Source organism: Papio anubis, chromosome 13 (genome assembly GCF_008728515.1).
Source record: "Papio anubis isolate 15944 chromosome 13, Panubis1.0, whole genome shotgun sequence".
NCBI classification, from domain to species: domain Eukaryota; kingdom Metazoa; phylum Chordata; class Mammalia; order Primates; family Cercopithecidae; genus Papio; species Papio anubis.
Window position 1 is genome coordinate 45,380,882 of NC_044988.1, and position 72,089 is coordinate 45,452,970.

Sequence of the window (72,089 nt, forward strand, 5' to 3'; positions counted from 1 at the left end):
AATAACAGAGACGAGGAAGGAAAGAAAAGCCACTTATGTAATCAGGTGTGCTGGGCCCTGGGGATGACAGTATCACAAAAATAAAATGGCTCCCTAATGATGACTGTCTTATTACCAAAGCCATGTTCCTGTGACCATGCTGCCAGGCTCCTCTGAGAGGACAGCAATGACAGAATTCTGTAAGGACCTGCCTTCTTTGGGTAAATATTTGTCCCTAAAGAACATCATCTTTCAGGACCCTCAATCCTCCTATATTCTGGGAGTTCTAGGCATTTGGACAGATGGGATCTAGCTTGGGTTTCAGGAAAGAAAGGGACTTTCACACGGCACTGGGGATTGTGATCCCAGCAACACAGTGTATTAACATACAGACAATTGTAATGGTGGCCATTTATTGAACATCTACCTTGTACCAAAGACTGTGCCAGGAGCTTTGTGTGGATTATTGCATAAGTTAACTTTAACCCTTAAGACAGTACAGCAAAGAAAGGCTTATTATTCCCATAATTGGGAATTGAGACTCAAAAAGATTACATAATTTGCTCAAGGCCACAGACCTGGTACAAGATTGAGCAGGGGTTCCAACTAAGTCTCTTTGAGCCTCAAATCTCTGGTCTTCCTGCCATGCCAGCATCATAGAAAGTGTTGAAAACATGCCAAGTTAACCTTCAATGGATCCTGAACAACTTTATTTAAAAATTATATAATTATGTACTTTAAAAAAATTCAAAATCTTATTGTTACCACATTAAATCAGGGATATTATTCTTAGAAAAAGGCTATTCTTTGGCTTACAAAAAAGGGAATCACTGTAAATCAATTAAGTAAATATATTGAGATGACAGGGAGGATAGATACAGTCAAAATCATGAAGGAGATGAACAGATGACTGGAGGTTGGGGGATGCCACAGCTGGCTGTGCTGCCTTGAAGGGCAGTGAGAATGTTGTTAGTAGCTGCTTACAATGTTGTGTAGAGAAGGAGTCTGAGGCCCCACATGTTGTCTGTTAGTGACGTCTGCCATGGCGCACGGGCAGCCCTGGGGGTTGCTGGGGGTAACAGCAACTTGTGAGGTCTCCTTGCTCTCTTGAATCAAGCCCAACATGCTCCTTTTTCAGAGGAGGAGGAAGCCCAGAGAAATTAACTGAACTCTTCAAATGTCTCAAGGCAATGATTCTACAACCAGTTGCCTCTTTATAACAGGCCCAAACATTTACTCGTGGTTCCCAGTCAATATATTTTGTCTTTTTGGGAGTGGGGATCACGGTTTTGAATAATTTCACTCAGTTTAGATTCTTTCCAGTAGAAAGGCAGACCTGGTTGAGAATCCTGCCTTATTCCACGTGTGCTACAGGAAGTAACCATATCCCTTTTAACCTCTGAAGTTTCTTCCTCTGTGTAGTGAAGAACATCATCATCACAGTGCTGCTGTGAGGGTTGAATGAAATAAACTACATACAGCACCAATTACGAAATGCAAAGTAGAAGTTCAATAAATGGTACCTAATGTTCTCTCTTTCCCTTGTCTACAAAATGGATACTTGTTAAAAGCCTACCAGGTGCCTCAACCTTTAACCAGTAGGGTTTTCACTACCATGAAAGCAAGGGGCAATTCCATTTTCCAAGCATGCTCGGGAGGCTCTGCTGACTCTCCCAGGCCTTCATGGTCATCATCATTGGGCATGCAGCCCGCCACCCTCCCAGCACAGACACACAGATCCCGACCACATACTCTCAACCAGAAATATCCAAAAATACACTAAGAAAAATCTAATAATACTTACTTGAGGTTTTTAAACTCCTTGGGGGTAGGTAGATACAAGGCAGTAAACCAGCATAGGGAAAGAAAAATAGCAAAAAAAAAAAAAAACCCTAATAAATCCCATAGGAAGGAAATTGAACCCCCCCCACCCACCCCAAAATGGATCTAAATTGTGTGGTTGCTGGAGCTGCTTTCCTGAAAAGAGGGCCAGAAACTGAGAGCATGGAGCGCTTAGACCGGAATTGTTTTCTAAATAGATTTTTTTAGGGTATATTTTTCACATATATTACCCTTTCTCAAAACGGCCTGGCCAAAAGTAGTAAAAATGCTGTACTATTAAACTTAAATTAGGGGCCTGTGTCGGCTGAGGGACCCAGCTGGGTTTCTTCTGGCAGCTGGAGAAAGAAGGGGGCAGGAAAGTGCCACTGCACCCTGTTACCCTCAGGTGCCCATTTGGTGCCGACTGGGGGATGCTTGATTGGACTTGGCCCCCAGCTAAGAACAGTGAGGGTAGAAGTGGGGGGAAAAGTAAGAGAAAGTTTAGAAAATAATGCAGGGACATAGGTATGTTGAGAAGAAAAAAAAGAAAAAAGAAAAATCACGTCTGCATATTTTCTGAACCAGCAAGAGAGGCTATGATTACAGCTTCATTTTGTGTTTCTTGTTAAAAAGAGGCAGGGCTTCTTAGGACTTGGCAGGGGTGCCTAGAGGTAGGGTAAGAAGAGGGTGGAGAATGGCCCAAGTTTTATTCAAAACAGTAGGTTTTAGCTAAAGCCAAGTTGGGCAAAAGACATGTTCACAAGTCATCACCAGTTGTGGCCAAAGAAAGGTCACTTTCCATCTTGTGATTTTCCACGGTCCTTGGGGACCAAATTGAAAGCTTTAGGGCTTTGCCTTTGTCCTCATGAAAGCAAACTCAGCTTGAAGTACAAGTCCCTGGTGGCACACTGGGTCACATTGCCACAATGAAAGTCCAGCACACCCCGACTTGTTGGAGGCTACCTGAGGAAAGGTCTGTAGTGAGAGCTGAGTGAGTTTATTGATCTCATTTGAAAATGGGCATTTCAGCTTCTCTCCAAGGAACCAGCCCAGATGTGTCAGCAAAGAGTCCGTTTGGGCACATCGACCCAAGCTGAAAAATGTACGAAAACACTTCATGTCTACTGATTCTGGTACTGCTAGCTATACTGTCTGATGATCCATCCAAGAAGAAAGGGAGGGACTGGGAACAGTGACTGCCTCTCTCTCAAGTCCTGTGTCTGCACCAGAGCAACCTCACAGGCCTATGGGCAGGCATGGAAGCTGTCAAGGACCCACCAAGCCTTGGCACAAAGATTGTTGCAATTGGGAAGAACCTTTAGCTTACAGATGTTTTGCAGCAATGGATGGAACAAAAAAAAAAAAAAAAATGTCTGTTAGTGCCACCAGGCCTTGCAGTTGGAATCTGAGTTTGGGCTGCTAGAACATGACCAAAGGAAACAAATGTTTGACCAGACATCTGAGAACATCTGTTGTGTTTTGCTTGTGTGGATGCAGACTGCTGGGCTGAGGTGTCTGCTTTTGGCTGAGATGCAACATAGAGGCCCATTGCAGACATGCGCCATGCCAAATACAGGCAAAGCCAACCTAGAGGATTGCACTGGTTTCTGTTTAAATCCCTCAGTAAGATGGGTTTCCCCCTGTTCTATTCCAAATCTAAACTTACGGTGGTTGAAGAGACGGGACAAAAAAACGGATGTGTGGTTTGAACTCTCTGGACTTTGAGCTCTTTGTGTCTCTCCTTTTCCTAACTTGGATACCAAAGAGCCTCAACTCACCACTGCTTGGACCACCCCACAATAGCCCCACTTCTTTTCTGACCAGGACAAGAAAGGGGCTCCTGAGGGAAAGGGTTTCTAATAGACCCATCCTGGGAAACCCTGGAGGCAGTAAAAAAAAAAAGGAAAGAAAGAAAGAAAACCAATTCTGTTCTGGTGATGTTTACGTGGGCTTTTTAAGAATGTCCAGGCTCCTGTCCAGTGGTGGCTGCCGTTTCTCGGTGGCAGAGATGATGTCTGGTTTATTCTTAGTAAAGTGTTTAGGACGCTGAGCCTGAGGGGCTCTGGAATGAAAAAATAACAAAATAAACAAACCGGAGGCCTGCTCTGCCTGGCTCCCAGAGACATGCCAAGCTGGGCAAAGGAAGGAGATTGAGGTGGGACTGAGACATTGTTGCATTGTGAATGCCCCGTTTCCCCACCTCCTGCCCCCCAAATCATGATTGTTTTATGTGGTTATTTTTCCCTTTGGTGAGGAAAATGGGATGTGGTGTCAATTACTGGGAAAAATATACAAAGTCCTAATGGCTAATCTATTCTTCTAAGTATGTGGAAGGCTACTACACCTAAGAGACTTGATCTAATTGTATAATAAAACTCAAATCATTTCCAGCCAGATTGGACATGCCAGGGCTGCTGCTGCCGCCGCTGCTGCCGCTGCCCTGGGCAGAAGAAAGGTGAGCTGACCCTGGAAATTGCTCGTGGGTAAAATCAGCAGAGGATCTGAAGGCAGTCGGGAATATGGCTGCGGGGAGCAATGAGGGACCATAAAGATGTTGTACCGTAAATAGTATCTTCTTGTTTTATGTGTCTCGGTGGTGGCAGTTGTTTTCTCCGCTAGAATGTCTATGTCAAGAGTCTAACCTTGGAGAGAAATCCACAATCCTGCTCCATGATGTTCTCTCCCTTCTTCCCCCTTCCCTGGACTCATCGTTTATAGGTTGTCGTTTAAAAAACTCACAGCACCAAGCATTTTCACATAATTTGTCTAGTTTAATTTCATCCTCCCGACGACCCTCCCAGGAAAATCCAATTATCATTTTACAGATGAAAAATCGAAGAGAGGCTAAGTTGTCCAAAGTTGAATGGCTAAAAAATGATGGTGCCAGGACTCAAACCCAAGCTTTCTAACTCATGTTGGCCTTTTCTGCTCTTCCACAGCTGTCCCAGTTTGGGGCCAGCAGGCCCTCTTTGCAAAGCCCTGTTAAGTGATTTTGGTGTGAGGGCATGGTGGAGACCTGAGGCTTGGGAGGAAGGTGTGCGCAGTGTGGAGGTGGTGGAAACACATTTCCTAAAATTAGCTTTCTCCTTTCAACTCTTTCTGATCTGATCTAAAAACATGAAAAGGCTTGCAACCACCCCCTTGCATGTAAATCCAATGACAGCGTCTTAGGCCACCACAAAAGGCAAAACCTCTGTTTATTTAAGCATTGGGATTTTAAAAAGAAAAAAAAGAACAATACATCTGGGAGTAGAAGTCTTTGGGTTATAAATGAGCTCTCGCCCCACCAAAGAAAAAAATAATAATTATAATAAAAATAATGGCACCATATTCTCTGATAAACCAGTGCCAGAAAAGCTCTTGGGGATCAAGTTTTGTCAGTCCCCAGCTTTTACCAATTTAAATTCTTGGCAGAGTATTAAAAAAAAAAAAAGTATAAGGTATTTGAAACTCCAGTCCCTCAGGTACTAAATCTAGCATTTCCTGGCAATAGATGAATGTTGCTGGAGTGAAAACCTAGCATCACAGGACCATATCTCCATGGCTGTTCATATTTATACTTAACAGACAAATATGTCATCTTTCCGGATCCCTTTATGGGGCCAATTTTTTTTTCTCACGTGTTACCCACCCACTTCTGATAAAAAAGCCCAGGACACAGACTTTGAGTAAGGAGGATGCTCTGTGGTATCAAAAACCATGCTTCCCCCCAGCTGCTTAATTCCCTAAGCCACAGGTATAATAAAGTAGGAACAGGATTCTAGACACTCAAACCTCGGTGGAGATTGTGAGCGGGCGCAGGATCAATGTAGCCTGGTGACATTCACTCCTTGGTCCCTTCACATGTTCTTGTTCTTCATAGGGTGGTTGTGATCCACAGAGAGAGTTGGAGCTAAGATGATCTTGCCAGAACTTGGATTGGCAGAGGCTATGTGACTCTTTCTGGGCAGTTAGCAAAAGGACCACTTTTCAGTGTTAAGGTCTACACTCGTTCATAAACTATGGATCATTTTCTCTATTCGGGGGTCCTGCAGTTCCACTTCATCATAAAGTGTTCTCTAGTTGCCTTTCAGAATCAGAATATCTTTTCTATTCCACTCCTTTTTTTTTTTTTTTTTTTTTTGAGATGGAGTCTGGCTCTATCGCCCAGGCTGGAGTACAATGGCACAATCTCGCCTCACTGCAACCTCCACCTCCCGGGTTCAAGCGATTCTCCTGCCTCAGCCTCCTGAGTAGCTGGGACTGCAGGCGCCTACCACTATGCCCGGGTAATTTTTGTATTTTTAGTAGAGACGGGGTTTCACTGTGTTAGCCAGGATGGTCTCAATCTCCTGACCTCGTGATCCACCTGCCTCGGCCTCCCAAAGTGCTGGGATTACAGGCATGAGCCACCACGCCTGGTCTATTCTCCTAATTAAGTTTCTTCTCTTTTCTCTCCTCTAACCCCTGCTAATGGCATTAAGTGTAGCCTGGAAATATCTCAGATTATTCACCTCCCTGAGTCTACAGACCGCATTTCAACCTTTATCACATAAGAAGGGAAGAGGACACACATTAATTGAACATCTACTAGCCTCTGGGCTCTGTGCTTACTCCTTACCCAACTTTAAACTTGCATAATGAAACTTACAAGCCTCATGGAGAAAGGAATGGAATTAACATCTTCAGTACTTTGAGGCCCTCAGAAACACTGTATAAAATATTGCAATGTGACATGTCCATTTCTTTGTCCAATCTAGAGTTTCATATTTTTGTAAGTGGAAAATGCATCCTTTAACTTTCAGAAAAATGAGTTTTCGGTTAAAGTGTTAAGATATCTCAACCCTCTGTGTTTCATAAAATATTTATACCATAACCTGAGGGACACAGATGTCTCAGCAGGAATGGAAAATAACTGGGGTGAGGATTTTCAATAAGAAGTTGCCACGGGAACTTTCCACATATTCTGTGAGTACCACTTAAGCTTTAGCCCACACGGCAGCCTTTCCTTAGCTCAGGCTGATGAGATGCTACTCAGCTGTGTAAGGCAACCTGAGAACCACAGCATCTTCTGGTAACAGCAACAAGGTCGACTTTTCTTTTCGTTCTCCTGCTCCCAAAATAAGGCAGCTGCCCAAGGCAGCCTCTTGCTCTCTGCCCTTTCTTTCTGTTCCCTTTATAGAGTTGCTCATCTATTCTCTCAATTTCAGCCATGCCCCATGCTGACCCCTCCTTAGGGTCTCAGTCCTATGTGCTTAGCTGCTTGTGGGACATTTAAACATGCTTGCCTCACTTCAAACTCAATATGCCCCGAAACAAACCCTTTTCCTCCCAGAGTTTCAAATTTGAGCCAATGTCCCAATTTTCTGAGTACACACATCTGAAATACCAAAACCATTCTCACTCTCCTGTCTTTCGTAATATTAACAATGGTTGCCATGTATTAATAATCATAGCTAATCTTAGTTAGATTCTTCCATATGCCATTGTCATTTTACAGATGAGGAACAAGCTCATAGATGGGAAGGGACTGGCCCAAGGTCACCTCACTGCCTGTGATGCTACAAGAGGTGGGTCACAATTCTGATCTGGGTCTGTCCCTCCTGAGAGCCTGCACTCACAACCTCTCCACACTTTGTGGCAATCAGGCAGAGCCCCGTGAGTTCTTCCCAAGAAATATCTCTTGAAGCCATAAACATTGGTCTATTCCCAGTTCAGCTTGTCCCTCACCACCTTTCTCCTGGACTGATTTCCCGGCACCATGATTTCCCTGGCACCATGATTTCCCTGGCTTCAACCCTTTTCCATCAGAAACAACTTCAACAGCTCATCTTGTTAAGGTGTGCCATGTTTACCATATTGAGCAAGAAGCAACCTCCAGTGGTTCCCAGGAGAGCAGCCTTGCCCAAACTGTTTCTGGAGTATTCCACATACATCCCCTCATTGGAGGAGTGAGAATCTGCTCTGTGCCAGGAAGTCAATGAGACAAATGAATGGAGTTTCATGGTAATAAAAAAGTAGACGTTGAATTAAAAACTGCACAGGTGATGAATGTTTCGAAGAAAAATGCAGAATGCTTTTGGGAGCCCCTGAAAGGTGAGCCAATCTCACCTAGCTGGCTGGTCAGGGAAGTGTCTTTGAAGAAGATCCAAATGCTGTTTGTGGGTGTATACTGGGTTGAGGAAAGCTAAAGCCATGTCTTTGTTCTAGGTCTTCTCAGAGCGTGACAATGTGCTAGAATGTAGTATGACTTTTTTGAGGTGATGACTTTGTACACAGCATCTTCCAAGTGTCCTTCATGTTGCTGCCCTCTTTTGTGAAGCATCTTAGAGGGTGGGTGTTCCATAGCATACTAGTTTAAGAAAGACTGCCCTAGAGGATAAAGTCCAAGTTTGTTATCCTGGCCTTGGTGTTCCAAACACAATGACTAACTTGACTTGAATATTGTTGCCCTGCCCTGCCCATCCACCTCACCTCCTGTTAGTGCATCCCCTTCCACAGTAGTGTAGCCATTTGCTATTAATGTGGCTCTATGCTGCTCATCAGACACACAGGCCCCCCTCCCACAGAGAATACTGCCTTTTCCCCCAACCCTTGTCAAGTCGTTCTCCACTCTCCAAGGTCCAACTGGAAATTCCTACTACCACCAAGAAAACACTGTTTCCCTTTCACTTTATTAGTTCATGTGTCTCTTGCATTTTTCAGTCCTCTAACCCTTAGCTATATGATTCAATTAGATTAGGTAGCTATTGGAATCTAAAGACCTTGTTTCTAGTCCCTGCTGTGAATCCACTCTGTGCAACCCTATGCTCTTGGCCTTTCTAAGTTTCAGCTTTCTCATCCGTGAAAAAGAAGTACTGTTCCCTCAGAAGCTGAATTAGTTTTTCCTCTAACGAGTGTCTTTTTGTTGTTGTTGTTTAAAACAAAACAAAACAAAAACAAAACAAACAAACAAGAATGTGGAGAGAACACATCTTTGCAGAAACGCTGTCTCTTGGTCTTTGAGCTAGTCCATCCAGGCTCTGTGTAGAATTCTCCATGAGTTCTCTGTGAGTCCAGGCAGCACGTTTTGGTTGTTTCCCTCAACTCTGCTTCTCTGTTCCCAATACTTCTATCAAAGGAATGAATCAAAGAAGAGCAGTAATGAGTCTAGTAAAGCAGATGATTGGCGGCTAGGAGCGGTGTGATTGGCCTGCCAGTTGGGGACTGGGTGCCGTGGGAGGGCTCATGTGAATCCACGTGTGAGATTCAGCTGCGTATTGATCAAGTCCATTTGCACGGGAACCTCATCATCAGCTCCTGCTTAAGCCCTCGCTTCCCCGGTAATTGACTCTCGCATATTGATTAAGATGTTGATATGTCCCAGGATTTCTCGGTGGTGATGCAGACGCGCCTCCCGGCAGGCCAGGCTGGCAAAGCTCTTGCTGCACGGCTGTCACCAGGCACTCCTTAATGGATAAAGCTGTCATCTGAGAGCTGGAATGTCTTGCAGGCACAAAGACGAAATTAACTGTTCAATAATGTATGGGGCACGGAAAAAACTTTACCCAACAACTCGAATTGATTGCTGTAAGTGTTTTGACTGCACTTGCCTGCTTTGCATAAAGTCAGCGACTTTGGCAAGCCTGATGTTCACGTACATCCATTTCTCGGTTTCTTTCAGAATAAGAGTTGCGAGACTTCAGCGGCTGCCAGGAATGGGCTGTCTGGAGGGAAGGGGGAAAAGGGGTTGGGGAGTAGATGGCACCACTGACACCTCTCCCTTGAGAGCCTTCAGCGATTTCTGGGCTTTAAAACAATGTGTTACTGGCAGTTTATTGGAATCTTGCTGGAATGGATCAGCTTGGGCGAGTTGGGTGAATCACCGGGTATGGAATTCCTGGAGCTCTGTGTCCTCACTTTGCCCCTGGCTTGCCTCCTCCCCTTCCCTGTTAGGCTGGGACCTCTTGCAGAGAGAGGCTGTCAGTCAGACCTATGGGAGGAGGTCTGCTCTTGGTCACACATTTAACACCAGTTTGATAAACAATTTTCATGCATTTAAGTTGGACCCTGCTTATTATTTGGGACTTGGTTAAACACGTGCTGTCTGACGATCCCACAGGTACTAGAAACCACTGTATGTGTCTCCTCCACTTCTCCCTCTCTCACCTGGAAAAGGAGGAAAATACCAAGGTAGCAAAGCTATACTCTACATGTTTTCTGCCAAGCTCAGCCCTTTACAAACATAACAAGATCCTTTGAACATAGCTCTGTTTTATCACAGGATCTTTATTGAAGTTTTAATCAACACAAGCAGCTGACAAAATAGGAGACTGTAGATTCGGCTGTACATTATGTATCTTCCTTGTGAGTCTGAAAAAAAAATCATCACATTAAAAGAAGAGAAAATAAACAGCCTCGTTTAAAAAACAAACGAATCCCACCAAACCAAGGAAATCCTTTCACACCCGAAGGAAGGCCTGCCGTGTGGCGTGCCGACTGCAGCTCCAGAGTTTGGAGCCTCATGGAGATCATTACCGTAAAACAAATAACCATCTCATTTTTGTCACCCACTATGAGTGAACTCAAAACCTCAGGCCCACATCCAGAGATTCCTTCTCCACAGGCCCAGCCAGCTACGAAGGGAAGGAGGGTACCAGCCCCTATATCCAAATCCGTATCCTTTTCTCGGTCCAGCCACTGTGCCATGGCTCTGGATGGTGATGCAACATTCTGGCTGGCAGAGTCCCCTCCTCACCACTGCCTCCATCTCCTTTACTTGCTTCCTTTCTTCCCAAAGGAAGGGTCTCCACTTAGTGTGTGAGGGAGCACTGGACGAGAGGGAGGAGTGCTTTCCTCTTTCTATCCCAATCTCAGTTCCCTTTTTGAAGCCCTTCTGCTGTCTTGCACTCCAAGAAAGGTGTCTCCCAGGCCGACACAGTGATGTTATTTCCACAAGTGGTGTATGGAAACTATTGAAGAGATGGATCCTGGGGGCTACAGCCCAACTGATGGGACTCTTGCTTTTCCGGTCAAAGTGATGTCTCTTTTCACTGAGAAAAGAAGCTAAGTCTATGTCAAAGAGGCCTCAGGGGCGGGTGGTGCTGTGGAGTGTTGTCATGGAGAACCAGGCTCTTTAGTTGTTTAGATCTGGATTTGAATCTCAGCTCCGCCTCTCACAAAGTATGGGCCTAGCACGTGGTAAGTTTCTCGAAATATGCATTGACAGAAGGAATGCATGGGGGGAGGAGGATGGGCAGGATGTGGTCCAGACGGGGCACCCGAGCAAGGAGAACATACAAAGTGTGAGAAAGATGAGCTGGATGTGGTCCCTCAGAAAGATTTCTTGAAATAACAGATGAATACCTATTGGCACAGAAGCATTGAAAGGTCCGAGCTAGGACTAAGCACACTGGGGATGACAGGATTGGCCTGAGCATCTCTGGGGAGTCTGGAGGGTTGTGTGGTGCCACGGGCACTGTTGGAGAGCCTCAAAGGCCAGGTGGGGCCTGGGAATGAGCATCTGATTCTGGAATAGGACAGTGGCAGGATCTGTCCTTTGGGAATGATTACTTGGCCATAGTGGAATGACGGTGAGTGGGCCAGCAGGAGCCTAGACACAGGCTTTGTCCAGGATGGCCATCTTGTGTTGGATATCAAGGACCAGAGCTAAGACTCTCAGCATCAGATAAGGAAATGACATAGTCTTGGCAGGTCTTGGGGGAGATGGCTGCCCAGTCATCCTGATTCTATGAATACTGTAGTGGCATTCATATCAGAGTTTCCATCTGAGAGTAAGATTTTCCAGGGAGCTTCCCTGGAAGTTCTGTTTCTGTGCATCTTATCAATTTGCAACCACATCCAGGGAACTGGGCCAGTAGGCCAAGACTTCTTCCTGTCATCCTTCCCCTCCCTTGCTTTCCTCAGATACTTGTTCCCTGTGTGCTCTGGCAGATGGTGGAGATACAATGATGAGACACATCAGGTTCCTCATTCCCAGATGTTCTCAGCCCAAAGGAGGTAGACAAACCAATACGCAGGCATGGCCAAAGTGCAGAGGAGGCCAAGAGAACAGGATGACTAACTCAAATGGGAAGCATAGTTCACAGAGACTCATAACTCCCTATTGATCAAGAGTACAGAGGAACTTGGCCTCTCCAGAAACGAAAGAGAGGTTCCAAACCTTACTCATTGCAGTGGGATGAAAGATTGGGAGAAAATGGAAGAAATACACAGGAGAGTATGATTGGCTCTTATCTGAGTCCATTTGTGCTGCTACAAAAAATACCTCAGACTAGGTCATTTTCAAATAATAGCAATGTGTCTCTTATAGCTCTAGAGGCAGGGAAGTCCAAGATCAAGGTGCCAGCAGGTTTGGTGTCTGGCAAGGCCTTGCCTCTGCTTCACAGATGGCCCCTTGTGCTGAGTCCTCACATGGCAGAAGGGAGAGCAGAGGTGGGTGGGGTGAACTTATTTCCTCAAGCCCTTTTTATAAGGGCACTAATTCCATTCATGAGGGCTAATCACCTCCAAAAGGCCCCACCTCTTAATGCTATTGGATTGGGAATTAATTTTCAACATGCATTTTGCAGGAACACAAACATTCAAACTACAGATCTGTCCAGGTATGTGATTTGGTAGAAAACCCAGGCAAGCCCAGCCACAGCAGCTCATTTGAGCACTCGGGCCTGCAAGAGGCCACTTCGGAGTCAACACACAGGTAGAGGATTCTCAGAAAAACTTTGCAATTATTCTGGCCACCTTTAACTTCTAGATTTCCCTGGGATACAGACAGTACTTGCCCTTCAGCCTTAGGGAAGAGAAGTAAATTAGGTCAGAACTGCATTTTGTCCTCATGGGTAAATGGGGGGAATTGTCACAGAGCTTAGGTAACCAACGGCCAACTCCCCCATTCTGTCTCAAGGCAATTACAGTAAGTGATCTGAAGTGGTGAGAATGGAAATGATTTATTCTGAGAACCTTGTCAGTACTGCTGTTAAATCATTTGTATTTCATTATGGACCATGAGCGGGCTAGACTACATTCCTTTGCTTCAGGCCCCCGTGCCATTTCCACAACTGGTTATTTCAGGTGACAATTAACAGGAAATGATGCTAACAGCCCCAGGTTGGTCACTTTTCTGGGGGACTCTGCGTATATAAGTTTCAATTACTTAGAGTCTCCCATCTAAGTCTCCAAAAGGAAATGAACTGCTTTTATAGTTGTCACAGAAAATCAGTTACTTCTTCTTTTTTTTTTTTTTTTTTTTTTTTATCCTTCCCAGTCTCTGTTTTGTCAGTCAAGTTTCGGAAAGTTAAACTAAGAGTTAAACCCAAGGTTCTCTGGGGTCTCATCTGTAAGAAACTCATCTATTTCTTCTACAATCCAAACACCAAAGACAAAAAATGAAAAGCATACGAAGCAAATCATAATGTGGAAGAAAATAGTGTTTGTCTTTTTCCCTTTGGTATTTTAATCCCATGTTATGGAGAATGCTCTCAGCAGGGAACCCAGCATTTCCTGCCCCGATGGTCTCCATGTTCTTTCCTTCTTTTCTGAGGACTTCTGCTTCAGGACCACGGAATAGGATGTGTTGGTTTCCAGTGCAGTGTAGCAAACGGAGGTCCTGCCCAGACAGGCAGGATGTGCAGCATTTTCTGCTGACCGCAACCGTCGCAGCTGCTGTGGTGCCTTTCTGCTAAGACAGCGAGCAGTGTCTGTTTGAAGTCTGGTCTTTGGGAAGGAGACCCAAGAGAACTTGAGCTGGGCTTGTCTGGATATCAAAGTCCAAATTAAAAATTTATTCTAGTGTTTGAAAAATTCCTGGCCAAAACCTTCATATGGATTTAAAAAATACAAACTCCCTGCTTTCTTCAGTGTCTCCGATTGAGGACGAGAGGATTTATTTCTAAAAAGAAAAAATGAAAGCGAGTCCGAACAGGTCCATAAAAGGACTCAGGTCAGACGGCCTCTTAGCTAAATCTGTAAGAAAAGTAATCTGTTAAACCACTCTGGGCAACTGGGAAGCACTTGTATTAGTTATCATTTGTGAATCTTTGTTTTCCCCCTTTCCTATTGCATGTCGGATCACCTGGCTCTTTCTGCTGGATGTAAAGGGTGAAGAATAAGAGAGTTCATATTCCACACCCCATACTGCTACCCCATTAGAGAGAAAAGTAGAGGAGAAAGCTCTGTTTAAAAGTCGTGATATTGGGAAGGAAAAAAAAGATTGCCAAGCAGATAATGTAATAGTAATTATGAAATTATTGATAAAAAGAACATAAAAATCATTAGGCCAAAACAGAAAAAAATTAAACAAGGAAAGAGTGAACATTTAAGCAATAAAATTAAACCAAGGCCATTAACAAAATATACAGAAGAAGTAGAACTACCTGACATGGGACATTATTAGTGAAATGTGATTTTGGTGGTGGTTGTTATTACTGTTTTTGTTTGTTTGAGATTGAGTCTCTCTCTGTCACCCAGGCTGGGGTGCAATAGCGCGATCTCTGCTCACTTGCAACCTCTGCCTCCTGAACTCAAGTGATTCTCTTGCCTCAGCCTCCTGAGTAGCTGGGATTATAGGTACCCACCACCACACCCAGCTAATTTTTTTGTATTTTTAGTAGAGACGGGGTTTCACCATGTTGGCCAGGCTAGTTTCAAACTCCTGACCTCAAATGATCCACCCGTCTTGGCCTCCCAAAGTGCTGGGATTACAGGCGTGAGCCACCACACCCAGCTGTGAGCCAACACACCCAGCCATGAAATGTTGAAACAGAAGTTGAGAATGAGAAATTCGCTCCAAGGGCAGAACAACTAGATGAAGGATCAGGATGAATATATCAAGTTTAGACTGATAGCAAAGGGCTGAATAAAAGAAAGTGACAGAACCATGTCAACAGACAGAAGCAATGGCAACTATGAAGGCAGACAGCCCCAGAACTACAGACACAAAACAGCCTGCAAACATGAATGCTAAGCCTCAAATGAATTCATACAGATCCTCTGGTAAAGGGTTTTTGCTATTGTGGTTGTTTTGGTAAACTTCATAATTTGAAGAATATCTAAGATACCTAGCATTAGTGTATAGTTTGATTAATTTTTCAGAGTGAACACACCCTCATTACCACCATTTGGACCTGGCCATAGAATAATGCCATTTCTGTAAGGCTACCATCTTGACTCCCACTTTCCAAGAGTGACCCCACTTTGGGCAGCCATCAGTATAGATTAGTTTTGTCTGACATTGAAGGTCCATAGAGTCATACAATATTTTTTATTTCTTCCTTCACTCAACATTATAATTTTTATCCATACTGTTGCATATAGTAGTTTGTGCATTCTCAGTGCTATATAGTATTCCATTGTATATATGCCATAATGAACACCTTTCTTCTGTTGATAGACATTTGTGTTGCTTCTAGGCTCTGGCTAGTAGAAATAGCACTGCTATGAATATTCTTGTGTGTGACTTTTGATGCCGTTATACGCAGATCTCTTTGTGTATATATCTAGGAGAATGATTGTATCAGAGACTATGCATATATTAGCTTTAGTAGATACCACAAAAACAATTTTTCAAAGCATGGCATCAGGTTCCATGCCTGCTAATGGCATGTAAGAATTCCTGTCACTTCAGATTCTCACCAGTATTCAGCATTGTCAATTTATCTTAAATTTATATTCTGATAAGAAAGTGGTTAATATTGAATTGTGATTCTAAGTTTGCATATTTTCATAAGTTTATTACCAATTTAGACATCTTCTTTTGTAAAAGGACTGTTCAATAATTTTTTGTCCATTTTTAATACATTATATGTCATCTTGTTGTTGTTGTTGTATAAGAAATATTTAAATATTCTGGATATATTTTTGGAAATACCTTCTCCCACTCTATGACTGGCCCTTTAATGCCCTTAAATGTTTGTCTGTGTTTTCTTTTCTTTTTTTCATGAGAAGTTGTTAATTTTAACGAAACCAATTTATAAATCTTTAGTTTTATGGTTAGCAAATTTTATGCATTGTTTTGATTTATCTACACCAAGCTCATGACGATATTCTCATATGTTATATTTTAGAAGCTTTATTGTTCAACCTTTTACACTTAGGCCTATGTTCCATCTGTAAGGGACTTTTGTGTATGGTGTGAGATGGGGGTCAAAGAATTTTTTTTCTTTTGGAAATCCAATTCACCCAACCATTTATTTTCACACACTACATTGCAGTGGTGCCTGTGTTGTACATCAGGTGATTTCTATGCAGCTCTGTTTCTGGACTCTCAACTCTGTTCCATGGATCCATTTGTCTCTATTTACACCAATATCATATTGCCTTAATTACTGTGGCTTTATAAGTTTTGATATCTGGTAGTACAAGTCCTTCAGGTTTCTTCTTTTTCAATTTTGTCTTGACTATTTTTGACACTTTGTATTTCTATGTAAATTTTGGAATTAGCTTACCAATTTTAAGAAGGAATGGAGAGAGGGAGGGAGGGTGGATGGGAGCGAAGAAGGAAGGAGAGAGAAAGAAAACCTGCTGGAATTTTGACTAGTATTGCATGGAAGCATAGGCCAATTTGCAGAGCATTAACATTTTTACAACTGTGGGTCTCCCAATCCAATTTACATGTTAAATCTCCTCATTTATTTAAGTCTTTAAAAACTATTCTCTGTAATGTTCTGCATTTGCTATGCATTGGTCAAGTGCATATTTTGCTAAGTTTATTCCTAACAAGGTGCTTAATTTTTTAAATACTATTATAAATGGCATCGAATTTAAAGTATTATTTTCTAATATTTGTTGCAAGTATACCAAAACATAACTGATTTTTGTATGTTGACTTTATATTAATTAGTTTAGCTAAATTTGCTGACTCATCCTAATAATTCACCTGTAGATTCTATGCATATAATCATGTCCACAGATAATATCAGGTTTGTGTCTTTTCTAATCCTTAAATTTTGAAATTTCTTTTTCTTGTCTAAACTATGCTGGCTAGAACCTCCAGTACACTGTTAGACAGAAGTGGTAAGAGCGAACATCCTTGTCTTGTTCCTGGTCTCCAGTAGGAGTGTTCCTATTTCATTATTAAGTATAGACTTTTATAGATGAAAGGGTTCCCTTCTAATCCTAATTTGATGCCAGTTATATTTTCAGTGATAAACAAATTCTGAGTTTTACCAAATGCTTTTTATTCATCTTTTGAGGTATTCATATGGTTTTTCTTCTTTATTCTGTTTCTGTGGTGAATTATATTGATTTTTAAGTGTTAAACCAACCTTGCATTTTTAAAAGAAACTATTTTGTCATGCTATCTGATACTTTAAAAATATCTCTAGATTTGGTTTGCCACTATTTTGCTCAACAGTTTTATATCTATATTACAATGAAGGATTGGCCTATAATTTTCTTCTCCTGGAATGTCCTTGACAAGTTTCAGTATCAAAGTAATGCTGGCCTCATAAAATGAGTAGCGAAGTATTTCTTCCTTTTTCCAATCCCTGGAAGAATTTGTGTAACACTCATATTTTTTCTCATATGTTTGAAATAACTCCTCACTCAAATGTCTAGGCCTCATTTCTTTGTAGGAATTTTAAATTATATATTCAATTTCTCTAGCAAATATGTGAATATTCAAATTATCCATTTTTTTCTTCTACCAATTTTTGCATTTTTCTAGGAATTTGTCCATTTCACCTGCATGTTCAGAGACATTGACATAAAATTCTTCATAATATCATCTTAATATTTTGTTTAATGTTTGTAGGGTGTGTGTTAGTAGTTTATGCTTTTGTTTTATCTAGGTTAGTCTCTCCAGGGATCTATTTATTAGGCTTTCCCTGAAAATATGGACAAATACATAGAAATTCATTACTCAATAAAAAGTTAAGAGAATGCCAACTGAAAGATATATAGTGTGTTGGTAGTTAAAAGCAAGATTTATAATTGATTGGGAAGCTCACAGGGACTTAAAGTGGGAAATAATTAAGATAAACCTTGAAGGAAAGTAGAATGTTGACAGTATTAATAGAAAAGGCGTTGTTGGCATAAGAGAAATTTGGATAATGTGTAGCAGAAAATTGGGAAAAGATGGGACGGTCTGGACAATCAAGAGATTTGAGTCATAGACAATGAGAAGACACTGAATTAATATTTTCAGTATTTTCATATGTTGACTATTTGGAAAATATGAGGAATGATGTTGAGGAAAGACAGTAAGTTTTCCAGCCTAGTGACTGGGAGAAGAAAAAGAAGGCAAGAGGAAGAGCATTTCAGGGTTAGAAATGTAGACTTTGTAGGTCCTAGTCAAAAGTTGCAGGCTGGAGCCAAGACAGTGGAGGAGCTGTCAAGACAAGGAACAGCACAAGGATGTGATCAAGCTGTGTCCAGAACCATGAGCTTTCTCTCTTTACAGCATAAGAGGAGGAAGGAGTCAGTGAGCACAGACCAGAGAATGGAGCCTGGAGCCACACAAGCCAAGAAAACGGGCTTTCTAGTAGGGCAGAGTTGATTCTATCAGACTCTACAGCTCAGCCGAGGGATGAGGACCCAGAAAGCCACTGGACTCAGCATATGGGAAGTCACTGTGGGCCTTTGTGGTATATAGGGAGATAGTAAATGTCTGGCGTCAATGGGAAGAGAGAGAAGAGAGGGCTTCATTCTAAGGGGCATGCTTTTCCAAGCTGTGCAACCCACTATGTCTTCCATTCACAATTATTTATTGGTTGCCTCCCTATTCCAGGCACAACGCTAGGTATTCGTTATATAGTAGTGAGTAAAATAGACATGATCCCTCTCCTATTGAGCTCATATCTAATGAGGAGCTAAACATAAAATAAATATAAAGAAATGATTAAAAATCATGATTAGTGCTTGGGGAGAAGGAAGAGGGAATTATGAGAGAGAATAAAAGAAGGAGGCCAATTTAGATTGCAGCGGGGATTGGGGAACGCCTGACCATGGATTACACGTAGAAGTATGAAAGAGTTCTGACAGCATTGAAATAACAAGATGGGCTGTTCGAGTGCTTCCTTCAGGGGCCAAGTAAATTCTGGGGTTCTAGAACTTGCCGGGCATCATGACCCCACAACTTCATCTAATTCCCAAACCTCCCTCCCCATCTCATGCCTGTCTTCCGGAGACAGAGAAATCAGTCAGAAAGCAGAAACCACCACAAATCAAAGGAGAAAATGTGTAGCTCAAGGCAAAATCTTCCTCCAAAGAACACAAAGAAGATGAATCTACCATTGTTGAGTTATAACGCTGGGAGATTATGAAGGCTAATATGATTAATTGTAATTATCATTTATAATGTATACTCATAATGATATTGCTTCTAGAACATCTTCATTATCTTTCACTTTTGAAATGCTTGGGCTTCCCAACAGATTTCAGAAGGGGCTTTTATTGGGCCCAGATCATCAATCCAAACCTTTTAAGGTAAGGGTGTTGCTACCTCAGAAGCCAAAGACACATTTCCTATCCTGGAAAGCACTAAGTAGTCATTAGCTTCTTCAATCTGTTTACCAGCCCGCCTGTCACTGGAGTTCGACAGGCCTCAAAATTAATACTCTGCTCTATTTGTCCATCACAGGGCTGTCCCACAGACTGCGGTTCTCAAGTGGCCTCAGGCAAGCCTTATTTCGTGCCAGAGCTGAGTTCCTGGGGAAAAACATGTCTAAATTGAATTTGGTTTATTCAGTTCCATTTGAAATGAAGCCTTGTTTAAAAGAAAGCCATACTCGATTTTTTTCCAAGCAAATCTTCACCATCGGACCTAATTGGTCTCAGAGACCCTAATTTGGAGAGTTTTCATGCCCTTCATTTATCATTGTGGCAATGTCAAAATCAGGATGGTTTCTTTCAACCACCTATGCTGCCTTTGTAAGAGCAAGGATGCTCCAAGCAACACTGCTCTCCCCAAGCGTCATCGAGGCCCCTCTCTCCATAATCTCTGGCCACCCTCTGTCTGTCTCAGTTTCCTCTGACTACACTGTAGGGCTCCCCAGGCCTCCTCAGTCTTGTCTCACTTGGACACCTGCTCAGTGGGAACCCATGTCCTTGACCATCTCGGCTGGCCCATCCACCTTGGCCTGTTTATATTCAGACCCTTTGGAATCCACAGGGACAACTCACCAGTGACCAGGGGCAGAGCAGCTGTATCAACTCAGCTTGGGGAAGCTCAAGTATCCAGTGATCTTGGCTGTGTAGAGTTTGAAATTAAGCCCAATGTATTACTCACAGCAAAACCAGGGGCCAGCCAAGTTAAATAGAGCACTCCCCGAAACATTCACGGACTGATTAGAGAAGGAAGCTCTGATTTGAAGAGAGGCTATTTTGTGTCTCCTTTTATTTTTTTAAACAACACACTTTCCATGAGTGAGATGGGAAAAGTAGAAACCTCAAAGAATGATATTTATTAATTTTAAAAGTTCAGGTCTGTGACTATATGCCATGTCCCTTTAACTTCATAATAATGGCCACACTTTTATTGAGGTCTTCCTTTGTCCAGAAACTGTGGTAAGCACTTTGTAAGCATCTTCTCATTTAACCTTTAGGAAAACTCTGTGATGTAGGTACCATTCTTATTCCCCTTTGCAGATGGGCAAGCCGAGGTCCAGAGACAGTAAGCACACACACGTTTTAAGTGGTAGAGCTCAAATTTGAACCCTGGCAGTCTGCCTTCCTATTCTTGCCCACTCTTAAACAAACGCAAGTACCCAGGAGCTTCCATGAAGAGAACCCCTCAAGAGAAAGCTGTGACATCACCCCATGGGTTCATAAGTGGGCAAAAGTTTTTTTTTTTTTTTTGAAAGATCTCTGAAGGCCAGGAATTCAATAAGGCGGAACACACCCCACTGAACCTAGCAGGGCTTGAGTTTGCAGATTATTTTCCAACCAGAAGGAGTTCACTGACTTGGAGGAAGAAAGGAGATCATTTAATGGACTTACAGAAAATATTTTTGTTTTCGCTTTTTTTCTCTCGCAGAACACTTCAAATCTTCCAGGCCATGGTTCATTCCCTCTGTTGGCCTTTCTACCTGGGATTGTTATGAGAGGCCTGAAGCTAAGTCCCCGTGTCCCCCACTGGCCAGGCCTGCCCTCTGGTTTGGTCAGGGCACCCACACTGCCTTTGTAGCTGCATATCCACATAGACATGTTTATTGGAGCGCTGAGAATCTCACTTCTCAAAAAGCCCCGGGAATTAGATTGTTTTCCACACTGAAAGTTTTCGTTTGAAAAATAACCCTCTTTGTTTAACTAATGAAAAGGAGGGGCTGCTGCTCGCTTCTCAGGCTGGGTAAGAATTCCATGGGCAGTAATTCTGTTTCTCAGTGGAAAATGTTTCGGTTTCTTAATGTTGTTTTGCAGACTGGTCCCTGCCCGGCCCTTGCTCCCAGGACCACACATACACACATGTGCACATTCACCCATGCACAGTGCAGCATTTTCCACCCTTCCCTGTTGGGGATGGTTGCATCCTCTTTCCAACACCTGCAGAACAAAAACTAGGTGGGTCAGTGGCTGTCACCCAGCCAGAGGCACCCCTGCATGTACGGGAACAGAACGCTTTCCCTGGCCACACTTTCAACCCCAGAGGCTGGGTGGGCCACAGAGGAAGGAAATTGGACTCCAAACTTCTCTTGTTTCTGTGCATCTCCATGTCAAGCAATTCTCTCACACCGTGGAGGGGGTGTTCTGTAACATTCCCTCCTCATTAGGTTCGTATGAAATGGCGATAAACACAGTGCTGTCATCATTGGACTTACAGTGTGGCCAGCATGGTGCTGAGTAGTCTGGACTGCACAAAACAAATCAAAACATGGCCCCAGGAGACAACTTAGTGGTGGTAGAAAAAGCATGGATGCTTGCATTTAGACAGACCTGCACTGTCACTTAAACAGCTCAGCCCACGTGCAAGCAACTGCTGAACTACTCCGAGCCTTTGCATCCACAGCTACGGACAAGAGAAATTATATAACTCACAGGCAGGTGCCGTGCCCTGGGTGATGGTTCTCACATAGTAGATGTTCAAGGAACATCTCTCTTCTTCCCTCTCCTTTGTTCTCTGAAAACAAGCCGTCTCCCCTCTAGCTGGGGGCCAAGCCCCATTCCTGCAAAACAAGTTACAAACAATTGAGTGCAGCCACAGCAGAGCTGAGTCCAGAGCAGGGTGTCCTCACCAAGGTCCACTGCAGAGTTAATGTGTACTGTCAAGGGGGTGCTGTGTGCTGTAGGGCTGGGGGATCCAACACCAGTGGGAACTGTTAGGTCTGTTATCCCGAAATTTGAAGTATTCCTTCTCTCTACAGTCTTTTTGTGAGACAGATATATCTGCCCTGAGTATGTGGCTTAAACACAGTTCTGCTTAAAGCAGGCAAAAGGACTGGGCAAAATAACCGCCACGTGAAAATAGACATTTAGGAGATCCACATGCATTAAATGTAAAGAGAAGATTAGCTGTTAGCATGGGGCAAATGAATAGCTTTAAAAGTAGACAGGGATAGTATGAAACAAGTCTGTCAGTCAGACTGCTTTTAGTTTTAAGCGATGAAAACCTTCTTCTATATTACCTCTAGCAAATAAATAAATGAGTAATTTATTGGTTCATATAACCAAGACATTCTGGGTTAGAGCTTCAGCTGGGGCTGAACACACAAAGTCATATGATGCTGGTAGGGCTGGCTGCTTTGCTGGCTCTCTTTCTCTCTCCATATTTTCATTTTGTCTAATAGCCTAATTCTCTCCTCTTTTGAATTAGCATCCTATTCTCGACTTAGTAACTCCAACAGAGAAATTCTGTCTCTTGGCATAGGTACATCAAAACCAGGGAGGATTCTAATGGACCCAACCCTGAACATATTACTGGCTAGAGGATAAGGCACTATACTTTCTCTGCTACAGAAAGTGCAGATCTAGACAGATCTGTTTAAGTGACACCCTCTCTAAGTGACAGTGCAGGTCAAAGTCTCCACTCAACCCAACGTTTTAGTGTCTACTCCGTTCCAGCTATGATCTAGCCACTGGGAACACAGCAGTGGACAGGGGAGACGATGCCCGGCTCCCAGGCAGCTTACGGTCTTGTGAAACGCCAACACTTTAGTTGAATCCTGTTACTTCCTACTACTCTGCATCAAGAACCCAACAGAAGTACAGAGTCCTCTCGGTTCACAAAAAAAGCCAATTTCTTTATAAAATTAACAAAGTCACCAAATACAGTTCTATAAACTGAAAGTTTCCACATGTAAAGCAAGCATATGTATTGTCTCACATTCCAGCCAGCAGGGCAGCCTCAGTGTGGAACCTGCCTGTTGAATGACACCTCCAGAAGGTATGCAGCAGGCAGTACTGCCAACCAGAAACAGCTGGGGCTTTCAGAAGACATCACTGCTTTGGAGCTTCTTGCAGAAAACTTTCACATTCATCTCACACACAAGGAATGCAAACTACTTCCATCACGTATATATGTATATTCCTGTGTGTGTGTGTGTGTGTGTGTGTGTATATATATATATATATGTTCTCTGATCAAAAGAAAGTGGGATACTCTGTAATACTCTGTAATCAATGATATGAAATGGAATTACACCCTCAGTACACTGTAACGGGCATTGTGGATTTAGGTTAGGGGAGAAAAGGCCTCCCAAAATTGCTGTATTTGGAGGGACCAGTAGACTTGTTTTTTGATGACTTGGATGTGTGATGGTATGGGAGGGCAGTCTCATCAAATATAATTTACTCAGTATTTATTGAGTGCCTACTATGTACCAATCCTCTGGTTATATAAAAACAGATAATACAGCATTTCTGCTTCATGGATAGAGTGGCTAAGTTGGTGACCTGCACATAAACCAAGCACACTACAAGTGGGTAAGTGTTCTAAGCATATGTGCACAGCACATTACACTATGACATGTCTAAGGCATGCAGTGATCTCTTAGTGCCTATGGTGGGGATTAATGGTTTTCTCCTCATCTCTGAATGGCTGGCTGGAACCCCAGCATGGAGCCTTGGCTGGAAACTAGAGGATTCTGGACAAAGACGAGGACAGGCTTTAATGTCAGACCTTGGAACCATCTGAGGCCACTGCCTGTTAAGCACGCTTAACCTCTGTGGACCCAAGGTGGTGTGTGACAAGCATCCCCAGGGCTTTGCTGGGCAATGATTACTTTTTATTATGTTTCTTACTGTCAGGTGCTCTGAAATCCACATGGACTGCTCTTATGATTTCAGGTTATCCCAAAAGAGAAACTCAAGAATCAGTGATGAGCACAGCGGGGAGTGAGCCGGCTGCCTATCTCAAAAGGGCACATCACCATAATCACAGATATACCGTGAGCATATGCAGAAAGAATGTACCAAGGGAGTGTGTGTCAGGAGCAGCCAAGAGGATACATACACCAGGTGCCCCTCCCAGCATCCCTCTCCCCCACCAAAGCGGTGCCTTTAAAATATGTGATAGGTGCCCACATCATCTCTCTGGCCCTGCAGAACCGCCCTCCCCCAACAGCCACCTTTGCTGCTCTTCCTCTAAATCCACCCTGGGTCTCCCCTGGGCTGGCTGTTGCCTTCATATTTCATGCGGAATGTGCAGCTTCCCAGGAGCCGGAGGCATGCCCTGCATTCTGATGCATCGGCTGGCTCTGACACCAGCCAGCTCCAGAGCATGCCTAATGAGGAGGCTGACACTGAGGCAGAAGAGCCAGGCCAGGCTGCGGACGGCCCGCTGCAAGCATGGAGTGGGGTGACAGGAAGGCACCAAGGGTGAACCTGGGGGAAAGATGGCGGTTGCCTTTTTAAGACACTACTCTAGCATCAGATACCACAAACATGGGCCAATTTAAACCACACCAGGAATGAATCACAGCCTCGAATAAAGAGCAATTCGGATCAAGGAACATCCTTGGGGAAAGCATACAATTAAAAGAGGAAGGAGAAGCGGCAAAGACTAAGAGAAGGCAGAAGCTTTGAAATCACTCATATTTCAGTAGGCAGAGTGGTTGCCCATTTTAGTTTTTCTTCCAGTGTAGAGCGCCTTCAAGTTTCCTTAGAGACCACTTCATTATCTAAAAGATCCTGCTGAACAGAAGTTTTTCCTTTCCTTAAAGCCTCATCTACCTTAATTTCACGCATTATTCCTCGTTTTGACTGGCTCTATCAGGATAAATTGACCCTTGCTTCCATGGTATTTCTGGCATTTATCCTTGGGGTAGAGCCAGTACCTATAGTCACCATCCCAAAGCTTCGAGGATGCAGTCGTAACAGGCTCATCAGCCCTCTACCTAACACTTTGCCCAAGCCTGGTCCCGTTTCATCATTCCAGCAACTGGATGAGTTAGGTGCAGATGAGAAAACCAAGAATGACACAAGTTTATCCAAGGCCATACATCAGACCAAAGGTCTCAAACACGGGCCCGCCTTCAGGACTTTCAAATGAGCTGGATACCCACTAAAAAAAAAAAAAATCAAAATCTACCATTCCACTTGGTTCTATGTGGAATGATGTGGCAAACCATGATTTCTAATTATTTAATGTAGATAAAATGTAAGCAAATGAAACTTCACATTGACATAGGAAAGATTGTTATTTACATCATGGACTCTTAACAAAGAAATTTCCTTTAAAGCTTTGATTTTTGTCATTTGTGTTTCTCTCTTTCTGTGTGTGTGTGTGTGTGTAATAAGCCTTTGGTTTTGACTCTGAAGACGCTAATTTCACAATGAAATTCATAGTTCTTTTATTGAATACTTAATGAAATTTGTAGTTCTTTATTGAATGCTTACCATATGTCTCACAGTTTTCATTAATTGTCTCATGTCATCCTCCTGACACTGTGAACCAGGTGATATTGTCCCACTTTGCAGATGAGGAAACTCTTGTTCAGACAGGTTACACAGATGGACCAAGAACACAAAGCTCTTAAGTGACAGGACAGGAACCTGCCTGGATTAAAGCTACAGATACTGCTCATAGTAAACCACCCTGTTTTGCAGCCATGTGGTATCGAATGTATTTAATATCATTCAATGCCCTGTGTTTCCCAGCATCATTGTTCTTCTTGTACTTCCTGCCCACTGGGTTCTTGAAATATTTTCCCTGTTAATTCTTGCCCTTTTCCAGAGGAATTGAGTATCAGGATATCAAAGAGATATCTGCATTCCAGTGTCCACTACAGCATTATTCACAACAGCCAAGACATGGAAGCAACCTGAATGTTCATCAACAACTGAATAAAGAAAATGTGGTGTATACATATCATGAAATACTACTCAGCCTTAAAAAGAAGGAAATCCTGCCTTTTTTTTTTTTTTTTTTTTTTTTTTTTTTTTTTTTGAGATGGAGTCTTGCTCTGTCACCCAGGCTGGAGTGCAGTGACGTGATCTTGGCTCACCCCTCCACCTCCTGGGTTCAAGCGATTCTCCTGTCTCAGCCTCCTGAGTAGCTGGGACTACAGATGCCCATCCCATCTGGTTAATTTTTGTATTTTTAGTAGAGACGAGGTTTCACTATGTTGGCCAGGCTGGTCTCAAACTCCTGACCTCATGATCTGCCTGCTGTGGCCTCCCAAAGTGCTGAGATTACAGGCAGGAGCCACTGCACCCAGCCCCTGCCCTTTTTGATAGCATGGATGAACCTGGAGTCCGCTGTGCTAAGTCAAAAAAAGCCCGACACGGAAGGACAAATACTACATGGTCTCACTTATGTTAGGAATCTAAAATGGTCAAACTCAAGCAGAAAGTAGAATGGTAGTTGCCAGGGTAAGAGGGAGGGAAAAAATGAGGAGAAGTTGGACAAAGGGCATGAAGTTATGTGACACACATAAGTCCTGGAGAGCTACTACACAGTGTAGTCCCTAGAGTTAACAGTATTGTGCTGTATACCTAAAATTTTGCTAAGAGAGTAGATCTTAGGATAAGTGTAAAAGAAAACTTGCACTTTTTGGTCGGGTGCAGTGGCTCACGCCTGTAATCCCAACACTTTGGGAGGCCAAGGTGGGCGGATTACCCAAGGTCAGGAGTTTGAGACCAGCCTAGCCAATGTGGTGAAACCCCATCTCTACTAAAAATACAAAAATTATCCAGGTGTGGTGGTGCACGCCTATAATCCCAGTTTACTCGGGAGGCTGAGGCAGGACAATTGCTTGAGCCCAGGAGGCAGAGATTGTGCCACTGCACTCCAGCCTGGCCAACAGAGTGAAACTCTATCTCAAAAAACAAAACAAAACAAAAATTTGCACCTTTTCTTGTGTAGAATTACATTTTACTGGTTCTTTTTTAATGCTTGTTTAGATTCTGTCCTTTCTAAAAACAGAACAATTCCTAATTTAAAATCTTCAGGTAATTTTTTGTTTCCAAATACTTTTGGAGTTAGAAGCATAGAATTTTACAATTGAAGGAAATCTTGGAGATTATCCATCCCCGGCTTGCGGGAATTTTCACTATAATAGCTCCAGAAACTGGTCATCTCATCATCTCCACTTACACATCCTCAATACTACAAAGCACACTACACCAAAAGGCAGCTCAGCCCACACCCAGACCATCTGAACTGTTAGAATGCTCTTCCTTTGTGCTTTCTTCAACATACAAATTTGGGGATATAAGGAGGGGGGGATTCAAACCCTAACAGTCTCTTGTCTGCAAATCAATGCTTTAGACACATGAAGAAGTCAGTTGTGTGATCCCCGAAGCTTCTCTTTTTCTGGTTTAACAGCCTCCAACTTTTCGCCAGACTCCTCTGTCCTGGGAGTCTCTTCTGAACGCACTCTTCTCTTTGTCAGTGCCTGAAAGGGTGGCACCCTGCCAGCTGGGCTCAGAGGACCCTACTTCCCCATGTCCGCTCTGGTCGAGTTCACACTCTCCGCTGCCTATGTGTGCAGAACTAGATGTATATTGATCACAGGCTCTGCTAATTCTCTCAGGTCCTGATCACATGGATGATTCTTAAACCTGGACTCCCACATCCAGTACTATGCTATTTGATTCTCCTTCTAGAACATCAACAAAACAACCCTGGCCAAAGAGAGATCCTTTTAGTACTTTGCTGAAAACCTCTTTTCTGCGTTTGGGGCTGTGCCACGTATTTGAGGGTCTTTGAGAAGACCCTATTCTAGTCTTCACATGAAATCCAACAAAGAAAGGAAGATATGTGAAGCAGTTTAAAGCCACCATATTTGCTAATTCTGAAACTCCTGAAACTGAAGTATGCAAAGAGCTGGAGTTTGTTTGGCAAACTCAGTTTTCCAGAAACATGCCATGTTAGTTTCTCATTGTCCTGTTGTCTTGTAGATAGTGAGGCTTTTTCTCTTAAGATTTGTTCCTTTTCTTGCAAAACATTGAACTTCCCAGTTCTATGTTTTCCCTGGATTATTTCCAGGGAAATAATGCTTCCCTATTCTGGAAATCAGTCCCACATGTCTTCTTTTAATACTTCTGATAAATCCCCCCTTTCAGTCCTTTAACAAGTTCACTTCTTAAGCAATTGTTTTGATCAGTTTCTAATTTGGGGGCAGGGAAGGGCAATTCCTTCAAATCTACTGATCCGTATTCTCCAAGAGCACCCTTTCTCTTTAGGCTTCCTTTCGAGATATCAAAGAACTAAGGTGGGGCCATAAAGAAATCAGGAAGTGGAAAGAGGGTAAAACAAGTAGCAAGCTTACAAGAAAAAAAACAGTCAAATTGGTTTTTCAAAATTCTCTTTGTGGAATATGAGGTAGGAGAACTCTAGTCCCGAGTGGAAAGTCTCGTGGAACAGGAAGGAGAAAGGTAGGGGGACGTGGGATTATAGAGGGACCTGAATTGCCATGGCATGTGAAAAAGATAACTCCATCAACCCAAGCCACATCCAGGTCATGAATTCAGGTCTGAATTCTTCCAGGACAAGTTCTGGAATTTCTAGAAAGCAGGGATGTCCTAATATATTTTACACTGGGAGCATGTCATTGTTTAACACCCTCACCTATATCACATTAATTTTTAGGAATCGGCACGTAGCATTCGATGATAAAATTTTTGTTATTTAGTTTTAAAACAATTAGCAATTTTAAAAGGAGAAATATCAACCTTAAAGATACTAGTCAAAGTCAGCAAAATATTTCATGCATGTACTAAAATTTATATTTATTAAACAAAAACATTACATCTCACAGTTTGCCCTATTTCACTGTCTTGAATTTCAAACACAAAAACTATAAGAGGTCACATAAAATGACAACATTGATATAACCTAAGTTTTGTTTTTTCATCCTTACAATCACATGCCATCACTTTAAAGAAAAAAAAAAAAAAATCTGTTGTTAAGGCTGGCAAGATGGCCCAATAGGAATAGCTCTGGTCTACAGCTCCCAGAGAGATCAACACAGAAGGCGAGTAATTCCTGCATTTCCAGCTGAGGTACCCGGTTCATCTCACTGGGACTGGTTGGACAGTGGGTGCAGCCCATGGAGGGCAAGCCAAAGCAGGCTGGGGCGTTGCCTCACCCAGGAAGTGCAAGGGGTCAGGGAATTTTCTCCCCTCCCCAAGGGAAGCCATGAGGGACTGAGTCCAAGGAACTCCGGCACAGATAACTGCGCTTCGCAACTGTCTTCGCAACCCGCAAACCAGGAGATTCCCTTAGGTGCCTACCCTACAAGGGCTGTGGGTTTCAAGCACAAAACGAGGCGGCTATTTGGGCAGACACCAAACTAGCTTCAGGAGTTCTTTTTTTCCATACTGCAGTGGTACCTGGAACACCAGCGAGACAGAACCATTCACTCCACTGGAAAGGGGTGCTGAAGCCAGGGAGCCAAGTGGCCTGGCTCTGCAGGTCCCACCCCCATGAAGCCCAGCAAACTAAGATCTACTGACTTGAAATTCTCGCTGCGGGCACAGCAGCAGTCTGAGATTCACCTGGGATGCTCGAGTTTGGTGGGGGGAGTGGGCGTCTGCCATTGCTGAAGCTTGAGTAGGCAGTTTCATGCTCATGGTGTAAACAAAGCCGCTGGGAAGTTTGAACTGGGTGGAGTCCACTGCAGCTCAGCAAGGCTGCTGTGGCCAGACTGACAGATTTCTCTTCTCTGGGCAGGGCATCTCTGAAAAAAAGGCAGCAGCCCTAGTCAGGGACATATAGATAAAACCCCCATCTCCCTGGGACAGAGCACCTGGGAGAAGGGGCGGTTGTAGGTACAGCTTCAGCAGACTTAAACGTCCCTGCCTGACCGCTCTGAAGAGAGCAGCGGATCTCCCAGCACAGTATTTGAGCTCTGCTAAGGATTAGTCTGCCTCTTCAAGTGGGTCCCTGACCCCGTGTATCCTGACTGGGAGACACCCCCCAGTAGGGGCCAACAGACATATAGGAGAGCTCTGGCTGGCATCTGGCAGGTGCCCCTCTGGGATGAAGCTTCCAGAGGAAAGATGAGACAGCAATCTTTGCTGTTCTACAGCCTCCGTTCGTGATACCCAGTCAAACAGGGTCAGGAGTGGACCTCCAGCAAACTCCAGCAGACTGGCAGCAGAGAGCCCTGTCAGAAGGAAAGCTAACAGAAAGAAATAGCATGCCCACTCAAAGACCCCACCCAAAGGTCATCAACATCAAAGACCAAAGGCAGATAAATCCACAAGGATGAGGAGAAACCACCGCAAAAAGGCTGAAAATTCCAAAAACCAGAATGCCTCTTCAACTCCAAAGGATCACAACTCCTCACCAGTGAGGGAACAAAACTGGATGGAGAATGAGTTTGATGAAGTGACAGAAGTAGGCTTCAGAAGGTGGGTAATAACAAACTCCTCCAAGCTAAAGGAGCATGTTCTAACCCAACGCAAGGAAGCTAAGAACGCTGATAAAAGGTTAGAGGAATTGCTAACTAGAATAACCAGTTTAGAGAAGCACATAAATAACCCGATGGAGCTGAAAAACACAGCACAAGAACCTCATGAAGCATACACAAGTATTAGTAGCCAAACTGATCAACCAGAAAAAAAGGATATCAGAGATTGAAGATCAACTTAATGAAATAGAGAGAGAAGACAAGATTAGAGAAAAAATTAAAAAGAATGAAAAAGCCTCTAAGAAATATGGGACTATGTGAAAAGACCAAATTTACGTTTGATTGGTGTGCCTGAAAGTGACGAGGTAAATGGAACCAAGTTGGAAAACACTCTTCAGGATATTATCCAGGACAACTTCCCCAACCCAAGACAGGCCAACATTCAAATTCAGGAAATACAGAGAATGCCACAAAGATACTCCTCGAGAAGAGCAACCCTAAGATACATAATCATCAGATTCACCAAGGTTGAAATGAAGGAAAAAATGTTAAGGGAAGCCAGAGAGAAAGGTCAGGTTACCTACAAAGGGAAGCCCATCAGACTAACAGTGGATCTCTTGGCAAATACCCTACAAGCCAGAACAGAGTGGGGGCCAATATTCAACATTCTTAAGGAAAAGGGTTTTCAACCTAGAATTTCATATCCAGCCAAAGGAAGCTTCATAAGCAATAAAGAAATAAAATCCTTTACAGACAAGCAAATGCTGAGAGATTTTATCACCACCAGTCCTGCCTTACAAGAGCTCCTGAAGGAAGCACTAAACATGGAAAGGAACAACCAGTATCAGCCACTGCAAAAACATACCAAATTGTAAAGAACATCAAGACTATGAAGAAACTGCATCAACTAACAGGCAAAACAACCAGCTAGCATCATAATGACAGGATCAAATTCACACATAACAATATTAACCTTAAATGTAAATGGGCTAAATACCCCCAATTAAAAGACCAATTAAAAGACCCAGACTGGCAAATTGGATAGAGTCAAGACCCAACAGTGTGCTGTATTCAGGAGACCCATCTCATGTGGGAAGACACACAAAGGCTCAAAATAAAGGGATGGAGGAATATTTACCATGCAAATGGAAAGCAAAAAAAAAAAAAAAAAAAGAAAAAGTAGCAGTTGCAATTCTAATCTCTGATAAAACAGACTTTAAACCAACAAAGATCAAAAGAGACAAAGAAGTACATAACATAATGGTAAAGGGATCAATGCAGCAAGAAGAGCTAACTATCCTAAATATATATGTACCCAATACAGGAGCACCCAGATTCATAAAGCAAGTTCTTAGAGACCTACAAAAAGACTTAGACTGCCACACAATAATAGTGGGAGACTTTAACACCCCACTGTCAATATTAGATAGATCAATGAGACAGAAAATTAACAAGGATATTCAGGACTTGAACTCAGCTCTGGACCAAGCAGACCTAACTGACATCTATAGTACTCTCCATCCCAAATCAACAGAACATACATTCTTTTCAGCACCTCATCGCACTTATTCTCAAATTGACCACATAATTGGAAGTAAAACACTTCTCAGCAAATGCAAGAGAAGAGAAATCATAACAAAGTTTCTCAGACCACAGTGCAATCAAATTAGAGCTCAGGATTAAGAAACTCACTCAAAACTGCACAACTACATGGAAACTGAACAACCTGCTCCTGAATGACTACTGGGTAAATAACAAAATGAAGGCAGAAATAAAGATGTTTTTTGAAACCAGTGAGAATGAAGAAGACACAACATACCAGAATCTCTGGGACATAGTTAAAGCAGTGTTTAGAGGGAAATTTATAGCACTAAATACCCAGGAGAGAAAGCAGGAAAGATCTAAAATTGACACCCTAACAACAAAATTAAAAGAACTAGAGAAGTAACAGCAAACAAATTCAAAATCTAGCAGAAGACAAGAAATAACTAAGATCAGAGCAGAACTGAAGGACACAGATACACAAAAAACCCTTCAGAAAATCAGTGAATCCAGGAGCTGCTTTTTTGAAAAGATCAACAAAATAGACCGCTAGCCAGACTAACAAAGAAGAAAAGAGAGAAGAATCAAATAGACACAATAAAAAATGATAAAGGGAATATCACCAAAGATCCCACAGAAATACAAATTACCATCAGAGAATACTGTAAACACCTCTATCCAAATAAACTAGAAAATATAGAAGAAATGGATACATTCCTGGACACATACACCCTCCCAAGTCTAAACCAGGAAGAAACCAAATCCCTGAATAAACCAATAACAAGTTCTGAAATTGAGGCAGTAATTAATAGCCTACCAACCAAAAAAAGCCCAAGACCAGATGGATTCACAGCCAAATTCTACCAGAGGTACAAAGAGGAGCTGGTGCCATTCTGAAAATAGTCCAAACAATAGAAAAAGAGGGACTCCTCTCTAACTCATTTTATGAGGCCAGCATCATCCTGATACCAAATCCTGGCAGAGACACAACAAAAAAAGAAAATTTCAGGCCAATATCCCTGATGAACATTGATGTGAAAATCCTCAATAAAATACTGGTAAACAGAATCCAGAAGCACAGCAAAAAGCTTATCCACCACAATCAAGTCGGCTTCATCCCTGGGATGCAAGGTTGATTCAACATATGCAAATCAATAAACATAATCCATCACATAAACAGAACCAATGACAAAAACCACATGATTATCTCAATAAATGCAGAAAAGCCCTTTGACAAAATTAAACACCCCTTCATGCTAAAAACTCAACAAACTAGGTATAATGAAATGTATCTCAAAATAAGAGCTATTTATGACAAACCCACAGCCAATATCATACTGAATGGGCAAAAACTTGAAGCATTCCCTTTGAAAACCGGCACAAGACAAGGATGCCCTCTCTTACCACTCCTATTCAACATAGTACTGAAAGTTCTGTCCAGGGCAATCAGGCAAGAGAAAGCAATAAAGGGGATTCAAATAGAAAGAGAGGAAGTCAAATTGTATCTGTTTACAGATAACATGATTGTATATTTAGAAAACCCCATTGTCTCAGTCCAAAATCTCCTTAAGCTGATAAGCAACTTTAGCAAAGTCTCAGGATACAAAATCAATGTGCAAAAAATCACAAGCATTCCTATACACCAACAACAGACAAACAGAGAGCCAAATCATGAGTGAACTCCCATTCACAATTGCTACTAAGAGAATAAAATACCTAGGAATACAACTTACAAGGGATGTGAAGGACCTTTTCAAGGAGAACTACAAACCACTGCCCAAGGAAATAAGAAAGGATACAAACAAATGGAAAAACATTCCATGCTCATGGATAGGAATAATCAATATCATGAAAATGGCCATACTGCCCAAAGTAATTTATAGATTCAATGCTATCCCTATCAAGTTACCACTGCCTTTCTTCACAGAATTGGAAAAAACTACTTTAAACTTCATATGGAACCAAAACAGAGCCCGCATAGCCAAGACAATCCTGGGCAAGAAGAACAAAGCTAGAGGCATCATGCTATCTGACTTTGAACTATACTACAAGGCTGCAGTAACCAAAACAGCATGGTACTGGTACCAAAACAGATATATAGACCAATGAAACCAAACAGAAGCTTCAGAAACAACACCACACATCTAACAACCATCTGATCTTTGACAAACCTGACACAAACAAGCAATGGGGAAAAGATTCCCTATTTAATAAATAGTGTTGGGAAAACTGGCTAGCCATATGCAGAAAACTGAATCTGGACCCCTTCCTTACACCTTATACAAAAATCAACTCAAGATGGATCAACGACTTAAACATAAGACCTAGGACCATAAAAATCCTAGAAGAAAACCTGGGCAATACCATTCAGGACATAGGCATGGGCAAAGACTTCATGTCTAAAACACCAAAAGCAATGGCAACAAAAGGCAAAACTGACAAATGGGGTCTAATTAAACTAAAGAGCTTCTGCACAGCAAAAGAAACTATCAGCAGAGTGAACAGGCTACCTACAGAATGGGAGAAAATTTTTGCAATCTACTCATCTGACAAAGGGCTAATATCCAGAATCTACAAAGAACTTAAACAAATTTACAAGAAAAAAAACCCATCAAAAAGTGGGCAAAGGATATGAACAGACACTTCTCAAAAGAAGACATTTATGCAGCCAAGAGACATATGAAAAAATGATCATCACTGATCGTTAGAGAAATGCAAATCAAAACCACAGTGAGATACCATCTCACACCAGTTAGAATGGCTATCATTAAAAAGGAAACAACATATGCTAGAGAGGATGTGGAGAAATAGGAAAGCTTTTACACTGTTGGTGGGAGTGTATATTAGTTCAACCATTGTGGAACACAGTGTGGTGACTCCTCAAGGATCTAGAACTAGAAATACCATTTGATCCAGCAATCCTGTTACTAGGTATATACCCAGAGGATTATAAATAATTCTACTATAAAGACACCTGCACACCTATGTTTATTGCGGCACTATTCACAAAAGACTTGGAACCAATCCAAGTATCTATTAATAATAGACTGGATAAAGAAAATGTGGCACATATGCACCATGGAATACTATGCAGCCATAAAAAAAGATGAGTTCATGTCCTTTGCAGGGACATGGATGAAGCTGGAAACCATCATTCTCAGCAAACTAACACAGGAACAGAAAACCAAACACTGCATGTTCTCACTCACAAGTGGGAGTTGAACAATGAGAACACATGGACACAAAGGAGGGAACATCACACACAGGGGCCTGTCAAGGGGTAGGGGGCTAGGGGAGGGATAACATTTCGAGAAGTACTTAATGTAGGTGATGGGTTGATGGGTGCAGCAAACCACTCTGGCACGTGTATACCTATGTAACAAAACTGCACATTCTGCACATGTATCCCAGGACTTAAAGTATAAAAAGAAAATCTGTTGTTTAAAAGCAGGGATATGTTCTATCACAGTAGTGGAAGGCATAAACCTGGACTTCCTGCAAATACTGCACCCAAAGTGAACCCCAACAATCCGTACCTGCACGAATTTACTCTCAAAAGGAAGATAAATATCTGTGTCTATCTGTATCGGAGACCATGTGGACGAGAATTTATCACTTAACTTCCACGTGGAATACAATGTTTATTAAATTATAAACAATAAAAATGTACACATATGTAAATAACACGCTATAGAAATTTTCAACAGTTGCTTAACATTATCCACCAGAGGATTTTGGGAGGTAGGGGAGGCATATTTTATCACTGACTTTTTTTTTTTAGAATCACTGGTGTATAGTGATAATAAAAATCTGGCCAACAATACTCCAATACTGGGGCCTTTAGCTCTGGCTGCCCCATCCTTGACGTCTACATCTAAAAAGTCATGGGAATGGTGAGCAGAACTGGATACTCAGATATGCCTGGAGTACTGTTGCAGGCAACAAAAATTAGGGCTTGAAATAAGGGTCTGGATATGGTTTGGTTAAATTATACATGGTTATTTCATTTCACAAAATTATGCTTTGTCTCCTTAGCTCTATAGATATCTTCAGGGAATTGTCATCATGAGCTGTTTGAGGACTAAAATCCTGTTTTGTGCTTCTCTGGATGGTTCCCCCTCTGACTGTCTCCTCAGGTGCTTGGCACACCTGAAGTCCTCTGTAAATGTCCACTGATGGAGAGATTTCTCTGGTATCATCAACAGTTTAAAAGCAGCTCATCCTCTTTGTGCTATTCGAATTCATGAATTGCACTCTCCTCGTCTTTCATTTATTACCTACACTAGTGGGCTTGTTTTTCCCTAAGACAGTTATATAAGACTCTTGATTCTCTGCAACCCTATTAGCTCATCTTCACTTCTTTGGCTTCCACTGCCTCGGAAGACCAACACTGGGGAAGGAAGACAGGCAGGCAGGAAGCAGGAAGAAGATCCCCAAAGATTTAAGTGCGTTGGATCCGCCTGTGAGGATTCAAATCAGGTTCTTAGCGCCCCAGGCCTGGTGAGGTTTCCCGATTATCTTTACAAAATGGAAGTAACATGTCCATAAAGGTGTCCCGGGATCCAGGTTGGAGTATCTAGTGGGGGCCACAAGATGTAGCCCTTAGGAAACTCTGCCTGCCCTTGTGTGCCTTCCTCAGGGAGAGATTCAGCTCTGCTAGTTGGAGCAATTCCTCCTGCCCACTTCCAGACCCCGCATTTAGCTCTTCATTAAAAGAAAGTCCATCGAGGGGCTTAAACACAAAACTCCCTATAATGGTGAATACTCAGAATTACTTTCCACCTGATACTGCTTCATTTAATTGGACTAAAGCAGGCTCCCCTGGCTCCAGGCTCCCTTGAAATCCTGCCCAAATTTGCCTGGCTCCTGCGTGGGCCTGAGCAAATATGCGGCAGGTGCGCCGAGGGGTTGCGAGCTGGGCGCCCATGAACCGTAATGGTTGCTGCATGACTGATTCCCCAGCCCCTCCGCCCTCCTGCTAAATCCCAGGACCCTCCCTGCTTATGCAAAGAGCGGGCTCCCCAGTGCCGCCTTATGAAGAAGTGGTAGAGCAATTTCATTTAATATTGCTAGTGCTTCCATTAACCTGAGTATATTGCTCTCCATCCTCAATTTAAGACTCCCTCTTTCTCTTGATTATCGCTGTATTTCAGAGCACCTGAATGTCCTCCCCAGACCTCTAAGCCAGCCTGGAATAAGTTGATGATCAAAAGCTACAGCTCCTTGAATGTTCTGGCTTTGGAGTACTGCAACCTTCCTGTGGCCCACCTGGAGGCCTTGAAAACCCGCCTGGGTTCTCCACTTTGCTCTGAATGAGGCTCCCTTTGGTTGGCTCTGGTGTTGCCTGTACTCTCTCCACTAGCACTTTCCTTCCTTCCTTTTTTTCTCATTCTTTTGACTGTTGATATTTGTGAGACAGGAAAGTGTTTTGAAGCTTTGCAGGGTGAGGTGCAAGTGGACACAAGTCGGCTAGACTATTTTGAATCTACTGGGTCATTACTTGGATATGTCTATGACTCTACATGATTGATAAAATCATTAATTCAGCAACCCTGTATTAAGTGCCTACTATGTGCCAGGCACTCTTTTTGGTGCTGAGAATGAATTCTGAGCCAAACTAGTAAAAGTTTTTGCTCAGGAAGCTTAAATTCTAGTAGGGACAGATAGTAAGCAAACATGTTTCCAGCAGATGCTGATAAATGGTATGAAGAAAAATAAAATAGGGTAAGGGCTGGAGAGTGGTGGGGAGGCCACCATGAGCACTCTGGTGCACATACACCCTCCTTTGAGTGATACAGGCCTCCCTACACCTGAAGTCTACATAATCTACAATAAGAAGGATGGTGGGGGCGAGTTAAGGACACCGTTCCTAGGGAGATCAGAACTGGCAGTATACTTGAGTCAACTCCACCCATCTCCTAGCCTCCCTGTCATGGCTCGCAGGAAGCTGGGGCAGTCCCTCAGGGACACAACCCCAGGCTTTCCTCTGGAGGGTAGGCCTGGGAGGGGGAGCCATTGATATGACTATAGCATACACAGTGGTAATGCATCCTGCCCCATCCTGTCACCACCATCAGAACCGCTCACTCTACCTCTATGCCCTTGCCAAGCTTTAGGGAAAGGCTATTGCTCACCCTGCCATCCCTTGACTGCTGTGGGCAACTCAAGAAGGAATTAAAGCTGGCTTTTCAAAATCTGTGATCAAGGCCAAGTGCCATAACTCAGGCCTATAATTCCAGCACTTTGGGAGGTCAAGATGGGAGGATCACTGGAGCCCAGTAGTGCGAGACCAGCCCTGGCAACATAGTGAGACACCATCTCTACCCAAAAAAAGGAAAATTAGCCAGGTGTGGTGGTGCATGCAGGTAGTCCCAGCTACTCAGGAGGTTAAGGTGGGAGGACTACTTAAGCCTGAAAGGTCAAGGCTGCAGCAAGCCTTGATTGCACCACTGCATTCCAGCCTGGGTGACAAAGGAAGATCCTGTCTCAAAAAAAAAAAAAAAAATCTGTGATCATTGGGCAACCAGATTCCTAATGCCTTCAGGGCAGTAGGCTAGGCCTGGTCTGAATCAAAGTACAGCCTTCTGAACTTGGGGGAAAAAAATGGAAATTATGGGGTCTGTCAAATGCTCCAAGGAAAAGACAGTTTCCCAAGACAAAGATGCCAGGTCAAGGATGGGTCCCCAGGGGGAGAAAGATCATATGCCGTCCATGCAGATGAGTTTCTAGGCCATTGTGTGCAGCTAATGACTGAGGGAAAGCTCTACGGCCAGACTTGGTTTTGAATCTCGGCTGCACACATCTCTAGTTACCTGGCCTTGGATAAGTCACAAACGCTGTCTGAGCCATTGGGTCCTTGTTGATAGAGTGGGCCAGTCATACCTTCTTCACAGAGCTGTTGTGATTATTAAAAGAAAAATATAAATGGACACTGCTGAGCCCAGGGCAAGAGTTGGCACTGAGTTGATGAACTTAGATGTCATTTCCAGGATTGTGCTTAAGTAGGAAGATGTCCTTATTTTGTGAATATGTGCACTAAAGAAATTAGGAGTGAAACATCATGTCCATAATTTACTTTGAAACGTTCCAAAACATATTGTGAAGTATATATGACACCTTTCTTCCTTCTCTGGAGAACCTCTAGCCAGCACAATACTTATTCACTTGTATTCAAAATCCAGGTAACATGATTCATTGCCATGGTTTTAAAAACCATCTACTTGTCAACAACTCCAGTTTTATATCTGCAAGCCAGACCTGTTTAAGAACTCTGGACTCAAATATTTGCCTGCCAATTGGACATCTCAGTGCCAACATGTCCTAAATGGAATATTTTGTTTCTCATCCCCAAACCTACCCCAACAACCTAGTTCTCTGCCTACCCTATCCCACCTTTCCCATCTTGACAAATAGGACCACTGTTCACCGAGATGTTTGACTCAGAAGCCTGTGCAATAGTCCTGGTCCCTCATCTTTCTGATGGCAGTGGCAGCCTGTGTGCAGTGGCTGCTGAAATGACAACAATTGCAGTGGGGCACTTGTGGCTGGGGCAGTGCACTCCATGGAGCTGGCGGAAGTCCCACCCCCTCTCAAGTTGGAGGGGTGGAAGCCCCACCCTCCCAGGTGTAGCTGCAGCCACCCAGCCATGGCTGCAGACCCGGGCATCCCTGTGTTCTTGGGGACCAGGGAAACCCCTCTGTCCCTGCAGGCTCAAAGTGTCTGCTCCTGCTGCCTGGCCTTTCCCCACTCACAGCACCTGCTCTGATTTCAGAGCAAAGTTGTGGCTCAGCCCAGGCACTATCACAACCCGGTCTGGTGTGCACGTGCTTGGGGCAGTGCTAACATGCTAGCCCTCTGCTGCCTTGGCCCTCTCTGAACTTTAGGCACCAAAGAGCATGGGAGGGAAGCCAAGAGGAGGCTGAGAACAGCTTGCTGTGGGCCTGCAGGCACCTCTTACCACGAACAGCCTGGGGACCATGGACACCGTAGATGACATATGGATGGCAGCAGGAGGCAGACAGGCTCTTGGGTGGAAAGGGGTAGGCCCCTGTTGAGGTCCCACCTTCAAGCCAGGGACAGGCTTGAGCCTGAGGGCCAGGCTGCCAGTTCTGTGGACCAGAGTGAGAATTTTTGGTGCTTTTTCTGGGCCCACCTATGGCCACCCATGGATCAGTCAGCACACACATTCTCCCCTCGGAAGCTCATAAAAACCCCAGACTCAGCCAGACTCGGGCAGAGGACAGAATGACCCGCCTATGAATAGGAACCGACTCCAGGTCTCCACTCCATTGAGGGTTGCAGATCATGGGGTGACCTGCCTGAGGATAGGAGCTACCCGCCCCAGGTCTCCTCTCTACTGAGAGCTGCACAGACATTGGGGTGACCTGCCTGTGGGAGGGAGCTACCCACTTTGGGTCTCCTGAGGACTGTTCTGCTGCTCAATAAAGCTCTTCTCTTCCTTGCAAACCCTCCAGTTGTCCACATCCCTCATTCTTCTTGGACACAGAATAGGACTCAGAACCCACCAAATGGTGAAACTAAGAGAGCTGTAACACAAACAGGGCTGAAACACGCCTCTGCTCCCCACACCCTGCTCACCATGTTGCAAACAACAAGGAGAGAAGAGCTCTAGCCCTTTGGGAGCCCAGACCTAGGGGCTCCCCAAGCCAGGGCTGTGACACCTTTTTAGGTTTCTGTGGTTCCTGGCATCTCCATGCTTCCAGGCAGCACTGCATTCCCCTCATCCGGAAATGTGTGGCCTCAGAGGAAGCCACATATAGTATATCTGGTCCAGCTGCAACCTTGCACAGAGCCGGCACCTGGAGTTGCCTGCCTTGCCGCAACAGCCAGTGTGCCTAGCTGTGAACAGTGGCTGGACCCCACGCTTGCTTGCCCACACACCCCTCGCCACTCTGTACCTGGCTCCTGCTTGGCAGGTGTGGGATCCTGGCCAGTAGTGCAAAATGAGTAGTGCACAGCCTGCTGGGCCAAGTGGTCAGAACAACCCCAGTGGGCATGAGCAATACTCAGGCAGAAGGTGCCACCAGTCACAGAGGTTTCTGGCTGGTGATGGGACTCCTCCTCACTGCCACATCCAGTCCATCAGCATTCCCTGCTGATCTTACCCTAAAGACTGCCTGCCCTCTTCCCACCATCTCCACTGTGACCCATATCTAGACCACAGCAGCAGCCTACGAAGTTCACCCCCCTGCTTTGACCCTTGCTCCTTGTAATTCATCCCCGCTATGGCCAGCATGAAGGCGTAAACCCAATAATTTCACTAGCCTACTAACAACTACAAGTTCCCTTGTGTATACAGTTAAATCCAAATGCCTCACCTTGGCCTGTAAAACCAAGCATAACTCCCATCTTCGTCTCCACCGTCTTCCTCCTCCTCTCCTGCTCTGCCTTTCACTGTACTCCAGCCACACTGGCCCCCTTTCTGTCTCTCCAACGTGCCAATCTCTTTCCCCTTCCAGGCTTTCCATTAGGCTGTTTCCTCTGGCTTGAATTCTCTCTCCCTTCCTCTTCCTGTTTCTAGCTCATTCCCATCCTTCTAGTGTCAGCTTAAATTTTATCTCTGAGTGTCCTTCTATGACACCTAAATCTCAAATAGACCCCTCTGTCATTCTCATAGCTCCCTAATCTCTTAACTTTCATAAACAGAAGTATCAGCTGTTTACCACGTATATCCAGTGCTTGGCATAGGACTCATGAAGTACCTGTTCTGCAAATGAATTAAATGAATTAAAAATTCTACTGCCCTTATTTCAAATTCCCATCTCTGAGCCCCACTTCTCCATTCTCAGCCCCAGGTTCCAGGCCACACCCATCTGCCAGCCACACTGTGGCCAGAGAGCCCCTCTCTGTGAAGCTCTGCAGCTCTCTCATACTTCCTACCTGCTTACCACTCTGCATCCCAGGGCTTTTGGAAGGCAGGTTGGTTGACTTGGTAGATGAAGTGGTACCTATGGTCCAACACACTGTTGTGTACACATACGTAAGTGTTAGTTCTGTGTGTTTCGTATGCAGTCTTTTTGCTTGCAACAACTGCTGCCACTAGGTTGCCCGTCCAACAACTTCTGCGAAATCGGACCATGCAAACATGAACGGCAGACTACATGCGCTCATTTTCTCATGTTGGGGCTCCATCAGAGGCCTTCTCCTTGAGCCTTTTGCGGTGATTTCCTGCTATTGCTGGGGTCAGCGTTTGGACCAGCTTTGAACGTGGAAGCCTCTCCCATCCCAGGGTGACTCTGGCTTTCCTATGAGACTCTGCGCTAATGAGAAGTGAATGCTGCAATCGCAGTGCTCACTCTGAGGTCGCAATTACGTAAGGATTATTAATGAAGCAACAATGTCAAAATTGTGTGAAATCAAACTCAGATTTAAGTACTTAAAATAAACAGATATAAAGTAACAGATGTCCCGTTTTGTTCTCAGATGATTTCATCCCTTGTTAAAAATAAATGTCTGGCTTGAAAGGAGAAAAAAAATAAAAGGGACTTTACTTCCATGTTAAAAATTAATTGAATCCAGAGATTGGTAAAGCAACTAAGTGGTGTGGGTTCTTTTTTTTTTTATTAAGGCAAAGACATATTTGTGTTGATTTTTATTTCAGCAAGTAATAAATTCATTGCATAGCCCCAACTTTCGTAGGCCTAAATCACATCCTTTGAAACCCAAAGGGAAAATTTCTCCAAAGTTATTATGTAGATAAGAATGAGGCCTCGTGTGTCTATCTGAGAAGAATTTAGTTTGACGCTAAACCCCGAAGGATGCAACAGCAGAGGCTTCGAAAATCAGGGGTCCAGAGTGTCATTTTCCGAAGCCACAAATTCCCATTGTGGAGCTCTTGCCTTGGAATTTCAGCGTGGAATTCCCAGAGACGACTCCTACTGAAATTAGTAATGGGAAAGGCAAATTAGGTCATCTTGTCCGTCCCCCTGCCAGTTTCCTACACTGTGGTTAATTTTCTCCTCCTTTGATCACATACATTTTAAATGTTTCAAGAGATGGAAATTGCACCAGTTGTCTCTCTCCAGAGTCTTACCGTCTACTGAAGTTACAGGACTCCATTTTCCGCCCGTGAGACTCAGAGGAATTTTTCCAAGAGTGGAAGGTTGTTTGTGGGCTGGAAACTGTCTTTACCTCCCCCAAATTTCTCATCATTTTCTGGTCATGGCCCAATTCATGGGGATTAGGAATCCAGAGGTATGTTCATCTGCCCCAAATCACAAAATGGCCCCCAGAACATTCAAAGAAAATAATTTATTTGTAGAATCTGAGTACAAACACAAGGGGATTGATACTGATGCCCTTGAATAAAAGATGGGGCAGCTTGGCCCTGATACCAGATTTCTGTGCAAGAGAGTTACACATAACATTTATTGGAGGGGGATAAATAATCCAGATCAGAAACCACATGTTCCCAGGAAAGAACTACATGTCTTTCTAAACTGTTAGACACATCCAATAGTAAAAGCTCTTTGGGTTTTTGAATGAATTAAACATTTCACTGCCTTTATTTCCAATCTCCATCTCTGAACCCTACATCTGGAAAACCCAACATTACATTAGCAATGAAAAGCAAAATACAGAATAGTGGCAATGATTGCACAAGAAGTACATTGTAGACGCAGTCAATGCCACTGAATTCTGAACTTAGAAATGGTTAAAATGGCAAAGAAAACATGTAAAAAATCAAAGCCGTTCTAACTGTACCAGAGGACAGCAGGGGGGCTTTCTGCAATGGGTAGTGTGGGTGGCCACCGGAGAAAGGCGGACCTCTTCTTCCTTGCTTTAAAGCACACCTCTTGGCTCTAGGAGATGAGACGTGGGGTGACAGAGTGGGCAGTGAGCTGAGAGGCAGAGACTGGTGGGGTTTCACACAGGTCCTTCCCTTCCCTTCTCAGCACTTCCCTCTGCACCTTTTCCATAGAGGAATCGGGTGGGACAACATGTTCTCTGAGGTCCTTTCAGCCCTAGCATGCTGCTGTTTATGGCAGACACTGTTATTGCCAATTCCCCGTCCATTCTCCTTTCCACTTACTAGTAGAACCTCCTTTTTGATTTTGCATGTCACCATGCCAAATTATTTTAAATGAATAAAAATTAAAAGCTCTCTTCCACAGGCTCCCTTGCAGCTGGGGGTTGGCTATGTGACTTAGTTCTAGCCGATGAGATGTCGGCAGAAGTCCCTGAGGAGGTAGTCTCTGTGTCTTCCACCTTTTTCATCCTTTTTGCCCCATCGTGGTTGCAATACTTCATGTGATCTTCTTGCAACCATGGGGATGAAGCAGGAAGAGAGAGGGAAGTTTGGCCTGTAGTGATGGAATAGAGCTGCCACATAAGCCCTGGAGAGACGAATCAACAATTTGCGTAGGTGTGGCTGTGAGTATGAATGTGTGTCTATCATAAACATCTTTACTTCTTTAAGCCACTGTAGTATGGCTTTCTGTTACAGCCAAAGGCATTCTTAACTGATACAAATTTCATGTCAATGACATTTGAAATTCCACATTACTCCTTTGAATGAAGTGCTGAAGGTTTGTATTAAAATACAAATGCTTTTTGGAAGGGGAACATTTTAAGTTATAATAAGCCATTGATATCCTAAATTCAAGAGCATTTATCAAGATAGCTATCCGGTCCAATGGCAGGAACCTAGAGGAATAGGAGACATGGACTTGGGTGTGAGGGAGGTTCCTTTAGCAAGGTTCTGATGTAAAGGAGCTTCTTTACTGAGTCACAGTACAGATGGAGTCCTGAGGTCTGGGTCAGGGGTGCTGGGTGAGGTGGACAGAGCTTATGGAGAGATGGAGAAAGGCTGGAAAGAATAAGGAGAATGATATGGTTTGGCTGAGTCCCCACCCAAATCTCATCTTGAATTGTAACTTCCACAATTCCCCCATGTCATGGGAGGAACCTGGTGGGAAGTAATTGAATCTTTGGGGCGTATCTTTCCCATGTTGTTCTTATGATAGTGAGTAAGTCTCACGAGATCTGATGGTTTTAAAAACGGGAGTCTCCCTGCACAAGCTCTCTTTTTGCCTGCTGCCATCCATGTAAGATGTGACTTGATCCCTTTTGCCTTCTGCCACGGTTGTGAGGCCTCCCCAGCCATGTGGAACTGTAAGTCCATTAAACTTCTTTCTTTTGTAAATTGCGCAGTCTTGGGTATATCTTTATCAGCAGCGTGAAAATGGACTAATACAGAGAATGCCAAATTATTCCTTGGATTTGTCTCCTGTGGAGGAAGCTTCAATGCTGAATGGCACCTGTAGGCTCTCAGAGTGGCTCTCAGACATTTAAAAGAGAGACAGGAAATTTTGTAGGATTGATCCTGGGAGTTTAGAATTTAGTTTGAAGATACCTCCAATTGTGCTTTCTCCTGCTTAGGTGTGTGCTCCCTCCCGTACAGCCACTTCTTATCTTACCCCTTCCTCCAGAGGCTGTTCAAAGCCCAGAGCCTGCACTGTCTCTTTTCTACCCCCTGGAACCCACCACAGTGTGTCTGTGCTGGCTTCCCAGCTCTTCCCTCCCAGTGCAAGTATGTACTGCCTCAGCCCTTTTGGTCCAGGCGTCCCCTGAGCCTGGTGTCTCCTGCAGCACCAAATGCCTCATGGCCCTTTCTTTCTTTAACCACATTGAGTACTCACAGCCTGGCACCATTCTAAACTGTATCTATGAACCAGCTCCTTCCATCCTGGCCCTCGGCTCACCCCATCCCAGCCAGGGCCCAGGGCCCTCAGTGTTGCCCTGACAGAACAGGGGCCCCTGTCAGCTGTGTAATAACCCTAAGCCTGTTCATCCTCCTCCCTCCTCCTCCCTGCAACCCTCACTTGAAGTAACCTCCTGGCTTCTCCTGCCAACAAGTGCCATGCCCTGTGCTATTTTTGCTGTTTAAAGAGGGACCAGTCCCTATAACATTTTTTATGAAGGAAATGACTGCATCATGAGGCTCAGGGTCAGAGGCAGAAAACAAGGACCCTGGAGAAAGGGCATTCTGAAGAGGTCCCACACAAGCCAGTCTCACACAGCACAGGCAGGAAGCTCCCATCCCTGAATACCCAAAAGGCCCTGATAAACTCACCCAGGGGCGGGGAGCAGAGGCGTTCTTGAGGGGCAGAGTTAAATGCATGGATTTAGCCATCAGACGGACCTGATTTATGTCCCCACTCTGCTACCACATAGCTGTGTGACCTGGAGCAAGCCACTTAGCATCTCTTAGCCTCAGTTACCTCATCTGTGAATAGGAAGTATAGTTTTAATAGCTCATCTCTCCCAGGCTTCTATGAGAATGCAGTGAGATAAGCCACTAAAAGTAGTATCAGTCAGTGTCCTGTCAGGAAACAGAAACCACCCTGGGTATTTCAACAAAGGAAGTTTAATACAAGTGACTGGGTATGAATGTTTTGGAAGGGCTGTTGGAGCAAAACCAGGAAGGCAGCGTTGTTTAGAGATAGGTACCTACAGGAAGACCCTGCCCTCTGGGACAGAAGCCCATAGGGAGGTGGGGTTGCCCATAGATCACAAGCTGTGCCCCATGGGGCTGCTATGGTGCCTCCGCTTCCTCTACTATTGTTACCTTGGCTGCCATGATGAGAAAGCAAGGACCTGGGCCTTTGTGGTCACTGCAGGGGCCCAGGAGCTCAACAAACCCCAGGGCATTGTCACTCACCGGCTATGTTAGGGGCCCCATGGTCACCTGCTGCTGTTTGCTGCTGCAGCCACCAGCACAAGACACTGGATTAGTTAAAAATATCAAAATAATGACTTTTTGCTCCCATTTGCCAGTATTCTGTGAGTGCTTCCTATTGACAGAATGGAACTGAACCTGGCAAGGACGTCTGGGAGATACAGTTTTCAGGCTTCCAAGCCCTGGATACAGAACAGGAAATCACTAACACAAACAACACAACTCCTGGCAAATAGTAAGTGCTTGATTATTTTAACCCTCATCATCATCATTGTTGTTATTTGCAGCATACCTTGTTTTTTTTCTCTTCCTGCAACTGACAAGTAGTGGGATCTCGATCAAATTATTTCACCTCTTCACGCTTTCATTTCTTTATCTTTAAAGAGAATGGATGAGTGCCGGGGCCACATGCAACAAATACTTTTCTTCTTTCCCTCATTTATCCAATCAACAAACATTGCTAAGTACCCTGTATCAGCCAGGCATGGAGCAGGCAACCATGGATATGACATCAGCAAGATCAGGTTTGTGCTAAAGGTCGCTGTCTCTAGTGAAATGAAAAAATGTGCTTCTTAGCCATCTTGAATTCACCCTGCTAGTTAGAAGCAAAACAAATGGACTCCCAGTCCAGTGCTCTTTCCTGTATATTTTATTACCTCTCTAATTGTTCTAGCAAAGCCCATGGTCAGGGAACATTTCTTCTTCTGTTTCTGGGTGTGCACATAACCAATAGTCCCTTTCTCCAATAAGTTCCATTACCCACTGCCCTTCATCCACCCACCCCCGCCCTGCCATCACCTGGGCCCCCATATCAACTTGTCAATGATGTAGCAGGGAGATGAGCTGCAGAGTGGGTCAGCAGCCTGGGGCCCTGGTCAGCACCTGCAGAGCAATCAGGGTAATAAGGAATGTAAAAATATGAATGCTCTGGGTCTCCATGATTTCCCTGTTTGCCCAATCCGTCACTCTGCTACCCATGGATTTCCCACTATTACTCATGACCCTAATGTGGAGTGGGAGACCCTGTGTATTCCATCTCTTATTCCTGCGCGCTCCGAATGCATTTCAAATATTGCCGTGGAAACATCAATTCCCCAAGCCAAGAAGACCCCCGTTTCCCAGAAGCTACTTCTACAAACTCTAGAATATAGATGAGCCTGGCCCAATCACGCGCTGCATCTGGGCCCAGCGGATTTGCAGCACACCTGCATTGGAGGTAAATCGATTGGCGCTTCTTAATCCCGGCTACTACCAGGCAGGTTCTCTCCTACTCATTGAAGCTTAGTAGCAACATGCCCTTCACTGTAAAGAGAATTTTTTGTCCTCTCACTTGGGACTAAAGGTCAAAGTTTAAATCTATATTTAATGCCATTTTCTGAAAACTGGATTTGTGATTCCCTTTATGTTGGTATTACATATCTTAAGGGATTTCAGGGGGAGAAAGCTGGGAAGCCCAGTTTCTGAGAATGACCTTTACTTTAAATGTGTAAATAGGATGGAGCTTGTGTTTCTGGTTTTTAAACTTTCTAATTGTGCTTCCAAAGACAGCTCTGGAAAGCATGGACTGTGGTGAGTGGTTATACAGAAGCCACTTTGAAAAGGAAAGACTTTGATTTTTGTCTTATACACATGAAAGGCCGGAGGCCATAAGGGCTCATGCTCTTTTGGCCTGCTAGGGACAGTTTCTTTTGAAGCTTTGTACCTCCAGCTACAGTGATCCCACATTAGAATATGCAAATAGTACGGCCTTTAAGTGTCTCGGAAAAGGGAAAGTTCAAATTTACTTAATGCTATTTTTCCTCTGAATTTTATAAAACATTATTGAAGTGGCATCAGAATATCATTCAGAATGTCAGTTTTAGAATATTTCAAATATTTACCTAAAGGTTTTTTAACAGCAGCTTTTACAGTCTGAATGTGGCACTAAAAGCAGATATAAAATCGACTTTTTTTGTACTTCATAAGCTCACACTTGCATATTTAGAAGGTAGGGATAAGGGTCTCTCAGTTTGCCAAGTATCTCCAGCCAGGATTAATGGATGGATGGCTAGATAGACAGATAGGATAGATTAGATAAAGAGAGATGAATAACTGTAATAATAAATATGCCATGATAAACTTATTTTTTAAAAAACAGATCGACCCTCATATTATTATCACATAATCCCCAGCTCTCAGACTCCTAAAATTTGGCATCTGTTATTTTGAAACAAGATATGATTTGTCCTACCTGGCTATACGGAAAAGAAGGGTGACTATAAAATTATATTTTTGTATTACTTAACACCATCGTAAAATCTGGCTCTGGGAAATTTGCTCTCTGAGTCCTACCAGATTCTTCTGCCCTCACACCTCCCTGCCACTCCCACAGCAAAGGTACGGCCCCCTCCGCTGCCAGCCACTGTCTGGATGCTAACTCTGCACATTGATGAGAACTGTGAGGACATCACAGCCCAGGCTCAATTCAAAAGTGACAGGACCAGGTCACAATCCCCAGCCTTTCTGACCCAAAACCCACATCCTCCCTCTTTATGCCACTCGGGTGCAAAGTGAAGCTCACTGGGCCTTCAACTTGGAAAAAAAATGTCTTCTTTACAGAGCGAGCCATTTCTTGTAGCATTTAATTTTTTTACCCTCATTCACCCATGTATATCAGATGCCTCCTCCATCAGAAAGCAAACTCCCAGAAACAGGTTGTGGTAGATTTGGGCTGGTGTTTGCAGCCACTCTAATGACCAGATTAGGTCTCTGTGTGCTAAGCACTGAGCTGGCCAGATGGACCAAAGCTGTACATGCCTGGGGCACATCTGTTCACAGTTTATAGCCACAGTGAACTTCAGTTTTTAGAAAGACATCTAAGTACCCTCTTTATGACTGCCCCAAGCTTTCCTCTGCCTCCTGTGGTCATACAGGCCTTAACTGCCACCCTCCCACCTGCAACTTCCGGCCCCCAAACACCCCCTAGGGAGGAATATAGCCCTTCTCCTGCCTGTGTCCCTCCATTGATTTCCTGGTTGGTGTTTGTTTCCTCATTCTTGCAAACTGGGCTCCTCCCACTGTCTTCCCACCTTTGTTACCTTGCCCCCGAATAGCTGTCACTGAAACCACTGTTGACCCTAGACTTTCCAGAATGCCTCCCCTCCTCCCCCTGCATCCTTTATTTAATGGTGGCTGCCTTAGGCGAAGCTGATTAATCTCACCTCCTCCACGGCCACACTTTCTTCCCTGGGGCTCTGTACTACCTCTGCACTTTGTTTCCAGATGACCTCCTCTATTCCATCACTTTTAACTGTAGCAGACTCAGGGAATGTCTTACACACACACACACACACACACACACACACACACGAGGAACTTGAACATACTCTCTTCCCTCTATTCACCACCGTGTCTCTCCCAGCTCCTCCTTCTTTTAAGGAAAGTTGCCACCATGTCAAACTACAATCAAGTTTTACTGTCTTTGCCTGAGGCCGTTTTCTTCCTCATTCTCAACTCCTCATCTTCAAGCCTAAGGTACTCATATGATTTATCATATTGAGACTCTCTTTTCCTTAGGATCTCCAGGAATCTTCCACTTCATTCTCAGCAAAAATGTCTTAATTCAGGGCCCTGTCTCTTACACCTCAGCGAATGTAATGTTTGACTTTTCATGATGTAGCCCAAGACAAAAAACAAGACGGTCACATTTAAGGCAACCTTGAGGGGCTCATGTAGTAGTACAACACATTAGAAGCACCTTGTTCATTGTGGATATTTAATAAATTTTGAAACAGGGAGGAAATAGTTAAGAATGTGGTCCCTGGAGTCAGGCAGACCAGGGTTCAAATTCTGCCTACATCCCTTACCATCTCTGAGACCCCAGGGAAGGGACTGAATCCCTCTGAGCCTCACTTCCTCTTCCATAAAAGATAAATTATAATCAGAGTCGTTCTTTCCTGGGCTTGTTGTGAAGATTAAGTGAAATAATGTGTGTGAAGGCTTAGCCCCAAGTCTGGTACAAAATATTAGTTGAAAAATATTATCTTTTATTAAATATTAGGTTGATGCAAAAGTAATAACAGTTTTTGGCATTACTTTTAATGGCAAAAAGCGCAATTACTTTTGCACCAACCTAATAGCATTCAATAGACAAAGAACAAACCCTTTGGTTTAGGGCCGTAGCCTCTTACAGCTTACTTTTGAGTCTAATTTTTGTTTTTTAAAATCTCTGCTTATTTCTAGGCTTAATTGACCAAAAATGATTACCATTGCCTCCTAGGCCAATTTCTAGTTTCTTGCTTCTGCCATACATTTTGGGTCTGAAGTTCAACAGGAATCAGGCCGTCTCCCCGCTTTTTCTACCACTCTCAGAATTCACCTCTTCACTCTCTATGACTTTCCACTGTCTGAGAGCTTGGAGGTAGCTAGGGGTCATGTTGGAGGACAAGCCTATGGCTTGGAAAGCATTCTCTTTGACTCACTTTACCCCCCACCCAGCTGTATGCATTGTATAGATTTTTAAGCCAAACACATGAAAGGCATGAAATTCTTCCACGGAAGTCTCACCACCAGTTCAACTCTTGTAATTAATTGGCCAGTAAATTCAATCAAAGAAACAGGGAATTCAGTTCAGTCATAGGTTTAGATTTTGCTCCCCGCTTTTTTTTGGTTAGTTGTGGCTGAGCCACCACTGCAATTGAGACAAAAGAGTTGGATCTGGATTACATCAACCGCCTTTAAGCACTTTCAAGGAACTTGCCTTGGCTCCGGAGGGCTAAGAAGTAGGCATTTCACTACCTTTTCAGCAAATGGTGATTTTCCTTGTCAGCCCCATAAAGTGAAAGTTCTAGCTGTTCCTAGGAGAAAAAAGAAAAAAAGAAAAAAGGAGCTCAGTTTCACTGTCAAGGCCAAGAACTGGAAGCCAGAACACTTAGAGCTCTTGGTTCTGTTGCATGATTAATTCTCCAAGAAAGCACTTAATTTTCTCTCCCTCATCTTCTGCATCTGTAAAATAGGAGTAAGCAATACCCTAGAGTGGCCAGAGATCAATGGGCAGGGACAGGCATTAATGAGGCAGCATATGAAATATTCAGTGAGATTCTTGGATAAGGAGTTACCAATGATTACATGCTTGCTTACCAACTTCCAGATTTAGCAAATCTGTCGTGTTAGTGCATACTAAAAATTAAAGGATAGCAAGAGGTACAAATTTAATTTGTAAAAACTCTTCAATTACTGGTTTGGAAATGCCCCTTGGAGATACAGGCTTCATTCTGGCTTGCTTTTCGAACTCAGTCACTAACCACGGGGTGTGAGGGTCCCGCTCCTGCAGTCTTCAGGGCCACTGGCTCCACTCTCCACCCCCAGCTTTGTGCTATAGCTTCCAATCTGATTTCACAATAAAAGGTCACATAGCTGCCTTTGGCTGCCAAGTTTCAAATATGCCCTGATGTTAACCCTTTAGAGGCTACAGAGCAGTGGCATTTTTCTCAGTGCTGTTCCAGTATTCACATAATGGGTCATCTAAGTCCCAAGAATATGCCTCCCCTCCACTCTCCACATAGGACTCCATAAAGCCATTTCATTGAATGAAAATGTAAGATGCCTAAATGTGAGATGAGAATGTAAGATTTCCTACATTGATTTTTTTGTGAAGAAAGTTGTGTTGTAATATTCCACCCTCAGAGTGTCTTAACCAGTGAGCATCTTGTAGACAGCCCTTCCCAGACATCCTGCAACACCTCACCCATCCCCTCCAAAGTCTCTGGGGACTGAAGAAGGCTAGAGCCACCAGCTTTCCTCGGAGAGGGGACCTGGGCCTTGGGCTTCCTGAACCTCATTCCGACTCTCCTTCATGTTCTTCTTTATCCTGCTGCTTGAAAAAGCCAACTTGGAGCATACATGGACAAGCTCCAGAAAGCAGTGTGCTCTCATCAGTGAGCCCATCTAGTGAGGAAGCCAGACGGAGTCAGGCCTCTGGACCCCCGTGGTGGAACCAGGCCAGCAGTCAGCTTAGAATGTCTAAGGAAGGAGACTCCAGCAGCCAATCTAACCTCACAACCCCACAACTCCTCCCTGCCATGAATCACTCTTTCCTTGCTGGTCCACAGAGCTTTGGTGCAGCCCTTCAGAGACCCGGGTGCATTGCTGACGTGCCTGTCTAGCCCACTCCCCTCTGAGGCCTCATGGGCAGTGTTATGATTTTCTCTGTGCTCCTCTGTGCCTAGCACCGTGCCTGACACTTGAGAAGCCCTAATTGTCAGATGAATCAACAAAGATAAAATATCAGTTGACAATTAACCTACTTCAAAGGATGAACAACTCTGTTTCTGGAAACTGTATTGAAGTAATTGGTTCACAGATTAAATTGCTGAAGTTCTTACTGGACAAGTGAGTGAGTGACTTTTTTGGCACACTTCATAGTAAGTGACACATCTTTGACCAGTCACCAGGAATGTGAGTTTATCCACCAAGCATTTATTGAGACCCGCATACGTGCCCAGGACTGTTCCAGTACAGTGGGGGAGGGTAGCAGGGAAAGGGAAATAGAACAGAATTGTGAGTGCTGGGTCCTGTCCTCCAGCATCTTCATCCTAATGAGGAGGAACAGATCCAGAAAGCCTGTGGCAGAACACTGGGGACACTCCAAGCTGGCCCCTCAACCCTGGACAAACTTGCTGAGATGTAGACACGGCTCAGCCAGCCAGATTTGTTCCAGGCAGAGTGTCTCGGGACCACATCATGTCACAATGCAGTATGGTCACATCATTAAAACATCCAGACATGCCTTCAACCATTATGTAGCCAAACCAGTGTCTGTGGGGAGATGAGTGGTTTCAGTGAAATCACAAGTCTGAGAGCAGAAATGGCAAATGAAGAACTTCACTGAGCAAAACTCCTGGAAAAGCGAGGGGGCCGTGCCAGCCTCTTCCTTCAGAGCCCAGAGCTGTTACCGCTTCCTCCCACCTGCCTAGGTTTCCTAACTTCTCTTGAGAGGTGGGTGTGGCTAACACATTAAAAAAAAAAAAATAACTTGGCACCTATCCGACCCCCCTTTTCTTCACCTCTGTCTGCTATAGCAGCTGGAAAATCTAAATATGGTATTTCCCAGCCTTCCTGGTGATCTCCTGGCCAACGAGACAGAAGCACAAGTCAGCTGGAGGCTTCTTAGAGAGTTTCAGCTCTCCTGACACCACCCCTACCCAAGCCCCTTTTCTGTCTTGAACACAGACATGACCGCTCAAGGTGAGGAAGCCTCTTGTGAACATGAGAGAAAGGTTAAAATCAGCACAGAGACATTGGTCCTGACACCAAGGAGGCCAAAGCAGCCTTCAGATGTCTTGTTACGTCAGAAAATACAATTCTGTTTAAGTCACTGTTACGTTTTCTGTTATATGCAGCTAAACATATTCCTAACGGGATTAGAGAGTTTAAAATTTCCTTTTCTTTATATGAGGAATGATCAGTAAGATAGCAAAAGTGAATAACAAATAGGAAAGAGGAATATGGTAGCAGAGAAACTAGTATCCCTGGGACGTGCGATGACATTTATGGAACAGCCCATTGTGACTGGCTGTGGACATAAAGTGGGCCCTTTCCTGCCTCCCAGTTAACACAGCATAGAACCTTTTAAAATAAATAGTGTTTTTAACAATAAAACCTCAATTAGTCATCTAACGATCCTCTAACTAGAACTCTCAAGTCGTTGGACAAGCTCATGTTATTCATAACCAATATTTGGACTGATGCTTTAAAGTTTTAGAAAGCACTTTTATATACATCATCTGGTATCATCTCTGCCACCTTTATCAGCCCCTTAAATACAGATAGGCACAGGAGTGCCTGCCTGGCTTTGGAGAGGCAATCCTTGAATCTTCCAGAAAATTAACTTATTAGTCATCATATGTGAAATATATTCTGGTTTTATTTTTTTAAATACGCTTTTGTTAGGCAATACAGCGTAGTTGGTTCATAGGAACATTACTCATCAGAGCCACAGAGTGGAGACAACCCAAATGTCTATCAACTAACGAATGGATAAGCAAAATGTGGTATAACTATACAATGGGATATCATTTGACCATAAAAAGGATTGACATTCTGATACATACCACACCATGGCTGAGCCTTGAAAGCATCTTGCTAAGTGAAAAACAAGCCAGACACAACGACTATGTATTATATGATTCCATTTATGTGCAACATGGAATAGGCAAACTTGTAGAGACAGAAGGTAGATTAGTGGTTACGAGGAGGGGGAAGAGGGAATGGGGAGTAATGCTAATGGATCTCAAGCTTCTTTTGGGGTGATAAAAGTGTTCTAAAATTAGATAGTGGCGATGGTTGTACAACTTTGAACATACTAAAAATTGCTGAACTATACACTTTAAAGGGTTTTATGGTATGTAAATTATAACTCAATGAAGCTGATATCTTTATCATATCTCATGATGGTATAAAGCCATCTTCTTGGGTTTGAATCCCAACTCTGCCACATACTGACTGTGTGATTTTCCTTAACTTCTCTGAGCCTCAGTTTCCTCTTCTGTACAGTGGCTGTAGTAAGATACCTTATCTCATAGGACTGTTGGGAGGATTAATTAAAACATATAAATTTCTCAGAATTGTATCTTTCATACAGGGAACACTGTGAAAAAGTGTCTGCTATTACTATCATCATTATTCAAACCTGGGATTTTTATTTGACACAAAGACCATTCTTTGTACCCAGCTGTGGATAAATCTGTTTAGAATTATAGATGACTTTTTGGTGTGGAGTTTGTCCTTTCCTTGTCTATTTGCTATGGAAGTGGGTATCTATTTTGTGCTTGGTTGCTTGTAGGTACAAAGGTAGTAATTTGGAGCACAAATAAATACTACCCAGGTCTCACCAGCTGGTGATTATACACACACACACAACAAGCTATGATTTTGAACCCTGCATATCTCCAGAAAGGGGCTTGCACGAGTCTGCAGTTTGTTGTTGGAGCTTCGGTGGGCACCAGGTGTCCGCATTTCTTTCCTCTCCTGCATCTTCTTCCTTTCCTTCCTCTATGGCTCCCATAGAGCTGCCTAAAGGAGCCCCTGCTGCCCCAGGACAATGAGTGTCCCCAGAGCGCCATTTTCCACCCAGGCTGCCATTTGTGATGTGCCCAGAGCAGGCTGCGGATCCTTGCAGGGAAGAGGAGGATAGAAGCTTCCATGGCTACAGGATCACCTGGGCCCCAAAGCAGTGGATCCATGCCAGAATCTCACCTTCTCAGGAGAGCAGCTCTCCTGTGCTCCGGCTCTCATTCCTCTAGGCGTGGGTTCAAACCCTGTCTGCCAGACCAGACTCAAAATAGCTGTTCCTGCATGCTAGCCAATATCTCCCTTTTCCTTCTGCCTCTTTCCCAAAGAAAATGTTACCCATGCAGTTAAAGGAACAGTCACAAACAGGTGCAAATAAGGGGTGAAAAGTGGGCCTGTCTACACTAGCAACACCTGGGACCCAGCTTGGCCAGCCAAACTCTCTATCCCAATGTGGATAGAGAACTACCATCTTGACATTACACGGGAATGAGGTGTAACAGGGCAGTCTTTTAAAGGAGCAGGCATCACTGATCATTGAATAAATAGTTATTGATCACATACTATGGCCTGGCACTAGAGTGGTGCTAGGGATATCATTATGAATAAATGTAGAACTGCCTTATTCCTCATTTGCAATGAGGAGAAACAAAAGATGAATGTTGAACACAATTTTCTTTTCCATGGAAACATCAATGGTATGCTACCACATTTGGATCAACAAGACACTTTCCCAGCCTGGCCCCTCCGATTCCCTCCTAGGAGAACCAGAAAGATAAACATTCTTTTATATGAAGTTGACATGGTTTTATTTTCATGAACTAGGAGTGGCCTTAATAGACAACAGGCCCTGCTCTCCAGTCACTGCCAGAAAGAAGAGCTACAGACCTTTTATTCTGAAACCACATCCCCAAATCCTTAACTGACTCCAGGTTCACAGTCCTATGCAACCGTTACCTTTTGGCCTATAACATGGCTAAACATATTTGATGCTTCTCATCTAAAACTCCAGGATAGCACATTAAGCATCTAGTTGCCAGGTGGTCATGCTATACTATTCCTCTAGGATAATGAAAATTCTCCTAGGACAGGTTGTGGAACCCATCTAAGAAACAGAATAAAATATTTTGGGAAGAATTTTAGTAAGCATGATTGAAACAAACATGAAAAGATCTAATTAATCCTCTGTTAGCCAGAATATTCTCTACCTCTTAGAATTCTGGTTGATTGAAGTTTTCTTATGCCCTCAGGGTTTGTCATAACCCACTCAAAGTATTGCCCAGCAAGTCTTTATGGGGGCTACTCCAACGTTTGAGTGGTTCATACTTCCACTTCTGATATACACCCCAAAGAACTGAAGTGAGGACTGGAATGAATATACACAAGCACATGAAAAAATGCTCAGATTCACTAATCATTAGGGAAATGCAAATCAAAACCACGATAAGACACCACCTCACATCCATTAGGATGGCTACTAACAACAAAAAAGCCAGCTGAAAATACCAAGTGTTGGTGAGGATGTAGAGACATTGGAACCCTTCTGCACAGTTAGTGGAAATGTAAAATGGTGCAAGTGCTATGGAAAACAGTATGGAGCCTCTCCAAAAAATCAGAAATAGAATTACTGTATGATCTGGAAATTCTACTTCTTGGTATATGCTCAAAACAATTGAAGGCAGAGTCTGGAGGAAATATTTATAGACCCATGTTCATAGTAGCATTATTCACAATGACCAAAAAGTGAAAGCAACACAAGTGTTCATAGATGGCTGAATGGATAAACAAAAGATGGTATGTACCTACAACAGAATACTATGCAGGCTTAAAAAAGAATGGAATTCTGGTACATGCTACAACATGGATGAACCTTGAAGACGTTATATGAAGTGAAATAAGTCAGGCACAAAGAGAACAATATAGTGTGATTTCACTTATATGAGGTACCTGGAGTAGTTAAATTCATAGAAACAGAACGTAGAATAGAGGTTACCAGGGGCTGGAAGGATTGCAGTGACCAGAGCCTGGAAGGAGTTGTTGTTGAATGAGTAGCGTTTCAGTATGGAAAGATGGAAAAGGTCTAGAGATGGATGTGGTGATGGTTGCCCAATGATGTGAATGTACTTAATGCCATTGAATTGTCCACCTAAAAATGCTAAATTTGTTATTTATATTTTACCACAGTAAAAAGAAAATTAAATAGAAAAGGAATAGGTGTACTTAGAATGCCTCTTGCATGGATATGAGGAATGATCACAGTAAACTCTTCTCTCCACAGCCTTAAGGTCTTTCTTTTTCCTGGTTGTTTATGCCTCAGAGGATGCTCAGCCCCATGGTCTCTATTCTTAGCATCCAATAAGGAGTGTCTAAGTGGCACTGCTGCATCCACATGTAATTTACAAAAATAATATTTCATCCTTGCTATTGGTACTGTCTGTGGCTGCCTGCTGAATGGGAATCATTTCACAAGGTTCCAGCTGGCCTTCCTCAAAAGATAAAATCCTGTAAAGGATGATTTCTGGGATCTACTAAGAAGAGCATAATGAAGGTTGTAGAACAAACCAACTTAAAAAGGTGGTGGCAGGGGGTAGATATTGCCAACTTGCAGAAATTTCCTCTGCCCCCTTTACACCAAAGGAGCCATATCTTCATCTTGTAATAAATGCAAACTTGGAAAGGCTCACAAGCCCGCCTGCCTCTTCAGCTAATGACAGCTTCAATTATGGGGCCTAATCCTGCATTCCTGACACTCCCCTTATCCCTGCATAACTTCCAGGGGAGTCAAAGGGCCCTCTGCCCTGGCCCTGGTGAGGGAGACATTAGTTATGCAGGAGCAGTGCCTGGGGCGTGCTGGCAAATTTAAGGGTCTGTTCATATAACTGCACACACTTGGAAGCCTTAAATCCTCATACTTTGACTCTTCACCTTATACTGAAATAAAAAGCCACAGTAACTCCATTAAAAAGTATAAAATTCCTCTACAGGAAATGAATACTAGTTTGCTTCCAACTTACATTGGTTTTAGGTTTCTTCTTCCCACCCCCTTTTTACTTTTAATGTTGGTGTTCAATTCCATGGAAAATATTTTCTATGAGGAAAAAAAAACAAACACAAGCACCATGCAGGGTCTTTGCATTTTATTTACTAAACTAGGCAAAACGTCTTTGATTTGCTGGCTCTTACTCCCTGGTAAATCAGTGGGAATTCCTCACACATACAAGGTTGGCTTAAGTCACCCTATGGGGACACCTAATGACCTCTGGCTTATTGAGAAGTGGCCTTGTTTTATATACTAATCATCCACCCAGCTGTATTAGTAACGAGACTATAACTCATTTTCATCCTAGGCACACACTGTGCATTATCAGTTTCCTAATTAATCCTAGACAATTCAGGGGGCACGTATTCTTAGTTCTGATTTTCCTCATTGCTCCTCAAGCCAGAGAATCAGAGAGTCGGCAAACAGAGGGTCGTGCTCTGTGTCCCGGAGGCGTGCCCCTATGTCCCAGCCCAGAGCCCACTTCCCCCTAACACACTCCCTCTGGACTGGGGAAGCCCTGGGAAGCAGCACACCTCTGCTGCTCTCTGAGGCAGTGGGGCTTCCTCGGGGGAGAAGGAACCTGGGGTCAGCAGACATCCTGCAAGCCCGCTTAATGGACACAGTCAACAGCAGCTTCCCCAGAGGCGGAAAATAAATTCAAAGCATTGGTAGACAGCAAGCAGGCTGGGCTCCGTGCTCTGGGTGGCTGAGACTCCCACACATTTGCCTCAAGCCCTCATTGCATTCACCTTTGTCTCCTGGGATGCAGGGGAGTGGCTCCAGCCTCCCCTCCCCACCTCTCTGAAGAGACAAAAACAGGTAACACATTGCTAGGCATCAGTTCCAAAACACTGAGCTGGTATTAGCTCCTTTTCAAAAAGGAAGACACAAGCAGTTGTACATTTTCAATCATTTAACTGCTTATTTTTAATGTCCCCAGTTAAAAGGGAAAAGCGGCACCTACAGTAGCCAAGCTCTCAGCTTGAATGCGTGATCTCATTTATCTTCACGCAACCCCGTGAGGTAAGTACCATGAGCCCTCTGTTACAGATGAGGAAACTTAGAAGCTACGTATCTTGCCCGATATCACACAACTGGCGGGTAGATGAGCTAGGCTTTCAATCAGGGCCTGCCTGAGCACAAAGCCCATCTCATCCTGTACAACTCCATTTCAGGCTCTATGCCAGAGAAGAATCTGAGGGTTCATGTGCTTGAAAACATGTTCATCTATGAGTGTCTAGTATTGCTAAATGGAGTATAATTGCTTCTGCTTTATTTCTTTGTAAAAATCACCATAAATCATCCCCCGGCTTCCCTTTCTCCCCAGGTTCTGAAATCTGGCAACGTGAGTATTAAACCATGAGCACTGGCATCTATAAACACCTTCAAAAGAGGACCAGTTCTTTTCACTACCGGGGCCCTCCAATGCTGGGAAACCTTCCCTTGTTGGGTTCAAAGGAGCACTAGGTTTAGGGTCAGGAGCTCTGTGTTCAATTTCTAACCTCTCCAAGACTTGGTTTTTTTTTTTTTTAAATACTTTAAGTTCTAGGGTACATGTACACAACATGCAGGTTTGTCACATATGTATACATGTGCCATGTTGGTGTGCTGCACCCATTAACTCGTCATTTACATTAGATATATCTCCTAATGCTATCCCTCCCCCTTCCCCCCTCCTCCTACCCCACATCAGGCCCCAGTGTGTGATGTTCCCCTTCCTGTGTCCAAGTGATCTCATTATTCAATTCCCACCTATGAGTGAGAACATGTGGTGTTTGTTTTTCTGTTCTTGCGATAGTTTGCTGAGAATGATGGTTCCAGCTGCATCCATGTCCCTACAAAAGACATTAATTCATCCTTTTTTATGGCTGCATAGTATTCTATGGTGTATATGTGCCACATTTTCTTAATCCAATCTGTCATTGATGGACATTTGGGTTGGTTCCAAGTCTTTTCCTCATCTTTATAATGGAGATCGTAATACGTATATTGCTGCTGTCTTTGCAGGATGGTTGTGAAACAATAGTCCTCAGCCTCCTTTCTCAGCTTCTATTCTAATCAGTCAGTATGTTTTGGAAGGCCTCAGTAAAGCAGTCTTGAGCATCTCTCTTCTTATTCCATCTCTCTAGGCAATTCTTGTCCACCCCAATAGTGAGGATGTCAGCACTCCACCCAGCTGCCCTGGGATCTCTTTTTAGGGTTTCTGTGCCCCACCCCTCACCAGCTGTGGTGTGCTTTCAGCTGCACCTGCAGCCGTTGGAGGAGGAAGAGGTGGAGGAAGATTGCCCTCAGGGATTGCCCAGGAGTTTGCACAGCCCCTCCCAGTGAGGTTCCTTTGCAATAGTTGGGGAAGCTGTGACTTACTCACCAGAGCCCCTGAGAGATCAGGCTAAAGCCTGTCCTCTGCAGGGATCACCCCTTGATAATACCTTACCCTGAGGTAACCCCATTCTCAGCTTCTTCCCTCCCCTGCTCCACTCCCCACTCCCTGACCAGTCTCCCAGGGGAACACAGCCTTAATAAGTAACTTGTACATGACCCCTCATCTCAGGGTGTTTCTAAGGACCTCCTCCAAAAAAAATAATGGTTTCTGTTGCACCTATTCCAGGCTTCTCTGAGCTCCAGATCCAAGAATTGAAATTGTTCCTTGACATCTTTCATATTTCTCAATGGCAGCCTCCAGGTCAAACACCCAAAACAGAACTTGTGATCTTTTCATGTCTCCAGTGCCTTCCAGTGTTCCCCAGCTCAGTGACCCCTCCTTCTGTCCCCTCTCATCCATCTTTCAAGGTGGAATCCTAGGAATCTCTCAAGGCTTTCTCACCTTTCAACCTACCTTCCTCCTCCCCAATTCCATACAAACCATCTGCAAGCTCCTATCATTTTCATCCCCTAAATGTACCTAAAATCTGTAAAATTCCCTCCATCAACTTCTACCACCACCCTGTCCAAGCCACCATCAACTCTTCTCAAGATACTCATAATTCCCTCTAATAGGTTTGCATACCTCTCTTTCAGTTTCCAGTATTAGTGATCTTTCCCATCTAATCATACCACTTCCCTACACAAAGCTCTTTTTTTTGTTCCTAAGCTAAGCAGAAGACTCGTGGCGAGGCCCACTAGGCCGTGCATGGCGCCAGCCTCACCTTTCTTTGCACTCCAGCCCCTGGTACTTGCCTCCTTCAGTTCTTTTGACCAGAATGCTTTCCCTCTCCTCTTCCTTTTCATTCTTCCCAGCCCTCCACTCAGCTCAAGCATCGCCTCCTCATCTCCCTGCCTAAGATGAATTCCCTATTTAAGATTCCTATAACACCACGTACACCTTCTTCTTAAGATCTGCCACTGTTGCAAGAAGTTGCAGTCAAATGATTACCAACATGCATCTGTGTGGTCACGTGGCTCAGCAACCCAGGTACAAGTGCTTTGAGAACAAGGGCTACATGAGTGGTTTTTTTGGCCACTTTATCCTCAGTAGCACCTAGCAGGTGCTCAGTGAACTGCATCATGACTAAGAAACTGCAGCACCACATGGAGAGGATTTTAGGAGGGGTGTTTCCCTCAATACAAGCAGGGGCAATGTCTCTTTTGTCACTGAGCTATTGCTGTTGCTGTTCTGCCTCAGGCTGGTGTGACCCAGAGAATCAGAGAAATACGCTATCAAATGATGAGTTATTCTCTCTGAAGACAGGACATGAAACACATTGTAGGCATCAGTTCCAAAACAATGAGCCAGTATTAGCTCCTTTTAAAAAAGGAAGACACAAACAATTGCACATTTTCAACCATCTAACTGCTTATTTTTCAATGACCCCAGTTAAAAGGGGAAAGGGGCAATTTTGGAGCGCCTACAACAGCCAAGCTCTCAGCCCTGAATGCATGATCTCATTTTATCATCACAGCAACTCCATGAGGTCAGTACCATGAGTCCCATGTTATAGATGAAGAAAGTGAGAAGCTACGTATCTTGCCCGGTATCACACAACTAGTGAGGAGATGAGCTAGGCTTTCAATCCGGGCCCGCCTGAGCATAAATCCCATCTTCTTGTCCTGTAGAACTCCTTTTAAGGCTCTACTCGAGACAAAAATCTGGGAGTTTGTGTGCTTGAAAACGTGTTCACCTGTGAGTATCCAGTATTCCTAAATGAAGTATAACTGCTTCTGCTTTATTTATTTGTAAAAATCATTATAAAAGCTTTTTCTCTTGATCCAATAGATACTATATTTTGAAAGAGTGTGATTCAAAGTAGAGACCACGAGTTTGTGTACAACAAGGACCAGGTAGTATTTATTTTGCGCATGCCCTGAAGCTAGTAGGTGCTCAATAAACATTTGTGAAATGAAATTCAACTTCTCTCTTATTGAACTATTGTGTTAATATGAAATGTTAGAGATTTGTGGTTCCATTTATTTTCTTCTCTCAGCATTCAAGACCAAGAGTTTGATTTGTTTTATGAAAATTAAATAATGTATTTGGAAGTACAGTAGTGACATTTTTCTCTTTAATTGCTGCATGACTCAATCACAGTATTGCAGAGTGTGGGAATGGGAAGGAATCCATTTCGAGGAAGGCTGGTGCTTTTTAGCAGGGAAGCACATCTGCGCATCTTCGTGTTTTACCCCATTCACTACACAGAATCTGTAGAGCCTGAGGTAAGCAATATACCTGAAACCGATTCTTTGTCTAGGACTTCCTGGCAGGCCACAAGCAGTGACCATAGCCTCAGTGTCCCTGTGGCAAGGGAGGCTCTATGTTTGGAAAGACAAAGGGTGTCCTTCCCAGTTCCTCCCGGAATCAGTGTTATATGTGTTGTATGCTTTATACTTCTTTTTTGCCAGCTTTGTCTTGTTGAAGTTTGCCTTGATTTGACAACCCTTACAGTCTAGTCAGATTGAAGGGGACAGAAGAGAAATATCGAATTCTCAGCCTCGGAAAAGGCTCTTGATAATGTCACTCAGAGCCAGCATTTTGGCCACACTGTGTGCTCTAAACAATACCTTTATACATTAACTTTAGGACTGAAGCCTGCTGCCCTCATTCTAGATGTTCTGTCCCAGATGTTTCCTCCTCCTGGTTCAGATCTCAACTCAACGCCATTTACCCTGACCACCGGTAGGGGCAGGGCTTTGCACAGCTATGCATTTGTTCCCAAGCTCTTGTCAATCTCTGAAATTACCTGGTTTATTTTTCTGTTTATTTATCTCTTTCCCCCACACTAGAATGTCAACCATGCAAGGGCAGGGATCTGTCTTTATTACTCCTCCCTTCCTGGACCTACAACATGCCTGGCACATTAAAAGCACTCAAGATTACTTGTCATATTGGTGAATGAGTAACGATTTCATCTGAGCATCACAGTCCGTTTTAGGGCAAGGGAATGCTCACCTCCGTTTTAGAGAAGAGGCACCTACATCTCTGTGACACTCAGCGATCAGCCTGAAATCACAGGTAGGTCTGTAGCAGAGTCGTGACTTGAACCCAGGTCTCCTATCTATGATCTGGGAAGCAGAGTGGACTTTTGCCCAAAACTTAGGTCATGCAGGTACTCTTAAAAACAAGGACCCCATCAAAGATGATCAAATGCCAGCTGCTTTGGGTATAAAGGCCTGATTCAACCCTGAATCCGTTCCCCGTACCAGAGATGAAAACTCGTCTACAAGATGAACTTGCAGGTGCGGCCAAAGACTGCTTCCTGCACCAACTTCTGCGTTTGTGCACCGGGACCTGCACTCATCCCTCCGTGGCCTTGGCCTCGGGCCACACTGGCCTCTGGGTCCCTCATTCCAGGAGGCTCTGGCCTGACTCTAGACTTTCGGCAATTTTTCTGATGTCCTAATTTCTTGATCACCTGTGCTGACATGATCCTGATTTCCTTCAATATGTCTTTTTTCCACTCCTGGGAAATTTATGTCTGCTCCAGCATATGTCCCCATCTTCCTTTGTGAAAAGAGAGGCAAGGAGCGGGAGTGGGGAGAGCCATTTAATATTTTTGAGCGATGTCTTCATGTTCTGTCAATAAATTGCCTCTGCCAGCTTTTAGAGGCCCTATTGGCTGTTGTACTGACCTCTTGTTCCTTCTGTACTTGAAAAATGCCTTATTATTTATCTTAGCCTCTCTCGCAATCTTTTCATTCCTCACCTTTGCTTTCCTTATCATGTTTTTGCACTTTAACTTTGTGCTATAATTTCTCTAGCTGAGTCGCTGTTTGATTTTTTTTTTCATACTTTCTCGCTTTCCTAGTTTTGATTACTTCCCCTACCACACCACATCCTCTTTAGAGCTATTTGCTTGGCCTATTCTCTACACTTCGTGTATTTGTTGCTAGGTAGCACATATTTTCTTTGGGCAGTTTCTATTCATTTCTCTCTGATTACACTCTTCCATCGGCGGCTGTTCTTTTCAATCTCTTCGTGCCCTTGGCTTTTCTTGGTAGGAGCTGACTACTTTATTTGATCTGGGATCTCCTGCATGTCCTTCAAAGAGGGTCCTAATGCCTGCTGAGCCTTATATGGGGTGTGTATTCGTTTGCTAGGGTTGCCCTAACAAAATACCACAGACTGAGTGGTTTAAACAACTTATTTTTTCACTGTTCTGGAGTTTGGAAGTCCAAGATCCAGGTGCCGTCAGGGCTGGTCTCCTTCGAGGTCCCTGTCCTTGGCTTGTGGAAGGTCACCCTGTTGCTGCCTCTTCACATGGACTTTTCTTTATGTGAGCACATCCCTTGTGTCTCTTTTTGTGTCCAAATTTCCTCTTCTTATAAGGACACCAGTTAGATTACATCAGGGCCCACCCTAATGGCCTCATGGCCTCATTTTCAACTTAGTCATCTCTTGAAAGGCTCTAGCTCCAAACATAGTCGCATTCTGAGACACTGGGAGTTAGGACTTCAACATGTATATTTAAGGAGACATAACTCAGCCCATAACAGAATAAGCAGTAACTCCTGACATTCAACCATGGGTCAAGAGGAAGCTAGGTGCCTCAGTTTACATGTCATCCAAGTTTCCCCAAGTCAGACTGCCTGTAGGTACAAGTGGAGTCGCCTTACAGTAATATTCTACAGATACTGGCAGGCCCTCAAGCCCTACCAAATACTTTTCTACATACTTCAGTGAATCTCAGAGAGTGAATTCCACTAACAAGACAGTCAGATGAGAATGGTATCTTCTGGACTCCTCAGCCAACGTCTGCCTTCTGGATGTCTCTGACCACTTGGCACTAGTGCTGATGCTGGGCACCTCTGCCACTTCAGCTGGGTATTGCCATTGACTGGCACCACCTCCTAGGTGCTGCCAGACACCTGCAGTGCCATGGTGCAGACTGCAGTTCTTAAGATCCCAAAGCCACACCACGAAGGTGGAAGGCAGAAGCCTTTTTACCTTCCATACCATGCTTTGTCCTCAGGTGCCAAGATGGTGATGCCCTGTGCCACACATTTTCTCGATCTTTCAGTGAAGCACCCTGATTTGTTTTAACTTCCAGCTCCTCTTTCTTAGTATTCAGGCAGGAGTTCATGCAGCTTGAGACAGGCACACTCAAACACTGTCTGCTTGTCTGCCATTGAGGTGACATACATCCACCAATTTTATCATCCATTAGAACGAGTTCTCCCGCGTGTCTCCTTGGTACCTCCTGCTAGATGACTTGGGGTAAATGCACTTAGCTATGGCTATCAGCTATGGACTCAATGTTTGTGCATCTCCCCCAAATTCTTACGTTGAAATCTTAACCCTCAAAGTTGATGGTATCAGGAGGTGGGGCCCTTGGGAGGTAATTAATTCATGAGAATGGAACCCCCATAAACGGGATTAGTGCTCTTATAAAAAAGACATGAAAGCATTTGTTTTTCTCCCTCTAGTCTCCTCTGTGTTAGGATAAATGAGAAGATGGCCATCTGCAAACCAAGAAGCAGGTCCTCACCAGACATTGGATCTGTCAGCACCTTGATTGCTCTGGAACTGTGAGAAATAAGCCACCCGGTCTATGGTACTTTTCTTAGAGCAGCCCAGACTAAGACACTATTCTATAGTGGTCACAGTTTAGGACCCTCTGCATACATATGCAATTTGGACACAAGTTGAGTCCAGTTCTGACATCTGTAAAATCTTTGTTCTCAGTCTTCCACTGAAACAGCATACTGAGTATGCCTCTCTCCCACCATGGGAAGCTGCAGGTAACAGACAATTACAGTGAATGGAAAATTGAGAATGAAGGTGATGGCAGAAACAACCGGGACAATCAAAGTTTATTGAGCCTTACAGGTGCCTGATGCTGTGCTATTTTCTGGAATTGCAATGGTAAACATGAATGCATATGATTAAAGTGTTTACCCTTATTTTAGGATTTAAATTGTGATGAAGGATAAATTAAGATAAATTTTTATAATATTTTCAGTGTTAAAGGTTTGTACAATTGCAGCACAGAGAGCCAAAAGTCTACCCTGGATGCTTATGGCAGATCTCCTGTGTTTCCAGAGTGCTCACATGAGTACATGCACCTTAGTAAATATGCCGGGCATCACCACCCCATCCACGCCCACTCACACCTTGAAAGGTGACATTCAGTTGGGTGTGCTGGCTCATGCCTGTAATCCCAGCACTTTGGGAGGCCGAGGTATGCACACTGCTTGAGCTCAGGAGTTCAAGACCAGCCTAAACAACATGATGAAACTCCATCTCTACAAAAAATACAAAAAATTATCCAGGCATGGCAGCAGGCAGCTGTGGTCCCAGCTACCTGGGATGCTGAGGTGTGAGGATTACCTGAGTCTGGGAAATCAAGGCTGCAGTGAGCCAAGATCACACCACTGCACTCCAGCCTAGGTAACAGAGGGAGACCCTGTCTCAAAAAAAAAAAGAAAGAAAAGAAAGAAAGGTGACATGATATATAACCTTACCCCTTCTGGCTCCAGGCACCAATTTACCAATCAGATATCAATGACTTAATCAGAGCCAGCTGGGTTCTCTGTCCGCAGCAGTAGAACACTGAGGGATGGAGTCAGGTGTGCCCACAGGATGATAGGCACTTTACCTGAAAGGTTATAGGAGATTGGTCCTGAAGTTGATGCCAGTGCAAGCCAGGAATGCCTATGAGGAAAAGATACGGGATTCCTAGGCCACATGTAACCAGAGAAGAATGGACCTCAGGAAGACGGGGAGTGGATAGAGGCACAGAGCTTGGAGGTTGCAAGTCCCTGTACCTCTGTCAGGAATTGACACTGGATCATGGTTTCCTGGGTCCAGTCCCCATGGCAACCCACAGCACTTCTTTCCTCTTACTTTCTGTTAAGATTCTCTGTTGTACTTCCGTGGTAATTCTCCTCATAACTTCAGCTCGTGTAACTGAACTTTTTTGCTCTGCAACCAGAGCCTTCATTGTAATAGCCTTGTGGTTACTCAACTATAGTGTTTGGTACAATTTTTCCTTCTTTATCGTGCTCAGTCTTTATTAAGCAGCCTCAGTGTCACCTCCTCTCTGAAGCATTCCCTGACAGCTCTCTCCTTTATGATCCCTCAGGATTCTGTTCATAATCATCGTATTGCAGTGTAATTTATCTGTTTATAAACATTTTACTCCCAGACCACAAGATCCTCAAAGGCAGAGCTCTGGTACCTACAAGGCACTCAGTAAATGTTTGCGGAATTGCCTTAGTGGCTCTGAGTTGGTTCTGGAAGCAGCCCGCCAGTCAGTATGCCATCCAATCTGCTGCTCAACCTTCCAGCCACTTGAGGGGCTCTGCATTTACACTGACTTCGCTGCCTCACCCCTTTACTCTCAGTTCTATCTTTTCTCAGTCCTCCTAGTGTCCAGGCTTGCTTGTTTGCTGGGTCCCCCTGCTCTGTGCAAACTTGACTACCTTTGGATCAGTGACAATTCCAAGGCGACCCCCCTGGGGCAGGGCACAATCTGTTTCCCAGGGTTCTAGAACTCTTTGCTGAGTTTTGGCTCCTCTTAACGGCTTTGTGTGGTTGCCTGGGGCCCATGCTACCTGTGTGTCTGCTCATGACAGCATCCTCCACCCGATCCAGCCATCTGTTTATTTTGGCTGCATCTCCGTCTTTATGTTCCCTCTTCTGAGAAATAGTGAATGGTAGCTACTCTCTTTAATCAGCCAGAGGCCCTCACTACCTTGTCCATCGGAGAAAAATTGACTCCAGATCTGTAGCAGCTTTCTTGCATGGGAGAAAACACCGGTGCTCATTTGCTCAGGAAAAACAACAACAACAACAACAAAAACCTCTTGCTCTGCTGAGACAATTTTCCTTTATGGATTGCAGGGCCCCCTAGCAAGCCCACCGGGTTTTCCTGCCAACTGCAGCTATATATCCAAGCTGCTGACTCACCCCCTGTCAGCCTGGGGCAGGGGGTGGCGACTGGAGAGTTTCACAGCCTCAGGATGTTTATTTGCTTCACTTTCTGTTCTCTGATAGGGAAGGTTTTGCAAGAGGGGTTTCTGCCAGTGCACCTACTGTGCTATCCTCAGTACTGATAGATATGTGATTGCCTGGGAGAGCAGGGGCTTAAACACACTGGGGTTCTGACACCTTTGCCCTCACCTTGGGACACCTTTCTGGCTTCTGCTTTTGGGAGGGGAAAAGAAAAGACAGAGAGACAGATTCAAGTTCAGCGTTGAGAATTTCAAAATAGACTCTCTTGCCTCTCTCTCTGAACCCCACCTCATGTAGATAGCTTGGGCTTTTTATAGATGCTGTGACCTTCATGTTTATTGGTCTGGAAATAAATAAAAGAGTAATAAAAGAGAAAGAGTAAGAACTTCTGGCTAAAATATTGCCCGCTGGCTTCACGTGCCCAGGCTGTTTCTGGTCCCCACAGGGGTCAATGCTGTGTGTCCGACTGGCACGTCAACTCAGGATGGGCCAGTATCTTGAAAGGCTCCTCCTTGCTTGAGATTAAAGAAACAGCACTCCTCTGCCAGGCAATACTTCAGACTCTCCTTTCAGCCTTTGGCTGTGGGGCAGGACATGGACCGAGAAATGAAGACAGCCTCCAGCCAGGGCTGAGAGCCCTGAGTGATGAGCAGGGGAGTGGACAGTGCCTGTCTTGACTTTCTTCCTCTCCATGGTTTGCTTCGTTCTCCATTAGGATATCTCAGCACATCAAAATATTAGCTAAGAAGATACTTTAATCTGAGGACAAAGTGATACCTATTTAAACTAACTTATGAACAAAGACAGCTAGGTTTTTTGCACCTGACCATAAATGATACCCCAAAGCTTTTCTATGAAAAACTGATTTTGTGATTTGGGGCAGCCTAAAAGTATGTGTAATAAAAGAGAAAGAGCACTTAACCCGAGGCGGGAGCCTCAGTTTCTAACGCTAGACTCATTACTAATGATGCCACTTTGGGCAAATCATTCTATTTATCTGGCTTCATTAGTGACTTCAGTGGGAGCAGCTTTAGCAAAGAAACTGACATTGTAATTGCCAGATCCATAGGCTAATTTTCATTCCTCATCCTCCTTGACAACTCCACCACATTTGGCACTCTTGACTGCTCTTTTCCTTCTCAAGACCATCTCTGCTCTGGGCTCCTGGGACCCAGCCTCTGTGAATTCTTCTCCCCGCTCTCTCCCAGCCCTTCGCACCCTCCTTCTCTATCCCCCATAATCCCCCAACCCAGCACCGCCTGTCCATTGCCTGGTGGTGTTCCCCAAAGCTATCTCTTTTCCCCTCTTCTCCTCACACATCTGTGTCATACATAATCCTGTTCACTCCCACGGATCCAGCCACCATCACTTTGCTGGTAACTGCCATATCTCTTCTTCAGAACTCTCCCCACCCCTCTCCCGAATGCAGACCGGCCTTTCCAGTGGCCTGGAAGATGCCCCATCTACATTGCACGTTGAGCACTTCAAACTCAGTCAGCCCTTGACCGAGCTCATCGTCTCTGACATGTGTCCTACCCAGCCCTTAAACCTGAATCCTTGCAGGGCAGGTTGGGGGGGACCGATTCTGCCCTCTATATTTCAGTCAGTTTCAGGAGCTATACTATCTTTCAAGCTTCACTCTCCCTAACAAGATGTTGCTGCCAAGTCTACCTGAGAGCCGTTCCTCACATCTTCATGCCACTGGCTGCTGTAGTTAGGTAATCAGGGGCTGTCACCTGGATCTATGAAACAGTACCAGAAAGAGTTAAGAATAGGTTTAGCTGATATAACAGGAAGCTGAACTTGCCGTGGCTTAACCAAATAGTGATTTTTTCCTCACACAGTAAGAAATGCAGATGTAGGAGATCCAGAGTCAACATGGCCACCCCACAATGCCTCCAGGGACCCCGCATGCCTCCTATCTTTCCAGTCAGCCACTCTTGCCATATGGTTATCCTCGGTATGCTTGTCACCTCATGGTCGCAAAATGGTTACCTTCTTCTACATCCACATTCCAGGTTAGGAGAAAGGGAAGGGCAAAGGAGAAAAAGCAACTGCCTCCTGAATCTGACCCTTTTCAAAGAGCTCTCCTGGAAGCTCCACCCAGGGAAATGTCCCTTGACATTTCATTGGCCAGAACTGTGTAGTGTGACCTCTCCCTCTGCAAGGAAGGTTGGGAATGGTAGTGGGGGTTTTGTTTCTTTTGTGTTCTTTCGCATGCAGCGCCCATTGCCTCTCTGAATAAAATTGAGGTTCTGTTAGGAAGGAAGAAAATGAGAACTGATACTGAATAAGCAAATAGCTGTGTCTGCAACAGCCTGGTCTTGGTCCCCCAGCCATCAAACTCTTCCCCTACTTCTCTACCCTTCATGTCCCTAAAAAGGGATTGGACCATATTGTTCCCCATTCTAACTATCTGTGTTGATTCCTTGTTGGCTACAGAATAAAGAACAAACACCACAGCCCACAGTCTGGGTCCCATCTTCTTTTCTATGCTCTCCTCTTGCCATCACCCTCTCCCCTGAGAACACACCATAGGTCCCACAGAAATCACCATGGTTTCCTCTGCCCACAGTACTGTGCCTTTCCACATGCTATTCTAGTGCCCTATTGCCTTTTCCATCGTTGGCCATTTATTCAGCCCTCATTGCTGGGGAGGGAAGAGGCATATATCAACTCGGATTTCTTCCTTAACCTTTAGAAGACAGACCTTCCTCACACTTCTGAGTCCTCCCCATTCGCTGTGGGCTCCACTCCATGGGACAAGGTGCTCAGCCTGAGAAGACAGAGCCCAGCCTTAAGTGGGTCATGTTTCCTAGAGGGTGGGGTCACTGAGTTGAAAGAACACAAATCCCCAAGCATGGT

At 44.0% G+C, this 72,089-nt stretch overlaps 1 protein-coding gene across 1 annotated transcript; it reads right to left on the reverse strand.

Moving 5' to 3' along the window:
- Window positions 1-9,867: 9,867 nt before the first annotated feature.
- C13H9orf92 (chromosome 13 C9orf92 homolog) lies at window positions 9,868-58,873 on the reverse strand. The gene is made up of 4 exons (XM_031654266.1): window positions 58,812-58,873; window positions 21,748-21,875; window positions 21,192-21,255; window positions 9,868-10,131 (listed from the first exon to the last, which is right to left on the reverse strand). Exons 1-4 carry the CDS (start codon window positions 58,871-58,873, stop codon window positions 10,059-10,061), a joined length of 327 nt encoding a protein of 108 aa, XP_031510126.1. The 3' UTR covers window positions 9,868-10,058.
- Window positions 58,874-72,089: the final 13,216 nt, after the last annotated feature.

Excerpts from the sequence above, each read along its gene's own strand:
- C13H9orf92 (XM_031654266.1), bottom strand. The coding sequence starts at position 58,873 with ATGGAATTGAACACCAACATTAAAAGTAAAAAGGGGGTGGGAAGAAGA. Across the intron at positions 21,876-58,811 it reads AGAAGAAACCTAAAACCAAT|GAATGGGGCTTGGCCCCCAG; the intron begins GTAAGTTGGAAG and ends CTTGTTTTGCAG. Across the intron at positions 21,256-21,747 it reads CCAGGGCACGGCACCTGCCT|GTGTTGGAAAGAGGATGCAA; the intron begins GTGAGTTATATA and ends TTTGTTCTGCAG.